This window comes from Pelobates fuscus, chromosome 4 (genome assembly GCF_036172605.1).
Source record: "Pelobates fuscus isolate aPelFus1 chromosome 4, aPelFus1.pri, whole genome shotgun sequence".
In the NCBI taxonomy this organism is placed as follows: domain Eukaryota; kingdom Metazoa; phylum Chordata; class Amphibia; order Anura; family Pelobatidae; genus Pelobates; species Pelobates fuscus.
Genome location: NC_086320.1, coordinates 230,664,511 through 230,736,599, shown reverse-complemented (window position 1 = coordinate 230,736,599; position 72,089 = coordinate 230,664,511). Strand labels below are relative to the sequence as shown.

At 44.4% G+C, this 72,089-nt stretch overlaps 1 protein-coding gene across 1 annotated transcript; it reads left to right on the top strand.

Annotated features, from left to right (window-relative positions):
• The first annotated feature begins 23,566 nt into the window (after nt 1–23,566).
• Nucleotides 23,567–56,732, top strand: CMBL (carboxymethylenebutenolidase homolog). The gene is made up of 6 exons (XM_063450602.1): nt 23,567–23,707; nt 25,915–26,136; nt 32,779–32,886; nt 53,043–53,185; nt 54,439–54,530; nt 56,454–56,732. The coding sequence occupies exons 2-6, from the start codon at nt 25,922–25,924 to the stop codon at nt 56,631–56,633; spliced, it is 738 nt and encodes a 245-aa protein (XP_063306672.1). The 5' UTR covers nt 23,567–23,707; nt 25,915–25,921; the 3' UTR covers nt 56,634–56,732.
• Nucleotides 56,733–72,089: the final 15,357 nt, after the last annotated feature.

The window sequence follows — 72,089 nt, the reverse complement described above, 5'->3', positions numbered from 1 at the left end:
TCACCTCCAGGCAATCATGTTGTCTCTCAGTAGGTTGTGGCAAAAGGGTAGCTGGGTTCAAGGTATTGACAGTTTCAAGATGCACTCTCAGGTTCTCACATAACATGGCTTGATAATTAGTCATATGGCTATTGCTAAACCAATGATTGCCTTTATAGTCTAGCAACGTCTGTACTGCGTGCGGGACTCACAGGTAGAGTTCCTGACCCAGAGTGAGCTTGTCAGCTTCGGCTACCAGCAGGGCGGCAGCGGCTACAGCTCTTAGACAAGGTGGAAGACCACTGGCCACTGCATCCAATTGTTTAGACATATATGCAACAGGTCGTTGCCATGATCCCAAGTACTGTGTCAGTACTCCCACAGCCATCCTTCTTTGCTCGTGTACATATAGGTAGAATGGACGTGTATGATCAGGTAGACCTAATGCTGGGGCGCTCATCAATGCCTTCTTAACATCCTCAAATGCCTTCTGCTGTTCGATGGTCCACAGGAAGGGATCGTGTTCTGTGCCTTTTATAGCTGCATAAAGGGGTTTCGCCAATATCGCATAACTGGGAATCCATATCCTGCAGAAGCCTGCTGCCCCCAAGAACTCTCGCACTTGTCTTCTATTCTTGGGTGTTGGTATTTGGCATACAGCTTCTTTTCTCTCAGGCCCCATTATCCTTTGACCTTCAGAGATATGGAATCCCAGATACTTGACAGTTGGCTGACACAACTGAGCTTTCTTCCTGGACACCTTGTATCCTGCCTTCCAAAGAATGTGCAGTAAATCATATGTTGCTTGCTGGCATATCTCTTTTGTAACTGCCGCTATCAACAAATCATCTACGTATTGTAGTAATACACATTCTCCTGGGATGGACTTGAAGTCTAGTAAGTCCTGACTTAATGCTGATCCAAATAGGGTAGGTGAATTTTTAAACCCTTGGGGCAATCTTGTCCAAGTCATCTGGCGTTTTGAGCCCGTTACAGCATTTTCCCATTGGAATGCAAAGATACACTGGCTTTCTGTAGCAATTCGTAGGCAAAAGAAGGCATCTTTAACCCCTTAAGGACCAAACTTCTGGAATAAAAGGGAATCATGACATGTCACACATGTCATGTGTCCTTAAGGGGTTAAGGTCCAAAACTGTAAAGTAAGTAACCCCACCCGGAATTAAGGCAAGCAGGTTATATGGATTGGGCACAACTGGATGTATACTTACTACCGCATCATTGACTGCTCTTAAGTCCTGCACAGGGCGATACTCATCTGTCCCAGGCTTTTGAACAGGCAATAATGGGGTGTTCCAGGGGGAAGTACAGAATTTTAGGATACCATACCTTAGGAACTTATCCAAATAAGACTGTATGTTCTTCTTTGCCTTTTGGGGAATATGGTATTGTCTTAGGCTCACTGGATAAACCCCAAGTTTTAGTTCAATCCGTATAGGTGGGATATTGTGAGCAAGTCCTGGTGGGTTACTCTCTGCCCACACTCCTGGTATATTAAACAAGGATTCATCACTCCTAGGGTTTTGGCTGGTCAACACTGTATAAAGTCGTCACTCTTCTTCTTTCGGTATTGATATTGACATTATACCTGAGGGTCCATTAAACTTCAAGGATATCGTTCCGTTAGGCAGAAATGTTATCTGTGCTTGTAACTTCGATAACAAATCTCGGCCTAGAAGTTGGACTGGACATTCAGGCATGTAAAGGAACTGATGTTTTACTACGTGGCCTCCCAGTGTACAGAGTCAACTTTTAAGAACTGGTTTAGCAGCACTCCTCCCAGTTGCTCCTATTACAGTGATAGTTCTTCCTGAAGGAGGAGCGACTAGGTTAGTCACCACAGAATGTTCAGCACCAGTGTCGATCATGAAAGAACTCCTTTTTCCCCCTATTGCTACATCGACCATAGGCTCCGCTCGGCCAAGGGGGATGGAGCCCGGTCGGTATCAATAGTCCTCCATGACAGTGTCAGCCAAACCCACAAAGTCTCTATCTTCTCTTTCTCGGGGTCTCTGCTCTGCTGGGGAATACCTATCCCCATGAACGCTGCCTCTATTATTCCCACCATTTCCTCCAGGGCCTCCTCTTCCTCTCGCTCTGCCTCTATAATTATTACTATATCCTGCCCTTGTTCTATCTCTCTCATATTGTTCCCTCAGTGGACACTCACTTCTCCAATGCCCTTCTTCCATACAGTATGCGTATTGGTTCCTACTTAAAGGCTCCCTATTCCACTTATTCTCGCTTTTCTCAGTTCCCCTATACACTTCCTTTTCCCTTCTATCTACACCCGCGATAGCTACTGCTAACATGTCTGCTTTCCTTCTCATCTTTCGCTCTTCTTCCTTTTTCGTCTCTGTCTCCCTATTCATATAAACCTTATTTGCTATCTCCATCAGTTGAGTTATAGACATCCCTACAAACCCTTCTAACTTTTGTAATTTTCTCTTTATATCTCCATAGGCCTGGCTGACAAAGGCAGAGTTAACCATCCGGGAATTCTCAGGAGCCTCTGGATTAAAGGGGGTATACAACCGGTATGCCTCCAATAATCGATCATAAAAGGCACTGGGCTACTCATCACATTTCTGCAATACCTCAGCCGTCCTTGACATATTGATCGCCCTTTTTCCTCCGGCTTTCATGCCAGCAATAATGGCGTCCCTGTAAGCTCTTAAACGGGCCATATCTACGCCATTAACATTCCAATTCGGATCTGTGTTTGGATAATAGGCTGCGGCCCATGCTGCCGGGTTGGCCTGATTTTGACTACGGGCCACTTCTTCAAGCGCTTTAATTGCCGCCTGATTTATCCGAGTTCTTTCCTCGTTATTAAACAATGTCATAAGTAATTGCTGGAAATCAGCCCAAGTGGGATTATGCGTCTGGATTATAGAGGTAATCAAATCTGTCATGGCTTGAGGTTTATCTGTGTAGGAGGAGTTATGGGTCTTCCAGTTGAATAAGTCAGTGGTGGTAAAGGGAACATAGACAAATACGGGATCAGCATGTTGTAACTGGCCCTCACCATTAATATGTGTCGGGGGGCGTGGCCTGGAAGCCGAAGAAGATGGCAGCGTGATTCCTGAGCTCCCTTCCAGGCTCCACACAATCCTCGCCGACAGCACCGTATTGCCCCGAAAATGGGCAAATCACACAGGGCAACGCAAGCCTCTAAGCCTGCTGACACTCCCAGAGGGAGCAACCACCACTCCCTGCGGCAGTATCTGCTCGCCCCAGCAGACCCGGACACGCAGGCCTCCAGTGATTCTGCGGCCTCCGACGGCCTTTTCCCGCCCTTTCCACGCGGCGGGGAGACCCTCACGGAGGCCCCTGTGGCTGATACCCCAGCGGCACACCCAGATTGGGTGGAAATACTGCGCAGCCTGCCTACCAGAGACGATCTAAAGGCAGCTAACACCGAACTCCGCACATCCATCACGACGGAGCTGCAAGCCCTGCGGGAAGAATTCTGCGGCCTACGCCAGAGGGTATCCCAACTCGAGGCGGACTGCGACCACATGTCGTCGGCGCAGTCCGCGACCACAGAAACGCTTCAAATCAACACGCATCAAATCCGGCAGATGGCCTATCACTTAGAAGACCTCGACAACCGGGGAAGGAGGCAGAACATCAGGGTCCGCGGAGTGCCGGAGGAGGCCGACGACGCGACCCCACTCCAACAAACCCTTACGGACATATTTAACAATGGGGCCACCCACCACAAGCCACGATTGATATGGTGAGAGCTCACCGGGCGCTCCGGCCGAGGGGGCCACCTGGGAGCCTCCCACGGGACATAATTTGCTGCCTCTCCAACTTCCAGCAAAAAGAAGAGATCCTCCGCAAGGCAAGAGACCTGGGTAAGGTCCTCCTGGACGGTACGGAGGTACAGCTCTACCCAGACCTGTCTCCCACCACCCTGGCGTACCGCAGGGCATTGCGCCCTTTCACCAGGCAGCTGCAGTCAAACAAAATCAAATACCGCTGGTGCTTTCCGCACGGACTCCAGGTGCACACACCACAAGGCCCCTTTGAGATCCGGGAGAGGGCTGACATGGAAGCCCTCTCGAGGGAACTACAAATAACGCCTGCACCACTGGCACGGCCCGACCCTCTGTTGCTGTACACGCCTGCCCAGAGGCCCGGGAGACAGGCTACTGGGTCTCAGATCCCGAGAACCACCCGCCAGCAGGCAACGGGCCCCCGTGGCCTCTAGACAGACAGGCCCACCCAGCGGTACCTGTCGCAAGGACCCCAGATTAAACACCGAGACGCCCACTCACTGAGACCCCACACCGCCCCTACCTGGGTGGCCACCGATTCGACACCATACCACGGACTCAGCTCCCTTTGCAGGACTCTGAAGACTCCGCTACCCAGCGGGGAGCCGACACCCCAGAATGCCAAATCTGGCGGACGCCACGACCAGGATTACCACAGTGACTAACCAACCCTGCAGACCACCTAGCACCAACACTACCGAGATGTCATGGACTTGAGCTGGGTCACCCCACATAGGAGGGCCAGAGGGAGCTAGGGCTCCATGGGACTTTGCCTCAATACCCGGGAACCGCAAGTACCAAATGATGTAGGCCACACGGCCTGGTGTATATTCATGACAGATGTACTGTAGCTGGGAGTCTTGGACTAGATTGTCACCTGAAAGGGGGGGGGGGAGGGGGGGGAATGCTGTTCCTAAGGAGACCATTGAGCTTTGGAGTAGGTGGCTGCGGACCGGGCCGGGTACCGCACTCCCCTTGTATGCCTGTGACGACCCACCCTGGAGCAGGCGGGGGGCGGGGGCCCGGCTCGCTCGGGCCGCCAGATAAGAGCGGGGAGGGGAGGGGGGAGCATGCAACGGGAACATTGCTCATGGGGCAGCCACAGTGTTTTGGAGCCGGGGGCCGCGGACCGGGCCGGGTAACCGCACCCCCCCTCGTGGGCCTGTGATTACCTACCCTGGAGCAGGCAGGGGGGCGGGGGCCCGGCTCGCTCGGGCCACCGGATGGGAGCGGGGAGGGGGGGTACATGCAGCGGGAGCCTTGTGCATGGGGGGGACCGCTGTGGTTCAGAGCCGGGGGCCGCGGATCGGGCCGGATCGCCGTACTCCCCCCAGTGGGCCTGTGACGACCTACCCAGGAGCAGGCGGGGGAGCGGGGACCCGGCCCGCTCGGGCTACCGGACGGGCACTGAAAAGCTCTCACGATAGACCGGGGGGGATGCACGGGATGGTAGTATCTACCACATGATTGGAGGGGAGCAGAGAATAATACTGAGGAGTCCACCCCGGCCTGCCAACACGGACCCCGGGAACACACCATTGGGCCACCCAGGGACTGGGCCCCCACACTAAGGGACAGGTACCGCCACATCATGGCGTCTATGTCTGATCGCACATACCATTTCTTGTTAAAAGTTCGTATGTTTTTACGTTATTGAATGTTAATGCTGTTATGTAAATGCCCCACACACCTCAGGCGAGGACACTCACATCCATGACACTGCAACTAATAGAGCCACGAAGGGATCACGCGGGAGACCAACTGCACAGGACAGTTAGGACTGAGGAGAGACCGCAGGGCGACTCGCCTGCGACACACCGCGAATAGCGAGACCACGACTCGCCTGGAGGCTTTGGCCTTCCTCCTACTCCCCTAAGGGATAGGCGCTACACATAGGTGGACAGGACACTAGGCCGACCATAAGGCATAGGTCCTTGGGACCACCCAGACGCCATTACCCTAACGCCGCCGAAGCGGCGGACCCCCCCAGACTAACCCCCAACACCCCGCCCCGGACGTATCACAGGCCCCTTGCCTCCCTTCCTCGCACAGACGACCGACTGACCGTACCTGACAATGCCACTCACACCGGCCAACCTTAAGATTATTTCCTTAAATGCGAGAGGCCTGAACAAACCAGAACGGAGGGCAGCCGCCCTACGAGACTTTCACTCCGCCAGTGCGTCCATAGTCTACTTACAAGAAACACATTTCAGAGAAGGGTCGAGACCCAAATTACAGGACCACCGGTACCCCACGGGTTACTTTAGCGACTACCATGGCGGTAAGGCACGGGGTACAGCAATACTAATACACAAAAGAGTACCCCTACTGGAGACGGGTGTTCAAACTGACAGGGAGGGCAGATATGTGTTCCTGAAAGGGACGACCGCGGGGCAGACCTACACGTTCGCCAACGTATACGCCCCCAACCAGAGGCACCACAGATTTTTCTCACAGACCCTCCGCAAACTGGCGGTATTCACTGAGGGCATACTAGTACTAGGAGGCGACTTTAATCTGGCACTGGACCCGAGGTGGGACACGTCCACTGGCACATCACACGTCCCGGCACAACACCTATCCACCATTAAAACTCTCCTCATCAAGTATAAACTAGTAGACAGCTGGAGGGCCCACCACCCGGACGAGAGGGACTATACGTTCTTTTCACACCCACACAACTCCTATACTAGGATAGACTATTTTTTCTTGCAGCACTACCACCTCCCACTAGTCCTACAGTCGGAACATGGCACAGCAACATGGTCCGATCATGCCCCAATGTCGCTCACCCTGACCTCCCCTCTATTCCGACCCAGAGTGGCCAAGTGGCGGCTCAACGAACACCTACTTTCCGATCCCACTGTCAAGGCAGACATAGCATTAGCCCTTAGGGAGTACTTTGCCGTCAATACCCCTGACCAAACGACCCCGACAATTGTATGGGAGGCCCATAAAAGCGTAGTTAGGGGCCACTTCATCCAGAAGGGTGCTATACTGAAGAAACAGAGGGAAGCGCGTATGGCCACACTACTAGCCGACATACAGGCCATAGACACCCTCAACAAAAATAAACAGACACACGTTCAACAGGAAAAGCTGCTCACTCTACGTAGAGACCTGACCCAGCTGCTCCAATCCCGATACCACAGAGACGTACTGAGGCACAAGGCATTCTTCTCCCTACATGGCAACAAAAGTGGCAGATTACTGGCACGGATGTTAGCCAAACGTAGGCAACAGACATATATAGACCGCATTCGGGATAACACAAACACACTGCATCGACTCCCCATCAAAATACAGGAGGTGATCAGGGCGTACTATGCTGACCTGTACTCACTCCCGAGCCCGACATCGACCCAGGCAACCAAGCGCTTGTCGGACTCTATTAACGAATACCTTACCACACACACAATACCTACACTCGATGGGGACACGGCGGCCTCACTGGACGAAGAAATCACACCAGAGGAACTAGCAGCAGCTATCAAACGAACAACACCTGGCAGAAGCCCGGGCCCAGACGGCCTACCGCTCTGCTATTACAAGTCCTATGCCGACATACTGTACGATCCTCTGGTGGCGGCGTTCAACGCCATCAGGGAGGGCCACTGCTTCCCCAAACAAACACTGGCGGCCCACATCACTATCCTCCCCAAGGAGGGCAAAGACGGAGAACATTGCGGGAGTTACCGGCCCATCTCCCTTATAAACTGCGATCTTAAGTTCTTAGCTAAAATATTGGCCACCAGGCTACAGACACATATACCTACACTGATCCACCCGGACCAAGTGGGATTCGTGATGGGGAGAGAGGCCCGCGATAATACAATACGCACGCTTACATTGATACACGGTGACAGGCGCAGGCGAGGAGACCTTCTCCTGCTGTCCACGGACGCGGAGAAGGCCTTCGATAGGGTCAGCTGGAAATACCTGTTCCGGACACTGGCACATGCTGGCCTGGGCCAGGGCATCATGGGGTGGATCACGGCCCTGTACTCACAACCCTCAGCACAAGTGATAGTTAACGGGGCGCTATCAGCGCCGTTCGACATACTGAACGGCACTCGTCAGGGATGCCCGCTATCCCCCTTACTTTTTGTCATGGCCCTCGAGCCACTCATGGTGGCGATCAGGAGTAACCCAGACATAGCAGGAGTCACGGCAGGGGCGACACATCATAAAGTAGCGGCGTATGCAGACGACCTGCTCTTCTATGTGACGAACCCTGAAATATCCCTACCCAACATATTGAAGGCCCTTCAGGACTTCGGCAGAATATCTAACCTAAAAATAAACCTCTCAAAATCATTCATATTAAACATTGATGTCCCGGAACCACGGGCAACACCACTACGCCAACATTACACATTTCAGTGGGCTCCACACAAAATTAAATATCTGGGCATTTGGCTGACGCGGAAGGCAGGTGACCTCTTTAAAGAAAACTTCACCACAATACACACAAGGTTTCGCACTGAGATGCAAGAATGGGCACACCCCCATATCTCCTGGCTAGGCAGAATACAAGTAGTTAAAATGAACTTCCTTCCCCGGCTCTTGTACCTCTTCCAAACCATCCCCATCACGATCCCCCGCGCGTTCTTTACCACGCTCCGCACAGCCCTCGGGCGGTACGTTTGGAACGGGAAGCGACCGAGACTCAGACACACACTTCTGACACAACCAAAAGACAGGGGTGGTCTGGCTTTGCCAGACTTCGCCCTCTATTACAGGTCCTGCCACTTTCTCCGGATAATAGAATGGACCAAACCCGGGGTACGGAAACAATGGAAGCTAGCAGAGGAACACGATGCAGGAGCCCCAGTAGCAATTCTGCCATGGCTTCCTCCCGGGGTGAAGATCGCAGATAAGAAATGCTCACCCTACATAAAGGCTACCCTACAAGAGTGGCACTGCTCGAAGGGGAGGTATGAACTAGCACCATACCCATCACCCCTGCTCCCGCTGACACACAACCCGAACTTCCCACCGGGACTGGACCCTAGAGCGTTCAAATCCCTAATACAAGACCCACTGCCCAGACTTAAACACGTCTACACGACAAATGGCCTCAAACCACTTAGGGACTTGAGGGGGGACGTCGAACATAACCTCCTGATACGCTTAAAACACAAACAAATCCAAACATACGTTGCCACACTCCCACAGGGGACCGCTTTATCAAGAGCCCCCACATACTTTGAAGATCTTTGCTCGACCCCAGACCCGCTAACCCACGGAGTCTCCCTCATGTACACCTCACTTCTGACACGAACACCGATCGCACAGCCTAGCTTTATGGGGAAATGGGAGGAGGCCCTGGGACGCACATTTACTAAGGCGGAATGGGAAAAAATATGCTACCTCACACACCACTGCTCCAGTTTCAGTAAAACGCAAGAAACAGCGTACAAATTACTGACACACTGGTACTGCACACCCGCCGCAATGAGTATACGTATCCCTGACTGCCCCCCAGAGTGCTGGAGATGTGGCAAGGAGAAGGGCACACTACTACACATTTGGTGGAACTGTAGCAAGATAGTCCCGTTCTGGAAGGACGTACACGCAATCATAGGGCAGTTCTCGGACGACCCACCCCCTTTTAGCCCGGCGGAACTGCTCCTTCACCACACTAAGAGCCCCCGGTCCCTGTATAAGAAGTCCATGACAATCCGTATTTTAAATATAGCCAAAACAATCATTCCACAACACTGGAAACAGCAGATCACCCCTCCGCTGGGGACCTGGTTTACCCAAATGGAGGAATTGAGATCACTAGAAGATCTCCACGCTACCACAAGCAACACACGCCAAACCTACCTCAACACATGGACGCACTGGCTACTGAAAGCAACAAAACCAGACTTCCTGGGCAAACCATAGGCCCAGGGACAGGACAGGAACCCCGACGTACTTAGACCTCGACGCTGACGGACCCCGGACCCACCAGACGCTACCCCACCATAACCCATTCCCATCACCACACCCGCTCGCTACCCACAAACTACGACATTTACGTAATGGCAAAGACCACCTAGATATACGGGAACACAGACGATAGGGGAGGCCCGATGGCGGGAGCCCGCCACATAACTGAGAGCCCGTAGTGGAACAGGGACAATGATAGATCACCAACACGAACTACTTGGAGTCAGGGATACCACATTACCTATCAGGACATAGATGACGTGGACCGCACTGTCAGACAAGGTCAGATTGGTCCCGATCTCGCACAACCAGTGGGACAACGGCCCACCGACGCAACTTATACTGTCTACCCGGGACCTACGAGTCCACATTGCGTGGGGGACCTGCGAGCCCATGTTCACACACACCTCTGCAACATTGCTTGTCGCTCCCCCTACTCCCAAGCATCTACAAACCCGACCCGAACACCTAGCAGGTCTAACCTCGATGTGGGTCTGCGAACCCAAATTCTGACCGTACGCTTTCATTCCAAACCAATGCCTACATCCCATGACCCAACCCCTGCTCCTGCAATAATCTAGATTTCATACTAGCTCGGCAAGGGACCTGCGAGTCCGTCTATTATATGGGCCTGCGAGCCAAAGCATTGACTAACTATATCTTCTAAAGTGATTCTGTTGTTGCATGCATATTTGTGAACTGAATATGCCAATGGAGACCTGCGAGTCTCACAGTTTCTTACCCCACAAAATAAATGAAAAATAAATAAAAAATATATTTACAAAAAAAAAAAATATGTGTCGGGCCCGGTGTCAGTCGGAGAGGCATTTGATAATGTCGGGGTTGGAGGGTACCGGTCAGTTGTCCGGTTAGTATGGGGCTTCGTTGAGAAAGGTCAGTTATGGGTTCCGGTCGAGGGGTAGTAATACGAGGGGAAGGGGACGCTTTTTCTTTACTGAAGGGAAGATCAGTAAGTAGAATATTCCGGGCTGGGAGGAGCCTGACCAGGAATCAGAAATGACGCCAAATCTGGATAGGTACCGGAAGGGGAGGGTTTAAAGCAAGTGGGCTAGACTCTGAGCTAGAGGAGGGGGTAGGTGGAGACAACGGAGCAAGGGGAGTAGTATTACTAGCAGTGCCTCCTCTTCCTCTTCCTGTAGAGGAGGAGTAAGGGGGTGGCAAGGGGATCTCTGACTCAGGAGGCATGTCCAGAATGGGCGTAATCACGGCCTTGGTGGACAAACGAGTTCTGGCCAACAGGAGGCGACATTGCTCCTCGTTGCATACCCTGATCCATTTTGGCAAGTCATCTACGGCCCGCTTCCAACAATAAATATACGGAAACTGGCCGTAAATTTCAGGCCTACCCGATACAGCCACGTGTACGCGCTGCACCAGATTAGGATCAAGACTACCACGTGGAGGCCATGCTGCCACCAGGGTAGGCCATTCCCTACTACATAAAGTAGTCAGGCGTGTTGGGGACATCGTTACTCCAAAATCATGTACATTCTAGCCCTTTTTAAAGTTCTTTAACATGCATTCTAAGGCATCAACGATCTTTGAATCCGACGTACCCATACTTAGCAACGGAGCGTCGTCTCCAATAGAAGCAAAACAAACACACTTCCAACGGTCACACCCGTTCCCCTTGGCAACAGCACTACGTGGTACGGTTACTAGGCCAAACGTACACAACAAAACATACAGGGAATTCCCGTACACACAGCTGTTACACCAGTCACTAAATAACTATTACTGTACCTTTTGGTGAAACTATACAATCACCCATGTTATAATAGTTACACACTATTCACACTCTCGCCAGACGGCAGAGCTCACGCTATCTAGCAAGATATACACTCTACTACAATAAGTTTTAACACATTTACAGTTTCCCAACTAATCTATTGGCCAGTACCTCGAGGGACTACCTAAAACTATTTACATCTGTTTTGGTTAGCCTTCGCTGCCCAAGCACCACATATAGCGAACTAGAGGGAGGAATTTACAACAGAACCCTCTTGATCTATCTACTCTATCAATAGTCTAGTGGGTTCCAAATTTACACGCCTTCCCACTTAGCCAAGATAGGTTGAGATCTAGCGGACAGAATATAGTCTCCCGGTCCCTCCGACCTAGCGAACGAAATATGAAATATACACCCTAGATACGCTAGTCTAGACAAGACACCGGTGTCCGGCTTGGGCTATTTACACACGACCCAGCCTGACTCCAAACCAAGATTAAACGAGCTGACTACAGGGCGTTTAATTACGAGCAGGGCCGGACTGGAAAAAAAATATTTATCAGCCCCATAATGCGTTGCGCCAGCATAGTGTGCAGATACAGAGTTAGAAAAGATAACTTAAAATTAAAAATTATTACTCCAACGTGGAAAAAAAGCACACATAAGCTTAAAAAAAAACAAGAGTGCAGATTTATTTTAAGCAGACGTGCCTTTGCATGTAATCAATGTTTCAGTCCAACTACCATGACATATTAAGGGAACCTTGGTAATGGGACTGAAATGGTGAATGTATGTAGGGCACAACTGTGAAAAATTGACGTTCTCTTGTTTATTTTGAAGTCCTGTGGGTGCGCTCTTCACTTTAAATATGTTATTGTGCTGGAGTATGCACCTAGCAACAAGACTTGGCCAATATCTGCTCATTACATATAGTACATATCAATGACATTTCTCTGTGTATTATGCATATATAAATGTACATTAATATATGTGTAAATATTAAAGGCATAATTATTTATATATATATATATCTTTCTCTCTCTCTTGTGTCTCTTTCTCTCTCTCTCTTGTATCTCTTTCTCTCTCGTGTCTCTCTCTCTCTCTCGTGTCTCTTTCTCTCTCTTGTGTCTCTCTTTCTCTCTCTCTTGTGTCTCTCTTTCTCTCTCTTGTGTCTCTCTCTCTTTCTCTTGTGTCTCTTTCTCTCTCTTTCTCTTGTGTCTCTTTCTCTCTCTCGTGTCTCTTTCTCTCTCGTGTCTCTTTCTCTCTCTCGTGTCTCTTTCTCTCTCTCGTGTCTCTTTCTCTCTCTCGTGTCTCTTTCTTTCTCTCTCTTGTGTCTCTTTCTCTCTCTTGTGTCTCTCTCTCTCTCTTGTGTTTCTCTCTCTTGTGTCTCTCTCTCTTTCTGTGTCTCTTTCTCTCTTTCTGTGTCTCTTTATCTCTCTCTTTCTGTGTCTCTTTCTCACCTTTCTGTGTCTTTTTCTCTCTCTCTTTCTGTGTCTCTTTCTCTCTCTTTCTGTGTCTCTCTCACCTTTCTGTGTATTTTTCTGTGTCTCTTTCTCACCTTTCTGTGTCTCTTTCTCTTTCTGTGTTTCTTTCTCTCTCTTTCTGTGTCTCTTTATCTCTCTTTCTGTGTCTCTTTCTCTCTCTCTTTCTGTGTCTCTTTCTCTCTCTTTCTGTGTCTCTTTCTCTCTCTCTTTCTGTGTCTCTTTCTCTGTCTCTTTCTCTCTCTTTCTCTGTCTCTTTCTCACCTTTCTGTGTCTCTTTCTATCTCTTTCTGTGTCTCTTTCTCTCTCTTTCTGACCTTTCTCCTACCTCCCCCCACTCTCCCCCTATTACCCGAGAGGAGTCAGGGGGGCCGGCCGTGCTCCACGCTGGAGCTCCTGGGCTGCAGCATCGCCGGTCCGGCGGCACTCTTAATGCTGAGGACTGAAGGAGGAGGGAGCATGTCTCTCTACCATGCTCCCTCGCGGTTCCCACAATTCACAGCAGCTGCTGCTGTGAATTGTGGGAACCGCGAGGGAGCATGGTAGAGAGACATGCTCCCTCCTCCTTCAGTCCTCAGTATTAGGAGTGCTGGCGAGGCTGTAGCCCAGCTGCTCCAGCGTGGAGCACGGCCGGCCCCTCTAAGTGTGCCACCGGACCGGCCACCTGGTGGCACATACCTGCGCAGCCCCCAGATGCCGCGGCCCACCAGGAAATTTCCCGGTATCCCGGTGGGCCAGTCCGGCCCGGATTACGAGCGGTGCGCCTTCGCTCCTTCCCTCTACTGAGGGGCCAATTCCATACACAATTCCAGATACAAAACCCTTATGGGCCTACAGCACAATCGGTATCCAATACCCCTAGTGGGTCCACCGTCTAAAACAGTAGTCGTCTTACCTCCTCGTTCCTGAACCTGAGTTCACACTCATCGACGGGGGCACCCCAACACTTACTACGTAGAGGCCGATGATCTCCTGGACAACAGACCTGTGGTGCCGAGACGAAGGGAGGTCCACGCAAAAGTTCAGGGGTGCAGCCGTAGAGAGCGTGGGCAAAGATAGACCGTCTCACGCCTCTGTTTCTCAGCTACCGTTGAATGATGAGATTCCCGGCCAATGCACCAAATGATACCGGAGAAACTGACGGAAGCCAAGCACAGAGAGATGGACACAGGTTTCTTCAGGAAGGAAGAGATCTTTATTCGATTCACCGACCAAGACTCAGAGGGACTAATGTCACCAAAAACAACTAAAATCTGAGTCCTGATCGTACAGTGTAGGTCCCTTATATAGACATATAGCTCCTCCTATAATCATTTCCACCTACATGTACTCTAACCCAATCAACAGAATAAAGACTAACTTTCCTGTTTGACCACTTGGCTTGCCCAGCACAATGGAGGAGGGGAATACTTGTATATCCTGTATTCCTACACATGCTCCTTACACTACTGATTGTATCGTTGCCACGTGCAACCAACCGACCGATACATCAGCATATGCACGTGCACATACCACGTGGCAATCTCGGCCTACTAAATTTATTTTTACCGAGATTCCACCACAATACCCTTCTGAACATGTCATCATGTCAGCCTCTCTGTCATTTTAAGATGGAGCAGCGTCTGTCTCCAAGTCTCTCCTCTCTTAACATTTAAAAGTACACCTATTTATACCTTAGGTATCGTCATTTTAGGGTTACCGTAGTTCATATATATGAAAAAGTAACACTTCTTTTACTTTATTCATTTTAGGACGTCCCTTAATTTGGCAAACATACAAGGCCATAACTAAAGGGTGCATACGTCATGGAAATTTTCCTGACTTAGTTCAAGATGGCATCTTAAAGTCTGAATAGCTTATCTGTTGTTTATACTAAGTCGTAAGTGCACAGTCGTGGGAGATTCCTGGATTTGGGGAAGTTCCATTAACTTGGGGTTACCACAGTATATTGTGTACTGAAAGAGTCATAGTATATCCTTGAAGCTTGTTTATGCATTATTGTTATTGTAATTCGTCTGGGACAAAATGGCGTAAACATATTTTGCACTGAGGTTATTGCTTAAAGAAACATCTATGAAAAACAATATGTTCCATTTCTAACACCTTGTCAATTTGCAATATCTCTTAAAGACAAAGTACACAGTTTAAGAAATATAACATTTCATTCTAAAACTTGTAATATTTGCATTTGCCCATAACAATACGTCCTGTACAGTATATATTCTTTGTTCGGAAACCGATCTGTGTCCAGTGCATCGTGTAACCGATAATGGCACTGGAATATTTACAGCTGCAAATAAATCAATGTATGCTTCCTGGAATCTGTGTCCGTTCTTTTATGTACTTCTTAGCCTTGCATTCCTACTACACCTTTGAGGGATTTAGCTTTGCCCTCATTCTCCCCATTCTCCCCTTACAGCTTTTTATCCCCATTTGTTCTATCCTCCCTTTTTCATCTGTGTTCTTGTCTATACAACATCTTTGCTTTCTTCTGTTATTAAAAAGTATGCCAAAAAAAAAAAGAGTCCTTTCGCATCCTAAACAATCCTATACAAATTAAAAAGTGGGCGGGGGAGACTGACTCCTGATGAGAATGGTTGCTGTCTGTTAGAGCTCTGCAACATCAAGCATGTCTCACAAGCTAAAATTAGCACAGAACCTCAAATTTTACAACTACATTGATGGTGGAGTACGCAAATTACGACAACATTCCACAGTTAAGCTGATTTTCCGTGCTAGACCCAAACGTCTAGATACCATTGCAAGACTTACCTCCCTCAGATCTACTGATGCTGCCTCATCACTCACGAGGCAAGATATGCAGGACTTCCTGAAAAATATTAAAGCTCACATCATGGACAAATTCAATAAATACTCAAGTCCTCTGAAGGAAGGCCTAGCTACCCTTACAACTCAGACCCAATATGTGAAGTGCAAACTAGATGAGGTCATCAGAGTAGTTAACTGTCATGAGAGAACACTTAAGGATCTTCGGTAACAGGTCTGACTTCTAAAGGAATCACCAGAAGATCTATGTAACCACTCTCGCAGAAATAATATATGCAGTCAGCGAGTCACTTGAGAAATTTCCCAAGGCCCTCACTGAGGCCTTTCAATAGCTCTTACTGGATGCCTCCACCATTAATCTTTTCATGAACTGGGCGTGCAGAGCCCTACGCCTGCCTACTTTCAATCCCACTTTACCCAGGACACAATAGTGCAAGTGCACTTCTTCCACATCAAAGAACCCCTCGTGAGCGCAGCAAAGAACTCATTATTTCAGATCAAGGGTTCAATGGTACAATTCAACAAATACCTGGCACCTAGCACGTTGTGAAAAAAAGGTAGACCTGAGACCCATAACAAGTGCACTTCTTCCACATCAAAGAACCCCTTGTGAGCGCAGCAAAGAACTCATTATTTCAGATCAAGGGTTCAATGGTACAATTCAACAAATACCTGGCACCTAGCACATTGTGAAAAAAAGGTAGACCTGAGACCCATTACACTCACTCAATATAGAATTGTTTCTATTTGGTCACTTAAATCTCTGAAGCCCCAACCTTTCTAACACAACTGGGCCTGCTGACCATTGACTGAGCCACGCAGCAAGGCAATCAAAAATCTCAAGTATATTGAAGCACACTACTTATCAGAAGAACCATTCAAACACCAGCTCCCCATTAATTCTGACATAGGCAACATTTCCCGTTGGACCCGCAGATATTTAATTAACAATAACTATACTGCAGGTGGCCACATCCTGGAAATGGCAGTTAAATCTGCTCTTTCTTCACAACTGTCATAGCACCCATCCAGCATGGTTGCCTGAGGTGTGTCACGATGTGGCCCATATAGTCACAGCAAGCGCCACCCATGTCTCTCTCCAATGTGGCAGCTCTTCCCTCTGGCATCCTTACAGATTCCTTTTAAACACTCTGCCTCGTAGTTAATAATGCAAACGTGCATGCGTCGTCATGCCGATGACATGCGCATGTGTTCTGGCATCACATGGGACAAAATGATCAATGTCTGCCCTCTTAAAACTATGAAAGCTCCCTTTTTGGTTTTTATACTGGGCTCTGTGGTTTCCAGTTGCTAGTTATCAGAGAGCACGTTTATCTTGTTTGTATCATTGGATTTCTGACCTTGGCTTGTTTTTGATTATTCTAATTTCTGTATCCCTTGAACTTTAGCTTGTCTTATTGCACTTTGTCGCATTTTGTGATCCTGACCCCAGCTTGTCTTATTCTACTCTATATAGCGTTAAGTCTGGCCACTCTAAGGTCCAGTAAAATGCTTTAATATTATTAAAGTCTATTTTAGCTGTTAATTTAAGTACTGCGTGTTGGATCTTAGCACATTCTGACATAAACAAATCAAATGTGGACACTGTTATCGAAGACCTAAACAAATATATTGCCTCCAATGACTCACCAGTTTCTACCCTGAGCATTGTATGTCTATAAACTGGTAATTAGAGGAAAACTCATTTACTTGGCATCCAAGCTCCTCAAACAGCTCAGAATCCAAAAATGTTGATGCAATGAATAAGCTCAAATGCTTCGAAAATCTTCACAAAGCGCGAACTTTATCGTCTCTCTTCTTGCAATTGACAGCCATTAACCCCTTAAGGACCAAGCTTCTGTAATAAAAGGGAATCATGACATGTCACACATGTCATGTGTCCTTAAGGGGTTAAAGACAAACTACATTCTCTGACTCTCGCTGACATCTTCAAAGGCCTCATGTGGACCAAACTAAATTTGACAAAAAGAGCAAGGCAGACTCCCTATTAGCCAGATGCCTAAAACATAAGATAGAGACTCTTCTTACAGGAGAAATGTTCCATACAGACATGTTAGTGGCAAACATATGCCTAATACCTAATGGCAATAGTCATCTAGATGATAGTCATCCGATCTCACTATTGAAGATTTACATTAAAATATAAACAATAGTGATAACCAACTGCTTAAACCCCTTTCTAGAAAAGAGAGTAAGCCTTGATAAAGGCAGCTGGTTTGTGCCGAAACATTGGGGGTTTGGTGACTCGTGTTTCTGTCTTGAGGCTGGTTAGAATTTTTGGCCTTTTACTATTGCATGAATGTATTTGCCCTTGCTTCTGTCATTGTGTTTATTTATTTTGTATTTTTTCACTGTAGTACCTTTTGTACATACCATATATACTCGAGTATAAGTCTAGTTTTTCCGCACATTTTTTGTGCTGAAAAACCCCCACTCGACTTATACTTGAGTCAATGTCTGTATTATGGCAACTTACATTGCCATAATACAGACCAGGACCGCCGGGCTCATTACAAGCCCGGCGGTCCTGTTGGGGGCTGGCAGGAAGCATTTACTTAACTTTCTTGCAGCTCCCTTCTCCTGCGTTCTGGTCAGCTCCCTTGTAAATCTTGCAAGAGCCGCGGCGTCAGAGCATTGCCACGGGTTACCATGGCAACGCGGCACGCAGACCGCGAGACTTACAGGGGAGCTGACCAGAATGCAGGAGAAGGGAGCTGACAGGAGCTGCAGGAAAGATAAGTAAACGCTTCCTGCCAGCCCCCCTCCTGCACAGTACACACCACTGGACCACCAGGGACAAAAAAAAAATGTGAATAATAAAAAAAAATTTAATAAAAAAATATTAAAATTAAAAATAATTATAATATTAAAATAAAAAATTAGAATATTTAAATAAAAAAATTACAAATAATAAAAATGCCCTCCCCACACACTACACAGACACTCTGCATTATATACACACACACACACACTCATACAAACACACACTCTGCATTCACACAAACACACAGTGTTTATATAATGCAGAGTGTGTGTGTGTTTGTATGAGTGTGTGTGTGTATATAATGCAGAGTGTGTGTTTGTATGAGTGTGTGTGTGTATATAATTATAAAAATCACAGAATTTCATAGCCCCAAGTTTTACCCTCGACTTATCCACGAGGCATAGCATATTTCACAATTGTTGGTCACAAAACTGCACTCGACTTATACATGAGATCGACTTATACACGAGTATATACGGTAATAAAGTTGTACTTTTGACTATTCGAAGTTGTTATAGTGTGCATTCTATATTGCATAGATATTTGGATATTTGAAACATTTGAGGGAGTGTTTTGATAGTTTGCACCTAGCTAGCTGATATATTTTGTCTCTCCATGTGCTTTTGGTTAGAAAAGAAAGTACACCTTTACCAAGTTGGATTCATTCCAAACCTCCAAGTAGCGGATAAGTCCAGACAATGCATCAATCTGGCTTGGTATGCTCTACATCGCCATATCCCGACAACTATAATTTCCTTACATGCTGAAAAAGCATTCTTTTTCCTATGCCACAGTTAAAACTTGACATTCAGACCCTCGATTATCACACCCTCGAGCTCGGGAAGCAATAATTCAGATAGACATCCATGTGCGCTAAATCACAACTTCAGTTGATTGTCTTTAAGAATATGCTTTTTATAGGCTTACAACTTAGTATGTGAAACAGAATGTGAAAACAAGCTTCCTAATTTTGAAAGGATACACAAAAAAACAAAGGATTTACAAAAGTGTGCAGCACTAATGCTCTACATGGAAATGCTGAACTTTCCTCATAGAGATGCTTTGAATCAATGAGGAGATGCTGATTGGTCAGGGTGGCATGTGGCTCCGCTCCCACCCTGCCTTCTTGGCTGGGATCATCATTCCTATGGTAAAGCATTGTAAATGACTTAGATCATCAATTCTGATGATGTCAGCAAAGGAGGCGGATTGGCGGCAGATCATATTTTATACTGAAAAGCACATGAAAATAAAAACGTTTATACTTGATTCTGATAGTGAAGTGTGAAGTGTTTAAGGACAAATGTGAACTTTCCTAATTTCTTACTCTTTTTTTCTACAGAAAAAAATATTCTCTTCAGGGCTTAACCCATGCATGTTTGATCAATTTGAGGAATCAATAGTGCACTTACATAACCAAAATTAATTACAGATATACCCAACCACTCAGCCTTGAATACATTTGATTTCTTTCAGCACATGTAATTATGCACTTTCAACTCAGTCTCAATTGTGAGGCAGGTGGTCATGCCCCCTGACCCCTCCACACATTATTTGAAAGAACATGATTCACAACCACCAAACAAAAAGGGCAGATTTCCTCACTGTATGCAACATTGGCAGGGCATTCCTCTCAAATCACATTGCCATACATTAAAACATGGTAAAGCGAACTAGGCCTCCCAGAGGAACCCAGTGATTGGTCCGAAATTTGAGGAGCAATAACATCTTTAAACATTTGTGTAATTCACCGAGAGCAGGCTTACAAATTGCTATTTCGATGATATTTTACCCCGTGTTATGTAATTGAGAACTTTTATAAAACAATCACTTGAATTAACCACTTAATTAAAAGTTGCTGGAACATACTCATGTCCTTACAGGTCTATTCAGACCAAGCCACACCCTTCCAGTACTGGGAGACACTCCTTTAAAAGACATACAAGGGAATCAGTTCAGGAAAATTTATGATCTTTATTAAACAGAACAACGGTTTTATAATAACACGCAATATTGAAGAGTCTAGGGGAGTATCAGTAGTTACAAATCAAATATTGACATCTATTAACTAACAGAATTGACAACTTGTGCATACATCATTGATAAAAAAACTTATATATGGGGCATTACTATATGGACTTTTTTTTAGAATAGGAGAATGTAGGTGTAGAGTCTTCTTAAAATAAGAGAGAACAAAGATGATCACGTGCCAAGACTACATATGTGACGTTCTGGCATGGTCAGGTGCAAAATTACATATGTGACGCCCTTGCAATGTACAAGGCTGTTATTCTTAATATTCAGACAAACAGAAATTATCAATAGTTCTTTTTTTTCCCAATCAGAGAACTCAACTGCAGAGGTGTAACTACCTTAGTGAACAGCAAGCGGAGTGTAGAGTTACTGGTCTTTTTAGTAAAGTGTGATGGGAAATGTCTTACAGACAGAGAAGAAAGAGACTGCACACTAGCACAGGAGGAACACACAACACCCTGCAGGTAAATTGGGTACCACAAATCCAAATCAGCAACCAAAATCTAAATCCTTATAACAAGTGCAAGATCAAGAAGAATAGAAAGCTGCGAAGTAGGTTATTGAGGAGGGGTCCGGCAGCAATGTAGTGAGTAATAGCAGTAAGTGTTATAGCCTGTAACAGCTTGGCAACAAAATTAATTGAGCATCATTAAATTTCCTTGGGTTTCTAAAACCTGTGGGAAAGTAGAAGTTAGCAAATTTCCATGGTAATAAATTACTTTAGGTATCATACAAATTGAAAGGAATAGCTATATATATGGCTTAAAGGGGTAGTTATGTAACAGCCTGTCCAACTGCTGAAAATGCCTAAACTTCCCACAGACCAGTGCTAGAAATTGTGTGGTGAAACTGACACATTCCTCCACTTCTTGTGGTCTTGCCCCAAATTGAAACCCTTCTGTGTACAAGTGCAGTCCCTCTGTGTACAAGTGCAGTCCCTCATTTCCCATGTGTTTGGAAAGCTGTTCCCACTAAATCCATAGTCACTCCTGCTATCTAAACAATTAGATGCATTCACGAGGTCCAAAACCAAGAAATTGGCTAAAATTGCCCTCTGAGCTCGCAGAGCCATAAGAGAACTTTGGGTTGTTCAGTCAAATTCCCTCCCTTACTATATTAGTTAGCAAAACTAATGAAGAGTTAAAAAATTGACATAGTAACTGGTCAGCTACATGAGACTTCAAAATCCCTAAACTAAGTCTGGGACCATTGGCTAAATGAAGGAGACTAGCTTAAGTGTTCTATTATTTATCAGACTCAAATCTACCTCACATATTAAACTCACACTCAGGACACTCTAATCTCCCAAGGGACTGTTTTGCATTATTCTGCCTGGATTAAGCAGTGCTGATTCACCTGTAGCCCTTTTCCAGTTAGGGTCAGCTGCATCTAATTAGCAGGCTGCAAAAGCCAGCCCTGCCTGAAACATAGCATTTTGCCTGTCTGGTGTTTCCTGCCGGATCTTTGCTACGTTAATGACTGATTTCCTGGCCTCTGACCTCTGCCTACTTTACCGACTTCGTTACTCCGCTGCCAGCCCTGACTTCTGCTTCTCGTCTGACCCTGCCTTTGGATTTCCCCTTAATCTGTACTGCGCTTCTGGTTTTTGCCTCCTCCCTGTGCCATCTACTGCAACTGGGCTCCAAATCCCTGGTGAACTGTTACATAATGACCAGATCGACTATCATGGAGCCCGCGGAGATGTTGAATGTCCTGAGTACCCTCACACAGCAAGTGACCTTCCTGTCTCAAACTGTAAGTGAATTGCAGTGTGTCTATGCCGATTTAAAGTGGAACACACACCATGCTCCTGAACCTGATATTGCATTGCCTGAAAGATTCACTGGTCGCAGGGCTTCCTTCCGCTCCTTTATCACAGACTGTGAAATCCTGTTTGTACTTAAACCCCGTACCTATGCCACAGATTTTGTTAAAGTAACAACTGTCATCACCCTGTTATCCGGGCAACCCAAGACCTGGGCTCATCAACAGCTGTATGCCAAAAGCCCTGTACTGGACACCTGGGAATCCTTTGCTACAGTCTTGACCTCCTTGTATGAGGACCCCTTGCATGCCTCCACAGCCAGGACTTCTCTCTGTTCCCTTAAACAAGAAAACCGTCCTGTGGAAAATTACATCACAGAGTTCCGTGGCTTGTCATCAGACACTGGACTCAATGAAACCGCTCTAGTGGACCAATTCTGCCTTGGATTAACTGAAACCCTTAAGGATAAACTTGCACGAGTGGGAGTTCCAACCTCCCTGGAAAAATGAATGGTGTTAGCCACCAAGCTGGATCACCGGTTCAGAGAAAGAAGGCGGGAGCGATTAGACTTCAAACTTCTGACTTAGAACATAGCTCCTCGAATGGGTTCATAAGTCTGTGGAGCGACTGTTGGCATGGAATCGAAGCGTGGAAGTGCTTACTCTGAAAATTATTAGGTTTCCCGTCCACTTTCAAGGAGTTGGGCTGAGGGGACACAATAGGTTTTCCCCATTATATTATAATAGTCCCCACCAAGGTGGCCAGCCACCACATAATTAACCCTCATAATGCTGAGGGTTATAAAAGTTGTTTGCCTGTTGGCTGCTTAAGTGAATAACCCTGTAAATCTCTATGCTATCTATTGCGTTATGTTGGAAAATGATCAGAAACTGAACTAATCTTTTTGAATACCAATACCATCATTGTATGGTTGCTAGAAAAACGACTACTCCCCCCCCCCCATTGTTTTTAACTCCAGAATATCAGTAAATGGAGCACAAAGTTGGATACTTCAAGAAACCCTGAAAAAAATTGCAGATTTATAATATGAATATCAGTTTTAGCTGAAGTTTTTATTCTAAGCAGAAATTCCAGTTTTTGAGTTCTGTTAAAAATGCTAAGTCATCGTGACATGTACTGGTTCATTGATTTCCACTTTTCTATAAGTTATAGGGGTTGGTCTATTTAGTCATTCTTATGCACAATACAAACACAGAAAACTTACACCTGACTTGAAATAGAGATAAAAGAAACTGCCTGATCATCCATTGTAGGTATTTCTTACAAAATAAAAAGCTGGGTTAGAGCCAAAGGAGAAATAAGATTTCTGAGAAGACGATAAATTGGCAGCTAGCAGAGCCAGCGAAAGCCAGAATAAAGGTAACTAGGGCATTTTAGTATAATCAGTATGGGAAATATGGTTTTAATGTGACAAGTCAACACTGTGCTACATGTGCTACAGTATTCTAAAACAGTGTGGCTCCACTTTATATTTTAACTTTGCTAGAGATTTAAGTACCACGACCAATTTAGCATTCAAAAGACTGAGTTGGTTATGATGCAAGGACGCTGCAAGTGTAACTCCATGTCGACAGTCTCTTTGTGTGAATGCAGAGGTTTTCCATGTAGACTGTAGAGTGTAAGGGTGTGAATACAAAAGTGAACTTTAGTGGGGAGCCAGTGTATGTACATGCAAGGGTGTTTTAAGAGAATTTTCAGCATTTGTGAATACATATGTGCATTTGCAGGAGTGTTAGGTCTATAATTCTGTGGAGTGTTTGTGTGGCAAGTGTGTATTTCTGTCTTTAGTCAGTGGGTCTGGACAGGGGAGCACTTGTGGAAAATATCAGTATGAGTGATGTCAATTTATATGAATACAAATGTGTTTTTGTGTAGGGCGTTAGTGAGTGGGGATGCATGTATGCAGATGCATTTTTATTCCCTTGACTATGTCTCATTCCTACATTTGAGTCACTTGTGCATTCCCTTCCTCTTTCTATCTCTATTTCAAATTTGAAATCCTCATCTTCAATTTGAAATGGGCAGCCATGAAAACACTAAATGCATGCAACACAACTTTTCACTAGGGTTTTTCAAACCCTACCCTTCCAGCCATGGAAGCATGGATTAGGGAGGGACCACATTCAGGTTCCTTCCCATTTCTTTAAAGAAACACTCTTAACACATAAAGCACTTTAGCTAGTGTTTATAAATAAGCAATAACACAAACTCCAGAAACAGGCGATGCACACCCAGGTCATTGGGATTCCCTGTGAAAACAGAGAACAATCCCTAAACAATGGAAGAAGACCCTATATCCATTACGTATCAGTATAGCACTATAGTGGAAAGAAACCCTTAGATTACAAAAACACAATATTAACTGTATTTGAAACATTTAAAAGGCAACAGCGCACACACTCTAAGATACACAGGTTATGCAGACATTTTTCTTGGTTATAGAAACATGACAGCTAATGAGATTAAATACAATGTTGCACCTTTTAGAAAAATTCCCAAGACTACAAACTCCTGAAAGGTCAAGTTGCATTTTCTACCAAATAAAGTAGAAGTGAGGAGGATGGGAAGACAAATATGAGAGTAAAGTAGAAAAGAAAAGAATGGTAGTAAAGGTAACAGGTAAATATTGGTGCACCAACAGAATATTGAATAATAATATAGAATATTAATTGGTGCACAGCAAATATCAATTTAGCGTTAGTTCTTTGCTGATTTTTTAATTTTTTTATTTAGTGAAAAATGGATCTGTCACTTTTTCAGTATTTCACAAAGATATCATCTTTATGAAAAACTGATAAATGAGGAAAAAGCACAACCTTTCAAGAGTGCTATCTGGGAATGTAAGAAAAAAGATGTGACATGTAGAGTTAGGTCATGCCAACTGATGCACTGGCTTTGCATCTTCTGCGAAACTGGTAATATTTTTTTTCTTTTTTAACTGCATTGGAATTTTATTGATAATTTATTGAAATTCCAATGCAATCCAAAGATATCGTTGGACTACTCTGTCTTATGGTAAAGCCTGAGGTTGACAAAAGTTGACAAAAAGCAGAGCTCCGCCATCATCTTTTGGCAAATCTCAGCAGTTATCACAAATGACGGCTGTGTGATTCAGGCTTCATCTGTGGAGGGTCCTGCGGGATCCTTCATAGACCTTAGTGTAGTACTCTCACACTGAAGTGCCAAAGAAGGACCTGTGGCATAAAGGTGGTGGCGGCTGCAAGGGACAGCCCAAGGTAAGTAAAAAAGTCACTGCCCTTCCACTCCTCGCCCACCAGACCTACACCAGATCGGTTTGTTCCGGGACAAAGAGCCCTGAAATTGACAGACCTACTTTAATAGTAGCAATCCAGCATTTGGGGCACAAATGTCACCCACATTCCCTCTCCTGATTTCTGCACCAATTAAATAAAACATTAATTTAAAAAAATCGGTTACTCCTTCTTTGCGACATATAAACATTTCAACAAAAATACATAAGTATAAAATCAGTGCATGATTCCACTGTTTATAATATATTTTCAGCAGTTACTGAAAGTGCATTTTATACTTTTGTTTCTGTTCAGCATTCCAATGGCAAACGAAGCACAGCCTTGCCCATGTGCCCTTGGAGATCTGTTTGATTATAAAGGACTTGGACAGGAAATACAAATTGACCACATAAAAGCATATGTGTGCAAATCGAAGATTCCATCAGATAAAGCAGTGATTGTGGTTCAGGATGTGTATGGATGGGAGCTTCCTAACACAAGATTATTTGTCGATCTACTTGCCTCTCATGGTTATACGTAAGGCGTGCTTTTTTTTTATATTTTTTCTGTGTTTTGCTGTTTTTGCATGTTTTTCTAAAATAATCTTACATTGACAGTGTTATTCAAGTTAACAATTGAGAGTTAATTCAAGCGATTTCATTGTTTTCATAAAACAGTAGTTTTGGTTGTAGTGACCCCTTTTGTGCTGGTCTGCTCCACCCAAACGCCAAAACTTTTTAAAAATAAAAGACTTACATATACCTCTTCCCCCCCCCAAGGCCAAGTTTTTCCTCAGCCCAATACAAACGTATTTGTGTCACTATAATGTTAAAACTGAAGGCCACCTGCTCCCCTTGGCTCTCTTTAAAAAGGTACCGGTAATAAACATACCTTGATTCCAGCACCGTATGGGTCCACCATGGCAGGCTCTGCCCCCCGCCCTACCTCCTTGGCTGAGATAATCGATTTTGGAAAACATAGAAAACATTGGGAGGTTATTAATCATGCGTGGCAAAATGCTGCCTCATGCCATGCCAAGCCAATCAGCATCTTCTCATAGAGATGCATTGAATTAGTGCATCTCTATGAGGAACATTCAGTGCCTCCATGCAGGGCGTAGAGATGCTGAACGTCTGTGCTTCACATTTTGCAGTGCTGACCCAGGAAGCATTTCTAGTGGCCATCTGAGTGAAGCAGTAATGTAAACACTGCCTTTTCTCTGAAGCCCTCAGGGACAGGATATAAACATTAAGCTATAGTTGTTCTGGTGACTATAGTGATCCCCTAACTTAGTACACTTAAATGAACACTATCAACCAAATCAAGTGGTTTATAGATCATTCATCTGCTGTCTTACTGCTTAATTCTCTATCATTTAGAAGTTAAATCACTTTGTTTATGCATTATTCATTACAATTCCTTTAGTTGAGATGTACACTGAGTCTCTACAATCTTCCCAATAGAGTCTTAATGTTTTAGCTTCTCTTACTGCAGTGTATTTAATTTAGAATTTCTGCTCCTGCTCTGTTAATATCCTGTTAGAGTCTGCAACACCCACCTGTGTGTGATCATGATCAAATAACATAGCAAAAGAGGCCATTTTCTAAAGTAAACACACTGTGCTAAAAGGTCTGAATTAAAATTAAAGGGATACTCAAAGCACCAAAAAAAATGTAAGCTAAATGCTTCATTCTCTGCCATTAAGGAGTTAAAATTCAATTTTGTTTTGGTTTATGCAGCCCTAGCCACACCTCCCCCATTTTCCATGTTGGCTATGTGAGTCGCAGCCAGGTGAGCCACTATTGTGTCTCTTGGAACTGTCTTCCAGAGCTGATGACTTGAGGAATCATGCATAGTTGTCACACATGAGGCCAAATGAGCCAGAACATCACTTACATCTTTCCCCACTGTGGTTAATCTGTATTCAAGTGTTCTGTTGTCAACTCTGAGTTTTCTCCCATCAGCTGATAATAGTTTAATATCCAGAAATAAGGGTTTAAAATCTTCTTTAGTTGAAGGAAGAGTAACATCATCATTGGGAGATGGAGATAGGCATCCTCAGTGGAGGAAGAACTGCTATCATACGCAGCCACTGTGTTAATATAAGCATACTCTGAGACTCCACAAACATGCCAAAGAGAAATACTATAAAATCAGGGTCTACAAATGTGAAATAATCCACTTATTCATAGCTATATACAAGAGCTCCAGTGAAACATCTGGTCAGCTCTGCACCTAGCCCAGACCCTTCAGGACATGAATAAATTTTAAGGATAATGTCTGGATATTTGAATCCAAATGCCCATGGATGGTACTAGATTATTTTTGATAATCTGGGTACATTCAGACTTTAGTGAAAAATCCTGTATGTCATTTAGGAGTTGATCACTGACCACATCAGTTAAAGGAAAATAGGTAGCAGAGTAACATTTACAAAGTGATATTACAGTCCAAACAGTAAGTGAAAATAACTTTTTTGGCCTAAGTCATTGAAAGTTTCATTTTTATTTTTCTCTTATATTATTTTGTTGATGGGTACTGTCAATTGCTGGAAATTGTAATATTCTGTTTACCTATCCCCTACATATGACAAATGTGTTTTTGTGAGTTTTGGAAAAAAAAAATATAATGTAGAAATCCACATGGTTATAATGGAACTGGATGACTAAATTTTAGCTTCCTGCAAATCGTTGTTATAAATATTGCCTTTTCTGCCATTAAACATAGTTAATAGAGCAATGTATCTATTTCTTCTCCTCATTTGCAATCTGTGCCCTGGCTGTGCCTGGACTAAATGAATGAGGTTGTGAAGTCATTTGCTAAGTCTAATATCCGTTTTGAAGGAACATGGTGCATCAGTTATTATTATTATTATTATTGCAATTTATATAGCGCCAACAGATTCCGTAGCGCTTTACAATATTATGAGAAGGGATTTAACTATAAATAGGACAATTACAAATAAACTTACAGGAACAATAGGTTGAAGAGGACCCTGCTCGATCGAGCTTACATTCTATAGGAGGTGGGTGTAAAACACATTAGGACAGGAATTTGCAATCAAATAAGGTGGTCTGCCCTTTAGGAGAGGGCAAGAGACAGGTATGTGAGGTAAGGGTTAGTCTTGGAGGCCATATGCTTTCCTAAAGAGATGGGTTTTAAGGCATTTCTTAAAAGATGCAAGACTAGGGGAGAGTCTGATGGCGGTAGGCAGGCTATTCCATAGGAAGGGAGCCGCCCGCGAGAAGTCCTGCAAGCGCGAGTTGGCCGTACGAGTGCGGACAATGGACAGGAGGTGGTCACGGGCAGAGCGGAGAGACCGAGAAGGGACATACCTATGGATCTGTGAGGAGATATAAGAGGGGCTAGAGTTGTTCAGTGCTTTATAGGTGTGAGTTAGTACCTTGAATTGACTCCTATAGCATACAGGAAGCCAATGTAAGGACTGGCAGAGGGGTGAGGTGTGAGAGAAACGACAGTTAAGACAAGGTTAACACAAGTTATAGATGGTTTTCCATGTTTTATTCAATGTTGTAAATTCCAGAGAAATTATAGTCCCACTGAAAGTGTATCTAAAGAAAACTCTATTTTAAATATATGAAATTGACATTTACATGATTTAACCTCATATTTTGTTATACATCTATCACATATGTGAAAATTACATTATGAAGACAATGCTCCTTATTTGACCTTATGAGCCTGCCAATGAGAGATAAACATGCTGATTTGTTGAGGGAGCGGTTTCACATGCCAAGATGTCTTTTTGCTGTCATGTGCATTGAAATTTTTTAGAGGGTTTTCTTTTGAGATGAAAAGAGTGTGCAAGAAGAAACTCTGCATGTGCACACTGTTCCATCTGAATGATCAACTCACCATGTGCGATGCTCCTACCAAATCTGACAAAGTTACCAGCACAAAAGTATAAGCATTCACGAAAGTAGACTATATCTTACAAAGTGTAATTTAATACTTTCAGAGATATTTAACCCCTTCAGGACCGGCCTGTTTTTGCGATGTTTGTACGTTAAGGACCAGAGCAGTTTTAACACTTTTGTGGTGTTTGTGTTTAGCTGTAATTTTCCGCTCTCTCATTTACGGTTCCCATACAAGTTATATATTGTTTTTTTCAGGACAAAAGGGGCTTTCTTTACATACCATTATTTGTATTATGTCCAATATTGTATTTAAAAAAAATAATAAAATATGGTGAAAAATTAAAAAAAAAAACATGTTTTTGGACTTTTACTTGAAAAATCTTTTACTTATCTACAAAAGCTAATGAAAAAAACTGCTAAATAGATTCAAAATTTTGTCCCGAGTTTAAAAACACCCAGTGTTTACATGCTTTATTGCTTTTTTTTGCAAGTTATAGGCCTATAAATACAAGTAGGAAATTGCTGTTTCAATATATATATATTTTAAATGTATCAATAGTGACCTTGTAACACCGTTATCTGTCATAAATCCCTGAAACACACCTAACATGTACATATTTTTTTAAAGTAGACAACCCAGGGTATTCAAAATTGGGTATGTCCAGTTTTTTTTAGTAGCCACTTAGTCACAAACACTGGCCAAAGTTAGCATTTATATTTGTTTGTGTGTTAAAAATGCAAGAAACGCCAACTTTGGCCGGTGTTTGTGACTAAGTGGCTACTAAAAAAGGCTGAACATACCCCATTTGCAATACCTTGGGTTGTCTTCTTTTGCAAATGGTATGCCATCATGGGGCTAATTCTCATTCCTTGGCTACCATACGCTCTCAAAGGCAACCTAACCAATCCGACAAATTGCAATTAAAAAAAAAGTAAAATCAAGCCTTATATTTGACCCTGTAACTTTCACAAACACTATAAAACCTCTACATGTGGGGTACTGTTATACTCAGGAGACTTCGCTGAACACAAATATTAGTGTATCAGAACAGTAAAATGTATCACAGCAATAATATCCTCAGTGAAAGTGCTGTTTGTGTGTGAAAAATGCAAAAAACTTCACTTTCACTGACAATATCATCGCTGTGATATGTTTTACTGTTTTGAAACACTAATATTTGTGTTCAGCGAAGTCTCCCGAGTAAAACAGTACCCCCATGTACAGGTTTTAGGGTGTCATAGAAAGTTACAGGGTTAAACACAGTGCTAGCAAATTAAATTATCTGGACTTTCGGCCTGGGTTGGCAGGCAGGTCCCTCAAATTGCAATCATTAAAATTACTTAATTAGGTAAAAATATTACATAAATACACATGTAGAATTTTAATATATATACATATTTATATATTTGACGTCTACGTGTATATTTATGAAATTATTTATGTAATTATGTATATGGACATATGTATATTTCGTATTGTTTTTATTTATTTATTTATACATAGATATATATATCATTACATTCTAAGTATATTTTGATATAATATATATATATATATATATATCAAAATACTGTTAGAATAAAATTGCATATATAAATATTTTTTTATAATTATTAAAAATTATTTTTATTTTTTGTTATTTATTTTTATTAACATATTATTTGTATTTTATAATAATATATATATACCATATATATAGCAATTATATATATTGTATATATTCGTGTGTAATTTAAATATAAGTGTATTTTTATATTAATATACGTATATATAAATATAAAAATACACTTAATATGACATTATATATATGATACATATACATATATTATATATAGATATAATACATGTATATATATCATATATATATATACACATATTATTATTTTTTTTTTACACTGATTTTACACTGTTTTTTTTTAACTTTATTTTTTTGATTTTTCACTTGCAGGGAGACTGCCTGTCAGCACAGACAGTCCCCCTGCAGGCAGATACACAGACACCTATTGCGGTCATGTGATCGAGTGATCACATGGCCGCAGGGTCCTGATCTGCCGAGGGGGGACTGCCCGGGCAGACAGGCAACCCCCCTGGACCGGGTGGAGCACTAATCGCCGCCGTGGGACCGACGGCGATCAGGTAAGTAGCCCCAGACCGTTATGACGGTTCAGGACCGTCAGCGGTCCAAACGCATGTTTTACCGCTGACGGTCCTGAACCGTCAGCGGTCCTGAAAGGGTTAATAAACTGAGAATTGCCAGGAAATCCAAAGGGACAATATAGTCACCAACAACTTTAGCTTAATGAAGCAGTTTTTGTGTATAGCTCATGCCTCTGATGTCTACATTTTCTGCCATTAAGGAGCTAAATCACTTTTATTTCTGTTTATGCAGCCCTGGTGACACCTCCACTGGCTGTGACTGACACCGCCTACATGAAAATAAAATGGTTTAATTTTCAATCAGATGTAACTTACTTTAAGTTTTTTTTTAATCTCCTGCTCTGTAAAATGATCTTTAATCACACACAGGAGGCTCCTGTAGGGTCTAGTAAGCTAAACATAGAGCAGGAGATAGAACAATTCTAAATTAAACAGAATTTGCAATAAAGGAAGTGTAAACATTAGAAGACTCTTTACAGGAAAGGTTTAGGAAGGCTGTGTAAGTCGCATGCAGGGAGGTGTGACTAAAGATGTATAAACAAAGTGATCTAACTCCTAAATGGCAGGACATTGAGCATTGAGACTGCTAAAGATGTGACTAGAATATCAAAGTAGCTGGCCAGGAAAGACTTGGAAAATGTGTCCACTTACTTTAAGACCAATTACTTTGGCCTTAAATTCGAAATTCACCTAGAATTCACTTTGAATTTGATAAATAACCCTGTTTTTATTTGCTTAGCGGATTACCAAACTCTGCTTAAATCGATTTTACCTGTGTTTTACACACACAATTTTCAATATATTTGTTTTTGTTTTCTTCTATATTGTATTAATTTATTAGCCTTACAATATGTATTAATTAATTCTACTGAATTTTAACCATCTAACCACTAAAGAAATAAATAGCCGTCGATAGAATAAAAGTTGAATAGTGTCAGCTGAACTGTAACTACTTACCTAGTGACGTTCAGTTGAATGATGATACATTAAAATGTTGTTTGCAAAATTTATTAATAACCATGGCAGTAAACTAGCCCCATCACAACTAGAACTAGCAGTATAATCAAGCAAAAGTACAGTTGGTAAAAGCTGTTCAACTATACTATGTTTACTGTTATTATTATTTTAAATATTTTATCACAGTGCTGTCCTTGCTGACTTTTTTGTGGGGAAAGAACCGTGGAAATCAACCAACGATGCTTCCACTTTTATTCAATGGCTTGAAACCAGACCACCCTATAAAGTTGACAAGTAAGTATTTGTATAAACTATAAACATAGCAATGGAATGATCATGAATGTTACTTATAATATTTTTTTTCACTGTTTTAATCCCTTTAAATGTGATTGAATTAAATTATCAGTTTTGACAATCTTACATGTTCAGTAATGTTTTATATCCAATGTTTTTAGTTTACTTTATTTTTATTGAATTCACTTCTAGTATAAAATTATTTTATTAAAAATGATAGCTATAGAGATGGTGAATAGAGAGATGGAACAATGACACAGAATGCAATGTGCAGGTTGTGTATTAAATAAATATATTTATTGGCATTGGTAATAAGCTCATACTTGCCAAACCTCTTCAAGCTAATGCCAGAAAATAGTTACAAAATTATGAGCTGGAGAGTTAATTATATACTTCAATCAGTGCACAAATAATCTTAAATAAACAGCAGAGCATACACATTATGCTCTATTGTATTAAGGCTTCAGCAAAGTCTTTGTGGGGGTTGTGGGTGCAGTCACATATTGTTTGATTGACTTTTGGACCTTGAAATGAGTATCCCCTTGTGTTTAAATAACCTAAGAATATATACTTTTCAGGGTATGGGTGCATACGTGAAATTGTAAGATAGGATTGACTGAGGATGCAAAAGTAGCACATCAACTACAAAAGCTAACGGGGCTCAGACTTAAAAGAAAATAGGGAAGCAACATGTTTAAATTTAGCAGGGTTGTACTAGCAAAGCAGCAGCATGTAGAAGATCTCAAAGGCAAAACAAGGCTGGAAGAGAGAGAGAGAGATGGGAAGTGAGGCAGGACAAGAAATAAACACACTTCCTCTCCAGCCCCATAGAGATCACAGAGGACAGATAGTGAAATGTCACCAGTGACAACACTTCCAGACCAGGCACCAGCAACTATTACTTAGAATCCCCTTCTCAATAATGCCTAATTCGAACCTACTCAATTTATCTTCAAGCATACTTTAAAAAAAAAAAAATGCCGGGGGCGTGGCCGGACTGCCGACTAAGATGGACCTGTAGTCTGTGAGCTCTGCAGCATCCGAGCGCAATCTACCCACTATCATCAGCATCGAGCCCCTAAACACAGCTAAATCACCCCCAAAATGTCAGGAGCACAGTCCGGAGTCAAAGCACAGCGGAAGAAAAAAGGGGAGCAGAAAGAAGCCGCTGTTTCGGTGGCCGACATGCTTACCTCTCTACGAGGCTCACAGGCCGCGCAAGATGGCCGCCGGTGCAGCCCGCATCACTCTCCGGCAGCCACAACAGACCCGGAATCACCCAGCCACACTCAGACAGACACAGCAAACATCCTAAACAAGCTGTCAGAGGTCAGATACTACCTGACGGCGGAGATACACGCTCTGGGTGCTAGGACGGCAATACTGGAAACCAGAGCTGACGCTGCAGCACAGGCCCATAACCAAGTAGTGGCCTACTCACAAGCAGCAGGAAAAAGAATCACCGACCTAGAGTTGGAAATAGAAGACTTAGCGAATCGTTCCCGCTGGAACAATGTTAGACTAAGAGGCATACCGGAGGAGCAAAACGAAGGCCCCCTGGTAAGGAAAATGGAGCAATTCTTTCACCAAATAATACCCGATGTCCCCAAAGACAAATGGACGATAGACAGGGCGCACAGGGCTCTGCGCGTCCGAAGAGCAGAGGGGATGCCGCCAAGGGACGTTATTATCAAGTTCCACTATTACTCCTCCAAAGAGGCGGTCATGCAATACACACGCCAAAATACTCTGCAATAACAGGGAGTGACCATCACAGCGTACCAGGACCTGTCACCGACGACATTACAGAGAAGAAAAGCATGGAAACCACTGACGGCGATACTACAACAACACACAATAAAGTACACGTGGGGCCATCCCTTCAAGCTGGTGGCCTTCAAGGAGGGAGCCACACACACCCTCATGCCCGGGAACGACCCACAGCGCTTTCTCCGCAACATCCGCATTGAACCCCCACCAACCCTCAACCTGCAAACGGACCAGATGCCAGAACTCACAGCTCTTCAAAGAGAATGGACCGACGCTTAGGACACAAGAAGCCACCCTACCTGGCAAGGCGGACACATTCACTTCATCGCTGGGGACATAGAGACCGATTTGGTACAGACTGCAGCTAAGTACTGCTCATATCTCCCACAAGGGAAGGACTCAAAAACAACAGGGAAGGGTAAGGTGGATGTACCAAGCGATGTAAATACGAAGCACAATGGGTAAGGGACATGTAGACACCAGAGAGCCATACCCTACTCCGACCCACAAGGTGCAAGGAAATATAGGCCATTCGGTATAAGAGACGAAAAATCACTCACTATAAGCTGAGGCTACACAACACTCCCTAGGGAGAAACAAGTAGAGGGAGGGGATCACCCTACACCCACAAATACTCATAGCCAGTAATTAGCGGGAACGGACAATAAAAGGCACGACACACAGACCATACAACATAAAGACAAGGGGGGGAGGTGAGGAGGGAAGGGGTACCCACTCATATAATGATCAGGGGTAAAAGAGGGGGGGAACGAACCAAAGGTTAAAACCGCCAGAAGGGGAACAAACAACCAGACACGGGGCTCACGACACCAGGGCTCGAAGGATGCAAGGAGCACCCACACCTAAACGGGGAATTAACAGTAAAACCCGTAAGTTAGGTGTACGCTCACCAAACACTCTGGCGACTTGTAAGACCAGGGGAAATGTACAACTGTATATATACATGTCTGTTTATTGTTATGTTATTGATATTGATGTTAATGTTTTTAATGTTTTTAACAATGTCACAATGTCACAAGACGTCACGAAACAAACGAATGAGACTGACCTCCCACAGCACCCACCCCACCTAAAACTAGACCACCGGTTGCTACACCCACACATTCCGCATATCAGACGACCGACTCCATGACTCTGAACATTCTGACAATAAATGCCAAAGGCTTAAACACACCCAACAAACGCAGTACCCTACACAGAGACATTAAGGCTAAACAAGTGGATATCACTCTAATACAAAAAACCCACTTACCCACTTACCGTACAATTGAAAAATCACATATACAACACTGTCCACGAAGCGAGGGCTCTAAGGAAAAAAGCAGGAGTGGCCATCCTGATACACAAACGATGCCCATTTATCCTGATTAAAGCACACATAGACCCAGAGGGCAGATATATAGCTCTTACTGGCACCATACACTCAACAAAGATGCATATAGTAAATATATACGCTCCTAACACTCCGGAACCCGGATACTGGGATTTTCTAAAAGCACTACTAACGCACCTCACAGGAGGCATCTTGGTGATGGGGGGGGACTTCAATGCGGTCCCCTGCCCGGCAATAGACAGGAGTGGCAAACCAGGAATAGTTCGCTCTCAGGGGGGGGGGAGACAAGACAAACTGCTCAACGCTTTTCTCACACACACAGGGCTACTAGACGCCTGGCGCATACAACATCCACACACAAAAGACTACACATACTACTCAGCACCACACAACACATACTCAAGGATAGACAACATATACCTAAACGGAGCAGGAATGTCTAAATTGAGCCAAACAGAAATACATAGCATCACATGGTCAGACCACGGAGCGGTAACAGCGACCCTGACCAAAATACAGCACCACAGTAGCTGGACATGGAAATTAAACACATCCCTCCTGCAAGACGAAACCATACTCAATGACACCAAAAAAACTATAATAGACTACTTCACCACTAACGAGGGGGGGGATATTGGCCCAACACCACTATGGGCAGCACATAAGGCAGTACTGCGAGGACACTTCATTAAAACAGCGACCCATAAAAAGAAAACTAAAATGAAACGGCTCTTAGAATTACAGACTAACCTACGGAAAGCGGAAACCAGCTACAAACAAGACCCTACCGCAGTTAATCTCCAAACACTCCAGGATATTAGACATGCCCTGAAAGAAATATCAATAGGCGAGATCACCAAAGCCCTCACATGGTCCAAACGCTTTTTCTATGAAAAAGCAGGCAAAATGGACACATTATTGGCTAGGACCCTGAAACCCAGGCCCGGATTTCGGCCAATCACGACCATAAAGACACATATTAACACCACAGCTAGCACACCTAAAGATATCAACGAGGAGTTCACTAGCTATTTCAGTAACCTGTATAACCACTCCCCCCGCAACGACAACGAGCTAAACCAACACTTGACAAACATAGAGAACTTCCTCAACCACTCCGATTTGCCCATAGTATCAGAGGGAGAAGCCGACCTTCTAAATGAATCGATCACGCCAGAGGAAATCGCAGCTGCGATCTCAATACTCAAAGGCAACAAAGCTCCACGCCCCGACGGATACGATATTCAATACTACAAAACATTTAGAACAGAACTGATCCCACAGCTGACCAAACTTTATAATAATTTCATGACAGGGGGAACCCCCGACCGGGACATGGCCACAGCAAACATAGTGCTGCTGCCAAAGCCCAACAAAGACGCCACTCAGACCGCCAACTATAGACCAATCTCCCTAATCAACGTGGATCTAAAGATATTCGCTAAAATTCTGGCAACGAGACTCACATCGCTGCTGCCTAAACTAATACACTCAGACCAAGTGGGTTTTATTCCAGGCAGACAGGGTAGACTTATTATGGCACATGAAACAGACCAACTCCCCATCACTGGCCCTATCGCGGGACGCAGAGAAGGCCTTTGATAGGGTACAATGGCCTTTTATGTTCCGAATCATGGAAAAGCAGGGATTCCCAGAACGATACATAACAGCTACCAAAGCACTCTACACAGACATACAAGCCCAAACACTCATCACCGGTGCCCAAAAAACACCCTTCAGAGTAAGCAATGGAACGAGACAGGGCTGCCCCTTATCCCCGCTCCTCTTCGCGATGGTGTTAGAACCCATGCTGCAAGCCATCAGAAAAGACCCTAACATCAAAGGGATACAGATAGGCACAAAACAGTACAAAGTGGCGGCGTATGCAGATGATGTTCTGCTTACGCTATCCGATCCAAAGCAATCAATGACACACATACACACGCTCCTACAGGAGTATGGCGAGGTATCAGGGTACAAGGCGAACCTCACCAAATCGGTGGCACTCTCATTCCACAACACAGAAGAGGAAAACACACACCTAACCAACACATACAAAATCAAAATGGCCAAAGAACAATTCACGTACCTAGGGATACAATTAACAGAAAACCACTCCATGCTATACAAGCTAAACTACACAACACTAATACATAAATTGAAAAAAGATTTGGAGAACTGGTCAGACAAACCAATTACATGGATAGGGAGATTACACTCAATAAAGATGAATGTCCTGCCCAGACTCCTATTCCTATTTCAAGCATTACCCGTTAAAGTCACCAAAAGAGATATAGCCGACATCCAAAAGGCAATAGATGAGTTTATATGGCAGGGAAAAAGACCCCGGATAGCCAGGGCGGTGTTATACAACCCAAAGTGGAGGGGAGGCCTGGGACTGCCACACCTATACCACTACTATCTAGCAGCACAGATAACGCAAATAGCACATTGGCACAGCCCAGAGGGCCGTCATCAATGGGTAGATATAGAAACCACCCTCATGGGCGAGGACCCACCGCAACTACTCATATGGACCCCCAAAAGCTACAGGGTGCTTCTCAAAACCACCTGCCCAGCAATCCTAAACTCTATAGACATATGGGACAAAACAGCCATAAAATACCAGCTCATGAACAACCCCTCCCCCATGACACCGATACTGCGCAATAGAGCGTTCCCACCGGGATTATGCACAACAGCTTTCAAAAAAATAAAGGCCACGGGGACACACAGATATACACATCTGTACCAAGACAAACAGGTCCACCAACTAAAGACTCTAGCACCCCTGACAAACCATGACTTCTTCAGATACATTCAAATCCGAGATTTCGCACAAACCACAGAAGTCAAGACAGCAATATCCAAACGCAAAACCTTTTTCGAGCGCATGTGCCTGAAGGAGCGCATACCCACGAAAATGATAACAACTCTGTATAATCATATAGGGGAGGAGTCAGGAGAATGGGGCACATTAACCTACACAGACAGGTGGGAAACGGATCTGGGAGAGACGCTAGAGGGAGAGGAGTGGCGAGACATATGGGAGGCAAGCTCCAAGATTTCCATATGCTCCACCCTGCAGGAACAACTGTACAAAATCCTATTCCGGTGGTACACCACCCCGACAAAACAATGCCATATGGGACTGAGCCCATCAGACACATGCTGGAGACTATGTGGGGAAAAAGGCACTTACATCCACATGTGGTGGCAATGCCCAAAGGTTAGACCATACTGGAAGGAGGTGACAGACCAAAACTCACGCATACTACAGAAACAACTGACCGCAAACCCATGGGCTTTCCTCCTGTCCAGACCGACCGAAGGGTTAAACAAACACAACCAAAAATTACTAAACTCACTGAACCTGGCAGCACGCAGGGCTTTAGCACAACACTGGAATAAAATAGACACCCCACCTATCACACTAGTACGGACAAAAGTCAGAGACAACTGTCTGATGGACAGGATGACAGCCCAAGTGCGAAACACCACCTCCACCTACCGAAAAGTACGGGAACCATGGGAACAGTTTGACACATGAATCAGGGGAAAGTACACACAATTAAGAAAGATCAATGGAAAAGATAACAATGACGAGCCAAACAACCCTGTAATACACAACTAAGTGACAAATGTTAACTAAGTTTATATTGTTTGTTAAATTCATGTTTTTACTAAATACAAAAAGAAAAACTGACGGTTACCAATACATAAACAATGGGCTTTTGCGTAAGTCAAACAAAGCATATGTACTATTGTGTAACTGTCTTTACCAAAATAAAGAATTGAAAAAAAATAAATAAAAAAAATGCCCCTCTGCAAGGTTTTTGTGAAAATGTCACAAATATTGCATCTTAATAAATCCTTTCTGGCACGGGTCTTCCTTTGCATGACATCAATGCCTACGTGCTTTGTGTTTGTACTTTTTCTGCTTGTATCTGCTTTATACCGCTCTGGTTGTCATCCACCAATCTGATGGACTTTGGCTGTTGTATGGATAAGCCATTGTGCTTCCATGCATCTGTTCTGCAGATGTACTCTGCTTCTGTGGAAGAATACACCTCTAATTCTTGCTTACAACTAGTCCAGCAGATATGACGATTCCTGTATAACACATGGCTACTTATGGTTTTATGATCTGGGTAGATAACTCTAGTTTAAGAGGAGCAGATGCACTGAGAGATCTTACTTATCTCTTGAGTGCAATCCAGTTTATTTTACTGGACAGCTTACTTTTCTGCACAAGATTCCTATTGCAGGTGCAATTTTGGATATGCAAGTTGTAGCCAGGTACAAAAAATGACCTTTGTTTGTTTTTACATGTTGTTGGGTAAGGTCTCACTTTCATCAGACTCTCTGAGAAAGTTTGTACACTAGGTTGTAGCTATAGAATGGGATTCTTTGAGATCATAAGCTCTATTAAATCTAGAACTATGTGCCTTTGATTGAGAATTTTGCTACCTTTGCTATCTCTATCTGCTTGCATTCCGAGATAAAAGGCTAAATTTCCCATTCTTGTCACTTCTACTTTGTTCCATTGTGTAACAATCTTTGTACTTTCCCTTTGTCTTTCACTGCACAAGATCTATTATTATAATTTTCCATATCTTTGTCTGGTAAATAGATAAATACTTTGCAGCTAGTTCAAAACCCTATTTTCCTTTCTATAGTTGCATTATAGATGTTTATTTGTTTCAAATTAACAATATAAAGTTCCTAATCTATTTTACCATTTAAGCAATGTGATTTTATATCCAGCTGCTTTACATGAAACTATTTAGATACTGCAGTAGTTAGATATTTTGCTGTGCTGAACTTGACTACAGGTGCAAAGGTCTCTTCATCATCATCTCCATACTTCTAAGTAAATCCTTTGACTAGTTCCATACTGTAACGGATCGCCTGGCACCCCGACTTGGTACCTCCGTTAATGGATGCTCCTAGTGCTTCCTGAGGACTCCAAGCACTCTGGCAGACACCATAATCACCGAATCCGAGAAACCTTTAAATTCTCCCAAGCGTATGAATGCTGTAGACCATTGAATAGGAACCATACGAATAGGCTTGTACTCCTAGCAGTCAACTGGAACAGCATACATTAAATCCTTCCCCCAATAATGAGACGACACATCACTTTGAGGGTAAAACAGGAACTCTGGACTGGCTCATCCAGCCTGGCTTTTATTACACTAATCCACATACAGGCCACACCCAGGGGGAGGCATAAAATAACCAATCACATACATGGTTCAGCCCACACATCCCCTCCCCTCAGATAACATTAAACCCAATTATCCGGTACACTTTTTCAGCCAAGTTCTGGATGTACCCCAAAACCCGGGGGTACACCTTTAAATCCAGCATCGCTGGATAGCCCTTATTCAGGGGGACAACATATTCAAAATTCAAGTAATTCGGATGAATGGTTCGTGAGATATGGGGTTCCAAAGATTTGACCGACCGCATGGGTAAAGTATCCGAAAACAGTTCCATGCATTTTGGCCCTGCGGTCGGTCACAAACAAGGGAATGAAAACAGGCGAATTGCCTGTGTTATAGAGCCTGGAGAGGGTTTGAATGAATTCCCTTGTTTATGGGGCTCTTTCTACCGAACGGCGGGTCATTCGGTAGTTTCCATACGAATTTCTGGAAGTATGGAGGTCTCAGCGGTGTTTGCCTAGTCAAGTGTCCGATTTTAGTTCCAGACACTCGACGGCAAAACACCGCTGTTCGGTAGTTTAAGATGGCCGCCGCCACGTGTTTGTTTCCCGAATGGCGGCCACCCAGAGGACAAAGACCACACTGCACTGATTGCCAATTACCTGTTTGCAACATTGTTGCAAACGGTAATTGGAGGCACACTCATTCCTGGGTGGTCTGGTTGTTCGGTAGTTTCACTCAATATACTGAATGGAGTGATTCTACCGAACAATCAGAATGCTGCATACAAATCACCCAGGATAAACTTAACACATCTATAAATACATATATAATATTACAGGCAGTACACTTGAATATGCTTCACAATCTTAAAGGAACAGTAGTCCCAAAAGTCCCAATATGTCCATAGATGCTGTTAAAAGGGCCAGTAGCAGCAATATACAGTACAATATGCCCCAAATAACCCAGGGGCCATAGTCAGTAGGTAGGAGGCTAGCAAACAGGCTTCTCCAGGGCCCAGTGGCGAGGTTGGTTTCGCCACATTTCTCCCCTTTTCCAAACAGACTAACAGGGTACCTGACCTCTTGCCGGTCAGTGCCCTTGTTAGTCCAGCAGCCCACCCACAAAACAGAAACAGCAGTACAGCCCACCCACAATAAATGGTTACTACACCTGAGTAATGGAAAAACTTGTCCAGGTCCAGGTGCCTCACCCCGGCTGTGTGGGGGACTGGTAGGCTGTTTTGGTGGGTTGCTGAGTGGGCAGAGACCAGCGGTACTCTGCCCTGGTGCCAGCACTACTACAGGAGTAGTCTGGTTGGAGCCTGGTTGCTGGAGACCGACTGTCTCCCCTTTGGCTAAACAGCCCTGTTGTGGGGGGGCAGGACCGACCGTCCCTACCCCCTGTGCTGGAAGTGCAGAGACCACGGTCCCATCTGCACAGGTGTGGGGCTTACAGTCTCCCCCTGGTACATTAAGCTGCCGCTGGGGAGAGGTGGTAACCAGCTCCTCTCCCATTAGAACACTCTGCCCATTGATGATCTGCCGCTGGGGAGAGGTGGTAACAATCTCCTCTCCCATTAGAACACTCTGCCCATTGATGATCTGCCGCTGGGGAGAGGAGGTAACAATCTCCTCTCCCATGCCTACTTTCAGCCTTTGTGGAGGGAGACCGACGGTCTCTCCTCCCAATTCAGTGTCCTGCTGCTGGGGAATAGAGACTGGGCTCTCTATTCCCAAAAAATCACGCTGCTGCTGGGGGGTAGGACCAACTACCTCTGCCCCCTGTAACTCAGCCTTCCGCTGGGGAGGGAGGACGCTGCTCTCCTCTCCCTGCACTTCACACTGCCTTCCCGGCATATCACTCTGCTGCTGGGGGGTAGGACCAACTACCTCTGCCCCCTGTAACTCAGCCTGCCGCTGGGGAATGGAGACTGGGCTCCCAATTCCCTGCAATTCACACTGCCGCTGGGGAATGGAGACTGGGCTCCCAATTCCCAACAAATCACACTGCCGCTGGGGAGGGAGGACGGCCCCTTCAGCTCCCTGTAACTTGGGCGCAGAGACCACGGTCCCATCTGCGCTGGTGTGGGGCTTACTGTCTCCCCTTGGTGTGCTAAGCTGCCGCTGGGGAGAGGGGGTAACAAACACCTCTCCCTTACACACTTTCTGCCGCTGGGGAGCAGGGCTGACCCTCTGTACTCCCTGTAGGCAGGGCGCAGAGACCACGGTCCCATCTGCGCTGGTGAGGGGCTTACTGTCTCCCCTTGGTGAGCTGTGCTGCCGCTGGGGAGAGGGAATAACCAACTCCTCTCCCTTACACACCTTCAGCCGCTGGGGAGAGGGGATAACAGGCTCCTGTCCCTGCAGCCTTGAATGCAGCTGGATAGCAAGAACGGCACCGTCAGCTCCCTGTAACGCACATTGCCGCTGGGGATCTGGGCCGACTGCCCAGCATCCCTGTAGGGCCGGTAGAGAGACCGCAGTCCCATCTCCACCTGCCATCTGTGGGTCTTCCCAGGACCAATCCGTGAGGCCCCTCAACATTTGTGAGTAAGGGCCACCTGCTTCCCCACCTGGCAACTCTGGCTGCTGCTGGGGATCTGGGCCGGCTGCCCAGCATCCCGGTGGGCCCGGTGGAGAGACCTTGGTCCCATCTCTACCTGCCTGTTGTGGTTCCTCACAGGACCAGTCTATGAGGACCCCCACTTCGGGTTCCTCCCGCCGCCTCAGGGAAAGACGGCTAACCTCCTCGGATGCAGCCTCTACCCGGCTGCTGTAACGCTCCTGCTGCTGAGCATACTTCCTCTCTTTTGCCAACCGGAATTCTCGGTCCAGCCTTGTGTTTCGCTCGGCCATGACCTGGTTCCAGATCACCCGGCGTGTCTCCATGGGTATATCATCCCCATACTCGGCCACTCGCTGCCTCACCTCGGCCAGCCAATCATCTCCAGAGCCAGAACCTTCCATACTTGTCTGCTCCCAGGGGCACTGCACGACTGCTAGCGTTGCCCTCAATTTGTAAATCCAAACGTACTGTGTCTCCGAGCTGCTTTACCTCGCACTAGGACGCCATCCCACCGCTTGCCACCAATGTAACGGATCGCCTGGCACCCCGACTTGGTACCTCCGTTAATGGATGCTCCTAGTGCTTCCTGAGGACTCCAAGCACTCTGGCAGACACCATAATCACCGAATCCGAGAAACCTTTAAATTCTCCCAAGCGTATGAATGCTGTAGACCATTGAATAGGAACCATACGAATAGGCTTGTACTCCTAGCAGTCAACTGGAACAGCATACATTAAATCCTTCCCCCAATAATGAGACGACACATCACTTTGAGGGTAAAACAGGAACTCTGGACTGGCTCATCCAGCCTGGCTTTTATTACACTAATCCACATACAGGCCACACCCAGGGGGAGGCATAAAATAACCAATCACATACATGGTTCAGCCCACACATCCCCTCCCCTCAGATAACATTAAACCCAATTATCCGGTACACTTTTTCAGCCAAGTTCTGGATGTACCCCAAAACCCGGGGGTACACCTTTAAATCCAGCATCGCTGGATAGCCCTTATTCAGGGGGACAACATATTCAAAATTCAAGTAATTCGGATGAATGGTTCGTGAGATATGGGGTTCCAAAGATTTGACCGACCGCATGGGTAAAGTATCCGAAAACAGTTCCATGCATTTTGGCCCTGCGGTCGGTCACAAACAAGGGAATGAAAACAGGCGAATTGCCTGTGTTATAGAGCCTGGAGAGGGTTTGAATGAATTCCCTTGTTTATGGGGCTCTTTCTACCGAACGGCGGGTCATTCGGTAGTTTCCATACGAATTTCTGGAAGTATGGAGGTCTCAGCGGTGTTTGCCTAGTCAAGTGTCCGATTTTAGTTCCAGACACTCGACGGCAAAACACCGCTGTTCGGTAGTTTAAGATGGCCGCCGCCACGTGTTTGTTTCCCGAATGGCGGCCACCCAGAGGACAAAGACCACACTGCACTGATTGCCAATTACCTGTTTGCAACATTGTTGCAAACGGTAATTGGAGGCACACTCATTCCTGGGTGGTCTGGTTGTTCGGTAGTTTCACTCAATATACTGAATGGAGTGATTCTACCGAACAATCAGAATGCTGCATACAAATCACCCAGGATAAACTTAACACATCTATAAATACATATATAATATTACAGGCAGTACACTTGAATATGCTTCACAATCTTAAAGGAACAGTAGTCCCAAAAGTCCCAATATGTCCATAGATGCTGTTAAAAGGGCCAGTAGCAGCAATATACAGTACAATATGCCCCAAATAACCCAGGGGCCATAGTCAGTAGGTAGGAGGCTAGCAAACAGGCTTCTCCAGGGCCCAGTGGCGAGGTTGGTTTCGCCACACATACAATTCTTCTAAGCCTTCCCATAACTCCTTGGCTTTTAATGTGGCACAAATCACTGTTACTCACATAAGTGGAGGTCTCAGCTCTTGTTTTCCTGTTCTTTGTCTCCTATTGGATTCTTTCTGCATCAGCTGCTGATGGTTACAATTCAATTGTTTCCCTGAAATCCTTTCTCACAAGTTAATTCTGCATTTTAAAATTCCATAGCAGTTAATTTGTATATGTGAGAGCAGGCACAGCAACACCCATAACATTCAAAGCTCCAATATATGTAACTATTCTAGCTTTTTAGATTGTATTGTCAATTTGATTGGGTAACTAAAATAATAGATCAGGGTGGTGCAGTAGACACTGCTTACCTAGATTTCAGTACGGCTTTTGACACTGTTGCACATAGAAGGATTATCAATAAACTGCAATCTTTGAGTTTGGATCCTGACATTGTTGAATGGGTTAGTCAGTGGCTGACTGACAGGCAACAGAGTGTTGTAGTCAGTGGAGTATATTCATAGCATGGGCTTGTCACTAGTGGGGTACCTCAGGGATCTGTTCTTGGACCCATTCTCTTTTTTATTTTTATTAGTGATATTGCAGGAGGTGTTGAGGGTCAGGTATGTCTTTTTGCTAATGATACAAAGATTTGCAACAGGGATGATGTTCCAGGAGGGATAAGCCAAATGGCGAATGAATTAGGTAAACTAGAAAAATGTCCAGAGCTGTGGCAACTGATATTTAATGTGGATAAGTGCAAGATAATGTATCTTGGGCGTAAAAACCCAAGGGCAGAGTATAGAATGTTACATAGTTACATAGCTGAAAAGAGACTTGCATCCATCAAGTTCAGCCTTCCTCACATTTGTTTTTTGCTGTTGATCCAAAAGAAGGCTGAAAACCCAGTTTGAAGTACTTACAATTTTGCAACAAACTAGGAAACAAATTCCTTTTTGACCCCAGAGTGGTAGTCAGATTAATCTGTGGATCAAGAAGCTATAATCCTACATTGAAAAATAATATCCATGAATATTCTGTTTTTGCAAGTATGCATCTAGTTGCTGTTTTAACATCTGTACCGACTCTGATAAAACCACTTCTTCAGGCACAGAATTCCACATCCTTATTGTTACTAAGGTAAAAAAAGTATCTTTGCCTTAGACGATATCTTCTTTCTTGCAGTCAAAAACGCATGACCTTGTGTCCTTTGTAAAGTCCGGTTTGTGAATAGATTTCCACACAATGCTTTGTATTGGTCTCGGATATATTTGTATACTATTATCATATACCCTCTGAGGTGACGTTTTCTAAACTAGAGAGGTTTACATTTGTTAACCTTTCTTAATAGCTGAAATGTTCCATTCCTTTTATTAATTTTGTAGCCCGCCTCTGCACTTTTTCTAGTGCCATAATATCCTTCTTTAGAGCAGGTGCCCAAAATTGCACAGAATATTCAAGATGTGGTTAGTGATTTATAAAGAGGCAAAATTATATTCTCATCCCAGGAATTAATGCCCTTTTTCATGCATGACAAAACCTCACTGGCCTTAGCCACTGCTGATTAACATTGCACATTGTTGCATAGTTTGTTGTCTATAACAATTCCCAAGTCCTTTTCGTGTGTTGTTATCCCTTATTCGCTTCCAATCAGGGTATAAATTGCTTGTGCATTCTTTACACCGAAGTGCATAACTTTGCATTGTTCAACATTAAATTTCATCTGCCATTTGAGTGCCCAGTCCGCCAGTCTATCTAAATCCCTCTGCAGCAAACTAATATCTTGCTCACATTGTATTACTTTACAGAGTTTTGTGTCATCTGCAAAAACTGACAGAATAGATTGGGGGCACACCCGAATGATGCATTATGCAAGAATGGTGTTGCCGCAGTGACCAAAATTCATACAGAAAAAACTATTTACGGCGCACTCAGACTTGTAAAAATTCATAACTAAGAAGGCTACTATAAAATGCCTATCTAAGAGAATACATATGGGGATTTAGTTCCACCATATGGCCATATGACGTTAAGCCCACCACTGCTTCAAGGTACCCCAATGTGGTAATTACAAAATGTGGGAGACAAATTAAATAGTACTGGTGCTAAAAACAAGCTACAGTGTATTGAATTAATGTATTTGTAAGAGCAAAGTGAGTATACAAATAAAGAGTGATAAAAGCAATTAAAAACAGTGTAACAACTAAACAATTAAAGTGTTGGTGCTTGAATGAGTATACTCACATTTGCAGGTAATATCTGTGCTGCATGAAGAAAATAATAAAAGTGACATGACTATAAAACTCCGCCTATTTATACACACACCTGTGGCCACCTCTAAAGTGGACCCATTGACATTGGGGTACTTTGAAGCAGTGGTGGGCTTAACATCATATGGCCATATGGTGGAACTAAATCCCCATATTTATTCGCTTAGATAGGCATTTTATAATAGTCTTCTTAGTTATGAATTTTTACAAGTCTGAGTGTGTCGTAACTAGTTTTATCTGCAAACACTGAAACATGACTTTCAATGCTTTTTTCAAGATTATTTATGAACATGTTAAATGTTAAATGTTTGATACAGTCTTAACCTCAACATATGATGAAAGGAATTTAGGGGTAACTATATAGGATGACTTAAAGGTACGCAGACAGTGTAATAGAGCAGCAGGAAATGCTAGCAGAATGCTTGGTTGTATAGGGAGAGTTATTAGCAGTAGAAAGAGGGAAGTGCTTATGCCATTGCACAGAACACTGGTGAGACCTCACTTGGAGTATTGTACGCAGTACTGGAGACCGTATCTCCAGAAAGATATTGATACTTTAGAGAGAGTTCAGAGAAGGGCTACTAAACTGCTTTATGGATTGCAGAATAAAATTACCAGGAAAGGTTAAAAGATGTTAACATGTATAGCTGGGAGGAATGACTTGACAGGGGGGTATGATAGAAACAGATAAATACATAAAGGGAATCAACACAGTAAAGGAGGAGAGTATACTTGAAAGAAGAAAAACTACCACAACAAGAGGACATAGTCTAAAATTAAATGGGCAACGGTTTATCTTAAATAATATCAGGAAGTATTACTTTAGTGGATGCATGGAATAGCTGAAGTGGTAGAGGTTAACACAGTGAGAGAGTTTAAGCATGTGTGGGATAGGCATAAGGATATCCTAGACCAGAGGTAGGCAACCTACGGCACTAGTGCCATGCACGGCACTCGAGGTGTCTTTGCACGACACTCAAGGCTGCTAGAGACAAATAGGCTCTGGCCTATCAGAAGTCCCAGTAAAACTTCAGATATCTGCTAATCCGAAAAGGTGGTGAAGGACAATCCTCAATTTATGCATTGCAGCACGTAGAGGAAGTGATCTCAGATCACTTCCTCACAGCACTTGTGAATAGGAATCCACACTGTAGTAGAGCAGCTCGCAGTTGCTGTTGCAGCTCCTGTCCTTGACATGTACCTGGCCGGTCTGGTCCCCACTGGAACCCAGGGAAGCCACCCACACTGCTAGATATACACAGGAATGCAGAATCCTGCATTCCTGTGTAATCCCTCATACACATAGTACGGACAGCCCACACACAAACATACACATAATCTGCACAAATGCAACACCACTAACAATCCACATACATGCACACAACCCCACATGCAGTCTCTCACATGCAATACCTCAAACAGCCCCCACACACACTACCAAACACACAATGTGACATATCCATTCACACAATTCCACAAGCAGCCCCCATACACAACATTCATATGTATCATACACAATACCATAAACTACTCATGAACATATACAATATAATAGCTAATATACACAGGACCGTCTTTAACGTGGGTCAAACTGGGCAGCTGCACCGTGAGCCCCGCTGGCCTCAACTATTTCTAACCCCCGGCCGGTAATCCGCACACTAAGGAGGCCCACCGGGTGGCCCTTGCACAAAGGGCCACCCGGTGGGCTTCTGTCAGCAGGGTCCCGGTGGCGCACTGAGGCACTTTAACAGCGCAAGCAGGCCCCTTGCTTTTTGGCAACAGGCTGGTAGGAAGTGCATCACTTCCTCCCACAAAGAGAGGAGCGTGCGGGAAAGAAGAGTAGGCAGAGTGGAAGGGGGCTGGCCGAGAGAGCAAGACCACAACTCCCAACACCTTCAGCCACCAGCAGGAAAGGTAGGAAACTAGAGGGTGGGTTTAAAAGTGTAATTTTTGTGTGTGTCAGTATATCTGTGTGTGTGTATGTCTGTGTCAGTATGTCTGTCAGTGTGTGTGTTAGTATGTCTGTGTGTGTCAGTATGTGTGTGTCGGTATATCTGTGTGTGTCAGTATGTCAGTGTGTGTGTGTCAGCATGTCTGTGTCAGTATGTCTGTCTGTGTGTGTGTCAGTATATCTGTGTGTGTGTCAGTATGTTTGTGTGTCAGTATATCTGTGTGTGTGTGTCAGCATGTCTGTGTGTGTGTGTATGTGTGTGTTAGTATGTCTGTGTGTGTCAGTAAATCTGTGTCAGTATACCTGTGTGTGTGTGTGTGTCAGTATGTCAGTATGTCTGTGTGTGTGTTTCAGTGTGTATATATCTCTGTGTGCGTGTATATGTGCATATATCTCAGCATTCACACAATAACACTACACACAAATACACCCCTACATTCAAATTTCAACACTACGTACAAACACATGTCTGTGTTACACACCAAAATTATATGTAAATACACCCCTGAATTCAAAAACCAACACTACACAAATACATGCTTGCAGTCACACCAACACCACATACAAACATATTCCATACAAAAACCTGTTTACATTCGAACACACAAAAAACGCTTAGTGTTAAGACCTGGAAACATGGGTAAATGGTAGAGCCCCAGCTGTCAATGCATTACTGGAGTTTCACGACAGATGGGGATCTACCTTTTAATCACTCGTGCAACAGGGAGGCCCAAAAAAATTCTTGCACCTCTCTACTTTAGGTCCGCCACTGCGTTGAGGTGGAGGACGTGATTGCACGCCTGGGGAGGGGGGACAGGGTCCAGGGGGCCCCCAAAAAATGCTTTGCCCAGGGTCCAGTCAATATTAAAGACGGCCCTGCATATATGCACAAATACAACGATACAAAGCAATTACAGTAAAAATAACACAAGCAGGATACGGCAGCATACACACCTCATTTAAAAAAAAAAAATAGGACCGGCACGCTACGGGACATCACAATCCTAAATCGGCACAGTGCTGCTAAAAGGTTGCCTACCCCTGTCCTAGACTTACGTTAAGGCCAGGGACTAATGAACATATTTAGAAAATTGGGTAGACTAGACAGGACAAATGGTTATTTTGTGTTGTCACATTCTATGTTTCTTCTTCTCTGGGCCAGTAACTCAAATGTTAATTATTAGTAGAGTTGTATTAGTACAGCAGCATGTAGAAGTCAGAACAGGTCACACATAAACAAATTCTCAAAGGCAAAATATGGCTGCATATAGAGAGAGACAGAGAGATAGAGAGAAAGAAAGAAAGAGAGACAAGACAAGAAATTAATATACTTCTTCTCCAGCACAATAAAGACTACAGAAGAAAGGCAGTCAAATGTCAATAGCAACAACAAGTTCTCCAACACACATACCTCACAGCACCATCATCCTGTGAATCAGGACACCAGTGGGAGGGGAGAAAGGAGGCGGACTTGCCCATAAAGGGGTGGATCTGCACAAAGGATTGGCAGGCTGCATGCCCATCATCTAGGCTGGCCCACTGAGGTCAGACCCTGGAGGGGGCACTGTTTCAGTGCTATCTGCAAGGTTCTAATGCCCCAGAGGATAGCACAAGAGATGGCAGAACAGCCTCCAGAAAACTGGGACACTCTTGCCAAAATCAGGATGGTATAGAGGCCTGAACTCATCCAGACAAGGCACCAGAAAATATACACAGCACACTAGCACAGGACTTAAAGCATACAATGGATAGGTGTGAGGAATATGTTAAATGTTTCATTACTGATTGTCAAAAGTGAGCACAAAGGTAGCAGTGATGATACATGCTATTTTGCAGGATATTTACATGGTTATTTATTAAAGTTGGAATTCAAAGTCAATTCAAAGTCAATTTCACATTTAAAGGGACACTCTAGGCACCCAGACCACTTCTGCTCATTGGAGTGGTCTGGGTGCCAACTCCCACTACCCTTAACCCTGCAGCTGTAATTATTGCAGTTTTTTATAAACTGCAATAATTATCTTGCAGGGTTAACTCCACCTCTAGTGGCTGTCTACTAGACAGCCACTAGAGGTCACTTCCTGGGTTCTAGCACAGGAAACCTGTGCTAGAGCGTCGCTGGACGTCCTCACGCTGTGTGAGGACCTCCAGCGTCGCTCAAAAGCCCATAGGAAAGCATTGAAATGATTTTTCAATGCTTTCCTATAGGGAGACGCAATGCGCATGCGCGGCATTTCCACGCATGCACATTACGTCTCCTCGGCCGGTGGGCGAGATCAGTCTCGCCCACCGGCCGACGCAATCACTGGGAGGAGCGTCGCGGAGGCGGAGACAGCGGCGAGGGACATCGCCGCTGTCCCAGGTAAGTGACTGAAGGGGTTTTCACCCCTTCAGTAACCGGGGATTGGGGGGTGGGAGGGAGAGGGACCCTCCAGTGCCAGAAAAACGGATCGTTTTTCTGGCACTGGAGTTTCCCTTTAAGGGCAGAGTAGCTGAATTGTACGCATAGCTTAATGAGGTTTTTTTTCTCCTTTGGTTATTTTCACCTTTAACTTAAAAATTACTTTGAATTCATCTTGAATTCTTACTTTAGTGAATAACCCGGATAGTCTGCAGTGTGGAGTCCTGAAGACGGTTGTGCTGTACAACTCATATACAATGAATACATTTAGCCTAAAAACTATGGGCGATTGTAAGGAGATGCTGAAAGCAACTAACAACTGCATATCGAGAAATATTCTTATTTATAACCAATACTTTTATTTCCAACTTTTAAATAATTTGAAATAGTAACTCCTAATTGTCTCTTCTTAAATGTGAGTGATTAAAATGCAATTCAAAGATTATTTGACTCAGAATTTTTGTCTTTTTGCAGTTTTCTATAATTCAATTGTACGAGAAATAAGTGTTGCTGCCATTATATGTTTGTAGACCCTTAAAGAGCTATTTACTTTTTACTCCTTCTTTCCTATCTCATCAAGCAATTCTTCTGTTGTCTATAAATAAGGATATATTGCCTAATATACTTTTAATATCTGTCATCAATACGCACTTTAAGCTTACCTGTTACAATCCCTAATGAAAATTAGCTTTTGAAATGTACTCTCTATTTAAAAAAAATGCAAATATCACTTGCATCAAGTAGATTTATTACATCATATTTATTATCTAAAGCAATGCATTTCTTATATCTCTAGGGCCAAATGGTCTAATACTGATTAACATTTTAAAATAAATTATTTTGCAGGGAAGTTGATGCTGTACTGAAGTACTTAAAAGACGAATGCCAGGCAAAGAAAATTGGCGTCATTGGCTTTTGCTGGGGAGGAATTGTTACCCATTATCTCATGCTGAAGTATTCTGAATTAAAAGCTGGGGTTGCATTTTATGGTACGAAACTAGATTATGACTTTTGTGTCCAATAGGTCTTATAATATCAATGTTTTTTATAATATGATTAATCCATCCTAATGTAAATAATAATGTCATGCTTAAAGGAACACTATGGTGTTAGGACTACAAAATTGTATTCCTAATGCTATAGTGTCCATGTCTATATCTAGCCCCCACCCTCTCCCCCCCCCCACCCCACCCTGCTTGCTAAAATATTAATGTAATAAACATTTTACTCACTTTTTTTGCCTTGGTGGTGCTCACCTTTCCGCCTACTGCTATGTCACCGAGAAGGCATGACCTCCTCTGGTGTTAGCCCAATCAAAGCTCTTGGGATTTGATGGATATACTTTCCTATGAGTTTTACGTTTTACTCAGTCAGTGCAGCGGAATGCCTCTAGTGACTTTCAGGAGGACAGTCAATAGAGGTGGATGTAAACATTGCAGTGCTAACAAAAACTGGATGTTTTACAATGCAGGGGTAAACGGACAGGAAGGGCTATTGTACCAGACCACTTCATGGTGAATATAGTGTTCCTTTACGAAGACGCTATAGAATAATGTAGAAATAAATATCTTCATATAACAAGTTAAGCCATAATTTATTTTTAGCATACATAGGCAGTAAAAATACTATAGCGTTAGAAATTCAAACCTGTATTGAGGGACCTAATGTGCAAGTGCATCCAAACTTTCCTATAGGAAAGCATTAAATCAATGCTTTCCTATGGGGCTTCCATGTCTTGTGACCAAGCTTTACTTGATCTGTGCCGTAGAAGATCCTCTACTGGCATGCATGTGTGAGGGCTGGGAGGTGAAGTAGAAATACTCCCCCTAAGCTCTTGCTTGTAAGCCTCTCCATCTTCTTTTTAACAGCTCCTGGTTTTTCTGCTGCTAGGAGCCTTTGCTTGTGAATACTGTGGGAACTGACCGAACTTGATGGCAGAAACTCAATCTTTTGTCAAGTTTTGTCAACTTTGCAATTTACCTTGAGGCAAAGTAGTGCTATATGTTTTTTTTATTTAGATGGAATGTCTATGATATTCCAATGCTGCCAATACTGAGAATTTCATGAAGATTTTATTCCTATAGAATACTCAGAAATGATATTCCAATGACACAGCCATTTTAACACTGCTTTAAAATGCCATGAGATAAATGCAAGTAGTCTTAAAAAGTGTTCATAACTAATTTTATGTTTTGAAAAGTATGCAGCTGCTAACATTTGTTAATTATATTTTCTAAAACAGGCTTGGTACGTGAAGATGTGGACAAGTATAATTTACTAAATCCAACTTTGTTTGTTTTTGGAGAGAAGGATGACCTGATACCCCTTGAGCAGGTAAGAAAGTACCCTAATGTTATATCATATGCTAGATTTAACGGAGCAGTCTAGTCATCATAATCACAACTTTCAAATGGTAAGAGATGTTTTTGTGAATTTTGCTTAAAACTAGAGGTCGCTGACAATCTGACTGTGCTCACTGGAATTGCTAATACTGAAGTGTAATTCCCACAATATGCATTCATTGACTGATAGATCATCTGAAAATGATTGAAAATGGTTTGGCCAGACACCCCAGGGGCATTGCCTGTAGTCTAATACCATAACCACTACAAATGGTCTAATACCATAACCACTGCATTTACATGTATTGGTTATAATGCCTGGACTGGGAGTGGCAGAGTCAGAGGGAACTATAGTATTAGGAATACAGCTTTGTATTCCTAACACTGTAGTATTCCGTTAATATTTAATATTACCTATAATAATCTCACCTAAAATTGAGCAGGACTCATAATTAGTCATAGGTGCTCATTCAATGAGTGCATGGGACTTATCATAAAGATCTTGTCACTTTTAAGTACCAAGTAAGACCATATTTGGTGCTGAAACAAACGGTAATAGGGAATATTGTATGGTTAGTCCTATTACAGGGGTCTCAAGTGAGTTTTAGGCACCTGTGAATTACAACAGAACTTCTACCAGCTTAGTACTTAGAACTGGATGACTAATGTTTATAATGTGCATATTTTGCATTCGTTGTTAGCATGCCTATGGCAGCGCCCACCCTTTCCCTCTCTGCCTCCCAAATCCTTTTCTCAGCCTTTCTCCCCTGACACTCATCCCCTTGTCAATAAAAGCAGTCAGGCTCCTGGGAGAACTAGGATAAAGGTTATTTTTTTCCCATTTTTCTTTTTTTTTTGTGGGAAGAGGCATGCCGATTATGGTTGCTCCATCCCAAAATTAGTACAATGAGTACACTGATTTTAAAGGGTTTTTCCATAAGACTCTTTTTTACTTCATAGTGTCCTATTGGGCACTTTTCACTAGAACCTCAACCTCTCATTTTTAGCAAAAACCTAGAGGTGGTTTTATCAGAGTCTACACAGATTTTTAAACTGCAATTGGATAAATACTTGCAAAAACATAACATACAGGGATATCATTTCTAAGTAGTGGGGTAATAGCTGCTTGATCCAAGGAGACATCTGACTGCTATTTTGGGGTCAAGAAGGAATTTTTTCCTAGTTTGTTGCAAAATTGGAAGCGCTTCAGACTGGGTTTTTTGCCTTCTTTTGGATCAACAGCAAAAGCATATGTGAAGAAGGCTGAACTTGATGGACGCAAGTCTCTTTTCAGCTATGTAACTATGTAACTATGTATGTATGTAACTATGTAACTTTTTAAATAAAGAGTTAAATAGTCCTTACCTTGAGCACCAAGTACAGCACTCCTCGAAACTTTCTATGCCCTGTCGGTTGTCTTGCTGTGTCTTCATTAAAATTACCTCAAATTAAAAGAGGCGGATTCTTTGAACAAGAAATATATCACTTTAGAGGTGTGAGATGGAGAGATAACTTGATAAATTTGGTGCACCAAATTGGAAATTCACACAAATAAAGATTTGATAAAGGAGGAGGCAAACCTGGGTGGAATAGTGAATATCAGACCAGAAAACCTGCGTAAACAGGTTGGTGCAAATCTAGTAAATATTCCTCCATTGTTTGCTGAAGTTGTACTTCTTGCCCTTTTAGAGTACATTATTTTAAAGTACCACTAAGCTCACCCAGAGCTAGTTTGCTATATGTGATACCTTTGGTATTTATATGCCAGACCAAGTTGCTCTAGTGATTGAAAATCCATACTTTTTTTTAAGGAAAACCTCACCTCATGTGTTTATTTATGTTGTTCTCCACTGTTTATTTGGTTTATGGTAATTTAGCAAAAACATATTTAAAGTTTTATTGTACTCCCTTCTAGGTTGCATCACTGGATCAAAAACTTAAAGAAAACGCTAAGGTTGACTATAAAGTCAAGGTGTTTCCAAAGCAAGGCCATGGGTTTGCTCACCGAAAGGAAGACTCAAACCCTGAAGATAAACCTTACATTGAAGAAGCAAGAAAAGACATGCTTACGTGGCTGAACAAATATATTAAATAAACAAACTATGTACTCATGGAACCTACTAAGTCCACATTATGATTTATAAAGCCATACATATTCATATAATATTACAAATAAAGATTTATATTAAAATGTGTTTGCTTGATGCCTTCATTGTATTGCACATGTGACATATGGTAGACATACTATAAAAAAAAACAGAATTCTATAGGTTTACAATTTGATTTGCATGATTTGATTTTTTTTGGATAAAATAAACATTAACATATCATAATAAAGTAGGCTCGTGTGCCTAAAAACATGAATACATTTTTTTAAAGCAGTTTATCAAATTAACCCCTTAACTACGCTTGACGGAAATTTTCCGTAATTTACAATAGTTAACGCCAGATCGCAGTGATCGTGGGGTTAAGGCTGTTGCTGAGAGCCTCGGCGTTTGAGGAAGACCAGCAACAGCCAATAGCGCTGTCCCAGCACATGTGATCGCTGTGACAAAAAACTTTCTTTTTTCTAACCCTCAGGGGTTAAATATATTTAATTTATAATTTGTTTAACTTTTATTTTCAGTTATTTAGTTAGCTGGGCTGGATGGAAGCTAGGGGAAATTGGGGAATCTAGCATTAGGGTAGCTAGGAAGTTGAGAAGTTTTAGAAAGTTTTAGAAAGTTCTTAAAAGTTTAGAAAAGTATAAAAAAGTGGAAAAAAGGAAAAAAGAGAAAAAAAAGTTGTTTATTTTAAGTCAAAGCATTTCTGCTTTGCGGGGGAAAAGCACTGGGTTAAGCGGTGATCTGATTTCTGTTTTTACCTGCAGGGGTTAATTTTTTAAAAGTTTTTACACGTTTTAGAAAGTTTTTAAGAATTTTTAAAAAGTGAAAACAAGTATTAAAAAAGTAAAAAAATAAGAATACGTTATTTAGTTAAAGTTAATTTTAAGTTTTCACCATGCTTAGAAGGTTTAGTGCCGAGGAGGCATATAATATATTAGCGGACGACTCGGAGGCAACCAACACTGCCTCAGAGAGTGCAGCGGGTGACTATGTGCCAGACACAGATGAATTAAGTGACGATACCCCTGGCACTGCTCCGCCCCATAATTAACAATTTGAATAACAAATTTGGCACAATTTATACTCCTCAAAAGAATATATGTATAAACAAGTCCCTCATGAAGTACAAGGGTAGACTGGGGTTCAAGCAATACATCCCAGCAAAAAAGATCCCCGTATGGCATCAAGCTATGCAAGTTATGTGAAAGTAGCAGTGGGTATGTTTAAACCTTCAGAGTATATAAAGGTAAAGATAGCCACCAGGATCCCCCAGGTTGCCCTGATGTAATTGGTGACGTTTTAATATGGTGGGGACTTGGATGCTAGACTTTACCACCGACAAAACAATTATTTAGTTAGTACCTCTCGTGAGTGCTGTACAAAATTCTTAGAACTCAAAATTCCACTTCAAGCAATAAAACTATGCAGCACTGAACTGCATAAAACATACATAAAGTCTATTTAGTATAACATGAATAGTTAAATGGATTTATTTTACCATCTAGTGACCAAATGATCAAATTACAGTCACAGGAACACTAATACTACATAAAATAGACTTGTAATCTCCTAAGCAGAATGAGAAGAGTGTTGGGGAATTTACAGGAGGCCATCACCTTAATAATGGTAATCACTGCCACTTCAAATCATAATTACATTGTGTGCCACCAATGGTTGATGGTGTCCAGGTCCGCCATCAAGGGTCCAAGACCCATGCCCTATTTTTCCAATATACACATTAAGTATCACTAATGCACCTGTGGACCTGTAGACAGCAGTAAAAACCAACATTATATTTTAACAGCTTTAGCAAACAGATGTTAGTAGGTTTTACGCATTTTGGGGCAACTTTGTCTTCTGTGTTAGTGTTAGGTATAGTTCGGATATTTGGCTTTTACGAGATGGTGCGCGGAGGCTTGTTTTTTCGAATTGCGTGAGGGTCGATGTGGCTGCCAGTCTGACTTCGTTTGTTGATGCAAAGCTGCGGAGCTGGAGGTAGCGAAAGTAGTCGAATGTCGTCAGGGAGTCGGGGTTGGGTATGTCTGTGAATTGCCGTCTGGGTAGAGGTGTTTTAGTCTGCTGATGGTCCTCTCTTCAAAATGGGCATAGTGTTGTGGTGTTAGGCCAGGTGGGAACATTTTGTTACGTAGTATAGGGGTGAGGGGGGATATGCCAGTGGATAGATCGAATTTGTCGCTGAGGTGGTCCCAGAGGTCTAATGAGTGGGTGATTGTTGGGGATGTGGGGGGTGGTATTTGTCTATGTTGTCTCGGTAGCCACATGTATTGGGATGGGTGGTCGTGTCCGAAGATGAGGTGTTCGAGGTCTACCCATCGCTTGTGAGTTGGGGGGAGGGGCCAGTGTTGGATTTGCGTTAGATGCGCTGCATGAAGGTAATGTGTGAAGTTGGGGAGACCTAGTCCACCTGATGGTGTAGGGACATATAGGGTGGATCGGCGGATCCGAGGTTTCTTTCCGTTCCATATAAAGTGATCTATTGCCGTTTGTAGTTGTTTGAGGTCTGTCTTTTTACATGGGATGGGTAGTGCTTGGAAGGCGTAGAGAAACTTCGGTAGTAGGTTCATCTTTATAGATGTTATTCTACCTAGCCAAGAGATGTTCATGGGTTTCCAGCGTTGGAGGTCCGCGTGTGCTTTGCGGAAGAGTGGATGGTAGTTAGTATCGTACAGGGTGGCGGTGTCGTTGGTGATTTGTATGCCTAGGTAGGTTATTGCCGTTGGGCGGATGCGGAAGGGGAATGTATGTTTTAAAGTGTGGAGAGTGTCTGTTGAGAGGTTGAGTGGAAGGAGTTCCGATTTGGCGGCGTTAAGTTGGTATCCAGAGATTGTGGAATAAGTTTGTAGTGTTGACAGGAGTGCAGTGAGGGACGGGGGGGGGTTGGACAATGTCAGGAGAATGTCATCTGCGTATGCCGCAATGGTGAATGTCTCGTCTCTTATGCGTATTCCTTCGATTTGCTGGTTGTTTCTTATGGCTTCTAGGAGGGGTTCAAGGGATAGGGCAAAAAGGAGGGGGGATAGTGGGCAGCCTTGGCGTGTGCCGTTGAAGATGGGGAAGGAGGGGGGGGCTATGTTCGGGATCAGGAGTTGTGCCATGGCTTGCAGGAATCGAGCAAGCTCGGGTGAGAATCCGAACTTGCTCAAGACCTTGTATAGATAGGGCCATAAAAGGCGGTCGAAAGCTTTTTCCGCATCCAGTGAGAGTATTGCTGTTGGGATGTGTCTGTGGTTGGCTACCCATATTAGGTCGATGACTCGCCTTGTGTTGTCTTGTGCTTGTCTCTGTGGGATGAAGCCGACCTGGTCTGGGTTGATCAGTTTGTTTAAGAGGGGGTTTATCCTGTTTGTCATTACTTTGGTCAGCAGTTTTAGGTCCTGGTTCAGGAGGGAGATGGGGCGGTAGTGACCTGGTTCCTCATGTGGCTTTCCTGGCTTTGGTATGAGGGTGATATTTGCTTGTGTCATGTCTTGAGGTAAGTGTTCACCTGAAAGCATTGCATTGTAGACTTTGCATAGTCTGGGGGTGAGGATGTCTCCGTAGGTCTTATAGTATAGGGCGGTTAGGCCGTCTGGGCCTGGGCTTTTGTTAGGTTTTAATGTTTTTATTGCTGCCGTGAGTTCCTCAGGTGTGATTTCCGCTGCTTTGGAGGTTCTGGCTTCGTTGGTGAGGGATGGGAGGGAGAGTTTTTGAAGAAAGGTGTCAGTCTGGGCAAGGATTAAGTCGGTGGGGGGGTCCGGGGAGTGGTTGTATAGGGTTGCGAAGTATTTTTGAAAGGTTTCGCCTATCTTGTGTGGGATGTCGGTGGGTGTTCCGTCTGGGGTGCGTATTTTGGTGATTCGCTTTGTTTCTGTGAGGGTTCTGAGTCTTTTGGCTAGCATAGAGTCGGCCTTGTTTCCCTTCTCATAGAATTTTTGCTTCGTCCAGGCCAGTGCTTTAGTGGTGGCTATTAGGGAGAGGCTTCTGAGTAGGGCTCTGGCTGCTGTAAGTTGCTCAAGGGTGGAGGGGTTCGGGTCTTGTTTGTGTTGCATTTCTAGGTGGCCGATCTCTGCCAGGGTATCGACTAATTGTCTATTGTGTTGTTTTTTGCGTGCCGTTGCTATAGCTATCAATTTGCCTCTTATGACAGGTTTGTGGGCTGCCCAGAGTGTGATCGGGGATGCAACTGATTGGTCGTTTAGTGTGAAGTATTCTGTTATTTCTTTGGCTAGGGTGGAAGTGACCACTTTGTCGTGGAGAAGTTGTGGGTTTAGTTTCCATGTCCATGGTCTGGTCATGTTGGGGATTGTGAATGTGAGTGAGATGTCTGCATGATCAGACCATGTGATGTTGCCAATGGAGGTTTGTGTGATTCGTGGTGTGAGGCCTGGGGAGGTAAGGAAGTAGTCTATACGGGAGTAGGTGTCATGGGGGTGGGAGTAAAATGTGTAGTCATGGGCCGAGGGGTGTTGGGCTCTCCATATGTCCAGAAGGTTGCTTTTGGTCAGGAAATATGAGAAGAGTGCATCGTTGGGTGATGGGCGCGTTCCACTGGGGTGTTTGGTAGTCCTGTCTAAAATCGGTGTGTGGGCTGCATTACAGTCTCCTCCTATTATTGTGAAGGTGGCATTGTGCGTTGCTAGGTGTGCTGAGAACGTTGGCCAGAACGTCGGGTCAGGAGATGTGGGGGCATATAGGGATTAGATGGCTTAGGTTGTAGGGCCGATTTTGCCTGTTATCGTTACGTATCTGCCTTGCTTGTCTGGGAAGGCTTGTATGTCTGAGAGGGGGCAGGAGGTTTTGAGAACAATTGCTGTGCCCTTGGATTTTGCATCCGGCGAGTTGGCTGTGAAGGATCGGTTGTAGTGTTTGTTTTTGAGGGGGAAGTTTTTTTGAGGGGTGAAATGGGTTTCTTGGATTAGCAGGATGTCTGCGTGCTGTGTGTGGGCCCATCGTAGTAGTGAATGTCGTTTTTTGGGATTATTGAGGCCTTTAGCGTTAATGGAGATGCATTTTAGTTTGAGGGGCATCACTAAGCGTGGTGTTTCAGTAGGATGTTATTGTGTTTGGGTGGTATTGTTAAGTTCAGGGATTAGGGTCGGAGCTCCGGGAGGAGTCGGGAGGACAGCAAGGGGGTGTATCGGGGTTGGTGTGAGGGGTGGTTGCTGGGCTTATCCCTAGTGCCAGCAGGGGTGTTCTGTATTGCCAACGGGCTCTCTTGCTTGAGGTGCCAAGAGAGGGTGGCAAGGGTCAGAGTGTGTGGGGGAAGTGGCCTGTGTCCCGAGAGAGGGCGGCAGGCAAGTGGCCTATTTTGGCGTGGTGGGACGCGACCGGTCCCATGGTGGGTGGGGGTTTGTGAGGTGGAGGGGGGGTTGGCCTTCTTTTCTTTTATCTCTTCGCTCTTAGGTTAGGATAGTGGGGAAGGCAATTTCAACCTAGGTCCTGGAGGGGTGTTTAGAGTGGAATTGCTGGGATAGTTAACTCATGTACATATGTAGTGGCGTGACAGGCTGCCTCGAGCTTCGGGTTACTCTGGTGGGTTAGGTCCCCTGCATACGGTGTGGGTGGCTGTGGCTATGGGCGGGGGGACCATGCCATCCTGGGCTCCGCAGCAGTGGTCGGGTCGGTGCGGTGTGCAGCACAAAGCATTCTTGTGTATCACATTTTAGTATATTACATTTCAATTCCCACGACGACCCCCACACCCAAGCCTGTCGCTCTCCACCACCCCCCCGATCCCGTCGGGGGGGGGGCAGGGGAGCGCGAGGGGGGCGCCACCTGTTCCTTTTTGTCATGAGAATGACAGCCCCGGGGCTGAACATATGTGTGTGCTGTGCTTTGTGCATCACGTCCAGGGCCGTCACGGCCCCCCGACCCCCGGGTACCCTGATGAGGGGGGTGGGAAGGAGGGCTGCAAGAGCCCCGGAACGCCATCCCCCGTCCAAGGGTCCTTAGGAGCAATGTCGGAGTAGCTGTTCTGTACGGGGTAGTTCCCAGTTGTCATATAGTTATCTTTGTCATCATTCTTCGGTCGGGACAGTGGGGAGTGTAGCTGCAGTCCGGGGTTTGGTGGGGTATCTGAAGCGGGATTGCCAGGGCAGTCCACCCACGCACATATACGGTGGTGTGTCAGGCAACGTCGTGCTCCGAGTCATTTTGACGGGTTGGGTTTCCTGCATATGGCGTGGGTGCCCATGGTCGCTGGCGGGGGGGGAGAGGTCGTGTCATCCCGGGCCCTGCATCGGTTGTCGGGTCAGTGTGGCATGTGGAACATGGCATTTCAATACATTACATTGTAATACATTACATTTCATGTCCAGAGTTGACTCTCGTCCCCCCCTCCAAGTTTTGGTCTGTCGCGGTCCGCCGCCCCCCCGGACCCGTTAAGGGGGGGGGGAGCGTGAGAGCACCATTTCCCGTTCCCTCTTTCGTGATGATGACAGCCCCGGAGCAGGGCACACACCTGTGCCGCACCCAGCACCCCTCCGGGGCCGTTAAAGCCCCCCGCCCCCCGAGTCCCTCCATGAGGGGGGGAGGGCTGCGAGGGCCCCGGACTGTCACCCCCCTCCCAGGGGCCCCCGACAGCAATGTTAGGATAGTTATCCTATATGGTGTAGTTCATAAGTGTCTTACTATGAGCTTTTTGGTAGAGCAGTCTCTGGTTTTGGGCCGGAGCCCCACATCAATGCGCTGGTGGTTCTGTCCGTAGGGGCTCGGGAAACTGCCAGTCTGTCTGGGGTTTTGCGTTGGTGTTCTCGGAGTTCTGCTCAGGTCTCGTGGCATGGTGCAGTGTGGCGATGGGTCAGCAGCGGTGCCTGTGTCTGGTGCCGGTGGGCGAGGCGGGGTCTGTGCTTCGTGTGCGCTCACAGCGTGCTTGTGCACCTTGTAGGATGGGACGGCTTCAGTTGGACTGTCAGGTCTGCTCTGTGGGCTTTTGGTACAGTCTCGCTTCATTTGGTCCGGGGAACCGAGGGAGGCCCGAGCCCGGGCAGCCTGGTTGTTTAGTCTTTAGGGGTTGTGTAGCGTGGGTGTCTTTATGGGTCGGGATCGGAGGGTTTCTCGGCCCGACTGTCCTGTTCGATTAGTGCTGTGGGGACTGGGTTGGACGCAGCCTGCGTCTGGGGTCTCGGTTTCTCTGGGGCAGTGGGTTTTCGGGTCTTCTTGAGGGTGTAGGTTGATGATCGGCTGTAGCGAGGTCTCGACTGAGATCCCGAAGGCCCAGTTGTTCTGCCAGATTCCGGGCCTCTGATGGTTTGTGCAATAGGTAGGTATGATTTTCATGCCGCACCATTAGTTTGAATGGGTGGCCCCAAGAGTAGCGGATGCGTCTGGCTTGCAGGGCTTGTGTTAAAGGCCTCAATTCGCGCCGTTTGCGGAGGGTGGTCGGTGCGAGGTCCTGGAACAGTTGGACCGTGTGGCCTTCAATTTGTAGCGGTGTTTCTCTCGTCGCCCTCATGATTGCTTCTTTTACATGGAAGTAGTGACAGCGAATGATTATATCTCGTGGTTGTGTGGGATTCGCTGATGGTGGGCGGCGGGCTCTATGGGCCCTGTCCAGGAGAAGGTCGGACGGCGGGGCGTCAGGGAGTAGGCTGCTGAACGCTTCGTGGAGGATAGTGGTGAGTGCCTCCGGGTTAGATGATTCGGGCAGACCTCTTATGCGTATATTGTTTCGTCTGGACCTGTTGTTTAGGTCCTCTTGTGCGTCTTCCAGATCAGCTATTTGTTCTTTAAGTTCTTTGAGCGCCATTTCTTGGGAGGATGTAGTGGCTGTTATGTCGTCCATTTTGTCTTCTAGCTCACATGTGCGTTTGTTAAGGTCTGATAGGCCTTCTTTGAGTGGGGCCAGTTGTTTGGTAAGCTCAGACGCCACTAGAGATTTCATCTCAAGTAAAAGGTCTTGCAGATCTTTTTTAGTGAGGGGAGCGGGGCCTTTCTTATGGCTGGTGGTGCTGGCGTCCGATTCTGTGTCAGAGGCCTGTTGCTCCCCTGTGGCTGATGTGTCCCTGTCTGTCCTTATTTTAAAGATCGGGGCCACGGCCGCGCCGGACTTAGATTTTCGTCCCCCTCCCATTCTGGGTGAGTGTTGTGGGGTTCGGGGGTGTGGTGCGGGGTTTGTAGTGTTGTGGGTGGGTGTTTCGCCGCTAGTGTAAGCTGTTATTTTGCCTGCCGCCTCGGAGCCTCTCTAGATCGCGGCCATCTTCTTCAGCGGTCAGGCCCAATGGATTCTTTTAAGACTAAGCTTCATATTTTCACAAGAAGCAGCTGTGTGGCAGCCTGGAGTCCTGGTGGGGGCCAATTAGGTGTTTGAGACAGTGCCCCTTGGTAAGGTGATCGAGTAAGCAGGGGGAGCTAGGTGTAACCTGTACAGGATTGGGGCTCAGCTGTGGTTGTGGGGTTCTGTACCTGCCTGGTGCGGTATAAACCGCGGGTATCCCTCCACCGCTGATGTCAGGAGCCCTCAGGGGGTCTCTGCTCCGTGCTGGGAGAGAAATCCAGCTGCTGCTGCTAGGTGGCGGTGGCGGCCCGTCTCACAGGTTTATTGTCAAAATGTACACTTTCAGCTGTTTTCAATAAACAAATCAAAGAAACGCAGTTGAAATAGTTCAAAACAATGAACTCTTCAGGTGTTTTCCCCAAATTCAACTGAAAAGGCAACTTATAATGACTTCTCCAGTCTCAAAATTATTCAACTTGGGAAACAACATGTATTCGGAAAATAAATCACCTCTGTGTAAACCGATTTCCATGTGCTATAGACTCCTACTACCAGACACTCAGTTCTCTACCACGTCCCAAGCCAAACGTTGGGCTACTGAGCTACACTGCTCAATCACACAATCCCAATGGCATATCTCCTACTAAACCTCATGGACGAGACACCCTCGCATAAGCTGAAATTGATACTGCACATACTCCTGATAGCGCATCGGTTGATAGGGCATGGAAACAACATACGGCACCACTCATTTCCCCTCACCTGCTAGAATTAGATAAACATGCAATTCATGAATATCACCACCGGAGCGTTTTTCCTTAAACTAAATATGTAATTGAGACATGGGAGCTCTGGCATGCATGGACCTCAGTACCACTTTAACTTTATATCATTACTGTACCTTGAACAATCACCTGGTTTTCCCCTTTTTGACTCCTCACCTTGTTGTTCTGACAGCTACATACACTGCTCAAAAAAATAAAGGGAACACAAAACTAGCAGATCCTAGATCAGAATGAATTAAATATTCTTCTGAAATACTTTGTTCTTTACATAGTTGAATGTGCTGACAACAAAATCACACAAAAATTAAAAAAATGGAAATCAAATTTTTCAACCCATGGAGGTCTGGATTTGGAGTCACACTCAAAATTAAAGTGGAAAAACACACTACAGACTGATCCAACTTTGATGTAATGTCCTTAAAACAAGTCAAAATGAGGCTCAGTAGTGTGGGTGGCCTCCACGTGCCTGTATGACCTCTTTACAATGCCTGTGCATGCTCCTCATGAGGTGGCGGATGGTCTCCTGAGGGATCTCCTCCCAGACCTGGACTAAAGCATCTGCCAACTCCAGGACAGTCTGTGGTGCAACGTGACATTGGTGGATGGAGCGAGACATGATGTCCCAGATGTGCTCAATTGGATTCAGGTCTGGGGAACGGGCGGGTCAGTCCATAGCATCAATTCCTTCATCTTGCAGGAACTGCTGACACACTCCAGCCACATGAGGTCTAGCATTGTCTTGCATTAGAAGGAACCCAGGGCCAACTGCACCAGCATATGGTCTCACAAGGGGTCTGAGGATCTCATCTCGGTACCTAATGGCAGTCAGGCTACATCTGGCGACCACATGGAGGGCTGTGCTGCCCCCCAAAGAAATACCACCCCACACCATTACTGACCCACTGCCAAACTGGTCATGCTGGAGGATGTTGCAGGCAGCAGAACGTTCTCCACGGCGTCTCCAGACTCTCTCACGTCTATCACATGTGCTCAGTGTGAACCTGCTTTCATCTGTGAAGAGCACAGGGCGCCAGTGGCGACTTTGACAATCTTGGTGTTCTCTGGTAAATGACAAACGTCATGCACGGTGTTGGGCTGTAAGCACAACCCCCACCTGAGGACGTCGGGCCCTCTTACCACCCTCATGGAGTCTGTTTCTGACCGTTTGAGCAGACACATGCACATTTGTGGCCTGCTGGAGGTCATTTTGCAGGGCTCTAACAGTGCTCCTCCTGTTGCTCCTTGCACAAAGGCGGAGGTAGCGGTTCTGCTGCTGTGTTGTTGAACTTCTACGGCCTCCTCCATGTCTCCTGATGTACTGGCCTCCTGGTAGCGCCTCCATGCTCTGGACACTACACTGACAGACACAGCAAACCTTCTTGCCACAGCTCGCATTGATGTGCCATCCTGGATGAGCTGTACTACCTGATCCACTTGTGTGGGTTGTAGACTCCGTCTCATGCTCAGGGGCGTATTAGCCGCGAGGCAAACAAGGCATTTGCCTTGGGCGGCATTTTCCAGGGGGCGGCAAAAAACGCCGCCCCCAAATGCCCAAGGCAAATGTCTTGTTAGCCTTGCGGCTAACAGACATGCTGGGCTGGTTGCTGGTTGCTGGGCGGCCGGCGAGGGAGCTCTCCCCCTGAGCTCTCTGCTCGGCTCCCTCGCGCGCCGCCCGCAGAGTGAGACTGGGAGCCGGAATGTGTGTGTGTGTGTGTGTGTGTGTCTGTGTGTGTGTGTGTGTGTGTGTGTCTGTTAGTGTGTGTGTGTGTCTGTTAGTGTGTGTGTGTGTCTGACTGTGTGTGTCTGACTGTGTGTCCGACAGTGTGTGTCTGTTAGTGTGTGTGTCTCACTGTGTGTGTCTGTTAGTGTGTGTGTCTCACTGTGTGTGTCTGTTAGTGTGTGTGTGTCCGACTGTGTGTGTTTGTTAGTGTGTGTGTGTCCGACTGTGTGTGTTTGTTAGTGTTTGTCTGTTAGCTAGTGTATGCGTATCTGTCAGTGAATGTGTGTGTATTTAGAAGGCGGGGCAGGGGGGAAGGGTTGGGTGGGGGTGGCGCGCGCGCGGGGGGTGGGGGTGTCTGAGTTTTGGCCTGCCTAGGGCAGCACAAAACCAAGATACACCACTGCTCATGCTACCACTAGAGTGAAAGCACCGCCAGCATTCAAAAGTGACCAAATCATCAGCCAGGAAGCATAGGAACTGAGAAGTGGTCTGTGGTCACCACCTGCAGAACCACTCCTTTTTTGGGGGTGTCTTGCTAATTGCCTATAATTTCCACCTGTTGTCTATCCCATTTGCACAACAGCATGTGAAATTGATGTGTGACATGTCATGATTCCCTTTTATTCCAGAAGTTTGGTCCTTAAGGGGTTAAGTGTTCCCTTAATTTTTCCGAGTAGTATACATGCGATTACAATATGTGAATGTACTTGTTACCCTCCCAGGTACTAGACCAGATCGAGCCTCACATATAACATACTGAATACCTAAGTTTCCCGCAAACGTTGTTGAAAAACACTAATAACCCTGCTGAAATATCAGAGGTCCACTGACAACACCCTGAATACTTGCATTGCAATGTAATGTCTTACATGTTCACTTCAGACCAAATATGTATAAACCTGCTTGATTGTTTCCCTTCATCCCCCCAACCTTTTCTCTTCTGTAACCCCTGCTCCCACCCTTATTATTTGTTGGAAATAATAAAACTGTTTGAAAAAACTATTCAACCCTGAATAGAATCCCTCACAAAAGCATGAATATGCAAAACAGGTGTTGTCTCAAGCATACCTGATGCAACTAATCAAGGTCTTCATTACTTGCACCAGGTGGGCATATCTGGAATACATGAAATATCTGAATTGGCTAGGGGTTCGTTGAGTGTTACTTCTGACTGCATGTTAGAAAGATGGCTAAGTCAAAAGAATGGTCCACAAAGTTAAAAGAATTGTCTCGTACTGAACATGTACTTAGTGCTAGTGCACTGCTCAGTAGCATTAATACTATCATTAGAAGCTTCTGGGTGGTTTCAATACCAACAGAAAATAGATACAAGGTGTAATAAACCACAACTGTTTAGAATTGGCGGCTACATACGTATCACAAGCGTCTAAAACTGAGTGAAAGCTCAAAAGTCAAAAAAAGTATGTGCGCTCAAAAGAAAATATAGTAAGAAATGTGTAATAAATGTATTGAGTAATAACTCATAAAATCACTATAGAAAAATTGGGTAAATATAAATAAATGAATCAAAACAGACAATAACTGAAACATAAAAATATGAACCTGAACCCACTGTTTACAACAATGCACAAATGAACTCTATATCATAGATACATCATATACATTGTGTAAAAAGTATCAACCGGCTGCCTAATAGATGACACAAAAGTAATAAAAACACTAAATGAATACAATGTGTACAAAATGTGTACCGGAAAAATAAAAAAATGAATATAAACAAATATAATAGAACAATCAAATATGTAGTATGAAAAATATAGTACCTGCCTCGGTGTGGGCCCCCCACTGAGGTATATATCATGGGAATCTGTACTGGAAAGAAGCAAAAATAAACAGACAATAAATGAAGAAAACTTGTAGAGAGCTTGCAGAGAGTTCGAAGTGGCAGACCTCCGTTAGATGGCAATGAAATACACCGCGGTCGAGATCTTCAAAAAAGACCGCGGTGTAGTTATAGCGGACCACCCACAGATGCAGCTGATGGAATATAAACGAGCTGGAAGCTAGTACCGCGGTCGGAGTCTTCACAAAAGACCGCGGTATAGGTTGATGAAACGGCGGTCAGCAAGACTGAAGGTCCTCACCTTCCAGGAATCCAAAGTAAGAAGGCATAAAGAACTCTCACTCACAAAAAATAAATAAATAACTAAAGTAAAAATAAAAGTAAGATCAAAATAGGCAGCCGAAAAAACAGCGGGTCCAGTGATGAACTACAGCCACGTCTACGCGGGACTTTATCAAGACTAAGTAGCTGCAGACAGAGCTTGATATAAATACCCTCAACAATTAGATAAAGTAATTAGACATTAAGAGAAACACCCTAATTTAGGGAAATTAATCAAATACCCTTAGCCAAATAGCTACAGTTTATATGCATATGTATATAAAGAACAATCTTTAGAAAAATGTAAAGTATATATTCTCTATAATAGTTAGGCAACATAATATAAATAGTTAAATAAAAATATTACTCAAAAATACAAAAATACTAAAATATATGAAAACCAAGCACAGGAATTCAATTACATCACCATTTAAAGGGACAGACTTGAAAATTACAAAGTCTAATTAAAATTAGATATAAAATGAAAATAAAAATAATAGTAAACATAAAATAAAATCAGGGATCTTTGATAGAAGTTGGGACGTCAATACCGATGGCCAGAAACAATACATAAACATCTGACAGAAATATTGTGGGGACAAGAAAACCCCCACACTAGACATAGGGCAAAATGAACCAGAAATCTGTATAAATATAGTAATAATACACACCCCATTAAACACAGGAATAGAGTAAACTTAAATATTCAGAACAACTCCAACTCCTCATTCAAGCCATTAGGTGTCATGGTATTAAGCCTAAAAATCCAAACTGACTCGGACTTAATCAGTTCCCTTTTCCTTATAGCCCCATCCTGATGGGGGGGAATGTACGCTATCCCCATAAGTTGGATACCAGATGGATTTTCAATACCAACAGGCATATTTTCTCCATTAAATGTGTACTCCTGATGTAATAGGAGTTATAGAAAAGCTAACAACTGCAGCCCCAAAAGTGTATATTGGATTTCCTGTTTGCAGCACTTACAGAGACTATTGTGAACGCATATATGGGCTAAAATTCTGTATGAACAAATGTCTGTTTGGAGGAATAAGTCTAACTGTAATCCCTCTAGCACATGATTGTTGTTGGAAAATATCAGTGGCGTAGAGTGACTGAACGTAATAATCGTATTAGTGTATACTGGACTATCCTTTTAACAAGACTTCTGTAAAGACTTTTCCTGAATGTTTTTTACCATTAGATGGCTCAATTGCCTTTCATATGGTCATGACTGAGGAAATGTAAATGTAAATTATAAGTCTCTTTAAAGATGCAGCCACATAAGTGCCTCACTGGACTACCCTAAATATTGGGTGTGCCGGAATATTTTATGCATCTAAGCTTTGGTTACTATTGAACAAAGTAGCTTAAACCTCAGACACTTGTGAGCCCAATTGCATAGCCTAAAAAAATCTTTTTTAGATTTTTGACAATACTGGGAGCAATGATATTGGGAGATAGTTAGAAACCAAAGTAGTGTCACCACTTTTATGGATAAGCACTACTCTTGCAGTCTTCCACAGTTTCTGAGCTTCAACAACATTGCTGGGATTTGATCAGGCCCAGACTGGCTTTTCATTTTTAGATTATTAAGGTGTTTTGAAGAGGATGTATGAAGATTGGATGTATGGTTTCTAAGTTATAGTACATGCATAAAAACTGTATTTTTCCTGGTTGTGATAATTATTTTAACCATTGTGTACCATAATTATATCACAGGCAGAGGGGAGGATTTTGTGTGTAATTGCTGGGAGTGTTTTCTGTAATGTACGTGTGTTATTGGTTGTTCTGTAAAACCCTGCATAAAAGAAGGCCCTTTGGTGCCAATTAAACAGAATGACTTGTCCTTCTAACTTGCAGCCTTGACTCATGTTTGTAGGGGACAGCTATAATCACTACAGGGATTGCTTTGCTCTTCACACTCCCTTAGCCACTGAGCTCTTGTAAGAGCTCTTGTTCCTGATCCTGCTTCACTCTACAGAAGGAAGAGGTTCACCTACTGGATCCTGGAGCCTGGTCGTAGGTCCAGGGTGGATAGCAGACGGCGAGATCCTAGCCCAGCAGTGGCGGTTCGTGGAGTCTGCAGTGCTTATAGTGTCTACGGTGCTGATTGTCCTCTGGTGAGCATCCTTTCTACAGTCCAACTTCCAGCCAGCCTGGAGGCAACCGTAACAGTTTCCTTCTTTGAATCCATCTCAATTGGATCAGTTAAACAAACTTCTAACTGCAAAGGAAGTAGGTGTTATCAATAATCTTAAATATTTTTTTTTAAACGCCCGCCGGGTCTGCTCCTGACAGGGAGCGGTATGGGTCCTGGCGGGCGCATCTTGTTGTGGCGGCATTCCCAGGTGGTAATGGGAATGCTGCCTATCGCTTACCTCCTCCTGTGATGCCCCCGGCCTCACTGACAGGCACTCCTCCCATTACACAGCGGCCAGGTCTGTAAACATTAGAGACGCCGGGCGCTGAAAGTTTAAAAGCTTTAAGGTTTTCTTTATTAACCTTTTAGTGCCTAACCATTTGGAACACGTGGGTGATGTCACACACACACACACACACGTTCACTGTCACATGCTTCCCTGCAGCCAATCAGGGAGC

Excerpts from the sequence above, each read along its gene's own strand:
- CMBL (XM_063450602.1), top strand. The coding sequence starts at position 25,922 with ATGGCAAACGAAGCACAGCCTTGCCCATGTGCCCTTGGAGATCTGTTT. Across the intron at positions 32,887-53,042 it reads CCACCCTATAAAGTTGACAA|GGAAGTTGATGCTGTACTGA; the intron begins GTAAGTATTTGT and ends ATTATTTTGCAG. Across the intron at positions 53,186-54,438 it reads AGCTGGGGTTGCATTTTATG|GCTTGGTACGTGAAGATGTG; the intron begins GTACGAAACTAG and ends TTTCTAAAACAG.